The 72,089-nt window shown below is 24.0% G+C and overlaps 5 protein-coding genes and 1 pseudogene across 5 annotated transcripts; 3 read left to right on the top strand and 3 right to left on the bottom strand.

The window, feature by feature from the left end:
• The first annotated feature begins 28,443 nt into the window (after positions 1–28,443).
• LOC128952764 (uncharacterized) lies at positions 28,444–34,203 on the top strand. The gene is made up of 15 exons (XM_054298205.1): positions 28,444–28,495; positions 28,647–28,726; positions 28,852–28,937; positions 29,026–29,162; positions 29,453–29,490; positions 29,765–29,861; positions 29,948–30,699; positions 31,014–31,079; positions 31,507–31,543; positions 31,627–31,689; positions 31,817–31,951; positions 32,315–32,404; positions 32,507–32,892; positions 32,993–33,084; positions 33,914–34,203. Exons 1-15 carry the CDS (start codon positions 28,462–28,464, stop codon positions 34,185–34,187), a joined length of 2,367 nt encoding a protein of 788 aa, XP_054154180.1. The 5' UTR covers positions 28,444–28,461; the 3' UTR covers positions 34,188–34,203.
• A 6,570-nt stretch (positions 34,204–40,773) lies between these two features.
• Positions 40,774–43,285, bottom strand: LOC128952065 (homeobox protein 2-like). Its single transcript, XM_054297398.1, has 4 exons — positions 43,156–43,285; positions 42,381–42,857; positions 41,683–42,282; positions 40,774–41,240 (listed from the first exon to the last, which is right to left on the bottom strand). The coding sequence occupies exons 1-4, from the start codon at positions 43,247–43,249 to the stop codon at positions 40,777–40,779; spliced, it is 1,635 nt and encodes a 544-aa protein (XP_054153373.1). The 5' UTR covers positions 43,250–43,285; the 3' UTR covers positions 40,774–40,776.
• Positions 43,286–44,294: 1,009 nt separating this feature from the next.
• Positions 44,295–46,992, top strand: LOC128951568 (luciferin 4-monooxygenase-like). The gene is made up of 4 exons (XM_054296813.1): positions 44,295–44,417; positions 45,307–46,225; positions 46,292–46,807; positions 46,883–46,992. Exons 1-4 carry the CDS (start codon positions 44,295–44,297, stop codon positions 46,990–46,992), a joined length of 1,668 nt encoding a protein of 555 aa, XP_054152788.1.
• A 4,619-nt stretch (positions 46,993–51,611) lies between these two features.
• Positions 51,612–54,049, top strand: LOC128951566 (uncharacterized). Its single transcript, XM_054296812.1, has 4 exons — positions 51,612–52,513; positions 52,584–53,099; positions 53,180–53,283; positions 53,825–54,049. Exons 1-4 carry the CDS (start codon positions 51,841–51,843, stop codon positions 54,047–54,049), a joined length of 1,518 nt encoding a protein of 505 aa, XP_054152787.1. The 5' UTR covers positions 51,612–51,840.
• Positions 54,050–64,064: 10,015 nt separating this feature from the next.
• LOC128951565 (L-sorbose 1-dehydrogenase-like) lies at positions 64,065–67,336 on the bottom strand (annotated as a pseudogene).
• LOC128951564 (glucose-6-phosphate exchanger SLC37A4-like) lies at positions 67,336–71,395 on the bottom strand (the record flags this gene model as incomplete). Its single annotated transcript, XM_054296811.1, has 4 exons — positions 67,336–67,377; positions 68,714–68,814; positions 69,777–70,769; positions 71,272–71,395. Coding segments are annotated over 4 exons (1,260 nt in total), but the record flags the coding sequence as incomplete, so codon positions are not given.
• Between the last annotated feature and the right edge of the window lie 694 nt (positions 71,396–72,089).

Below are 72,089 nucleotides of genomic sequence, written 5' to 3'. Positions count from 1 at the left end.
CATTTATACACTCATATTAATTTACTTATATTTATTGTACTTTTATAAAAAAAATATATTTAAATAATTAAGTAAATTTTTAAGATAAAAAAAAATTTTATTTATTTATTATTCAATCCCATAACCTTTGATTAAATACATTGTAATGAAAAAATTAAAATAAGTAATTTAATTAAGAAAATAAAAGTCCGTGCTTCGTTTATCAAGTAGTTTACTGATGAGTTCTAAGCATTGCATCATAGAGTCAACTTGACAAAGGTTGTTGGAGAAGACTTTGTATTCTTCTGTCGGTTGCCTCATTCTTAACTTAACCGAAGTACGATATTTAGCGTGGTTGGAAGTAATGTATCCGTCGTTGAAACTATGAGAACCAGGAAAATAAGTGTTGAACGACAATACCTATGACCGAGGAGACATAAGATAATATTAATTATAATAATAAAAAATAAGATCATACGAAGCAAACCTCATTGCCAGTGCTTGTCTCATGAAGTAAAGTTAACATTAGTGAAGTCTTATCGAATACGAAGTCATTGTGATGACTGAAGAGGTTAATAAACTTGTGGTGACGATGAAATTCAATGAAATTTGTAGCCACTTCCCTGTGATCAACGAAAGTGAAAGAACCCCAATTTTGCCGTATGATGTTATAATTAACTACTTCCATATCCTGCTTAAGTACGGAGTTTTGCCCTATTATATGCGACCATATGTAGAATTCTTCACATAAATCGCTTTGACGCCACGTTAGCAAGACATCACGAAAAAACTCTACCATCGTCACACGCTTATCAATAATAATACCTCCTTGTGTTGCTGACGGATGTTCTTGAAAGCCAGTTTTGAAATTAAAAGCTTCGTTAGTGATGTACTCCAAAATTTTAGTCCTCAATATAAAACCGGCTGGACCAACAAGTGAGTCACGAAGATACTGATAATTTTCGGGAATTTCCATTACAACTGGAATTTCCGAGTAGAGGACCATAGAGTAGTCATTATAACGTGGTCGAGTACCGACGCGCACTTCATCATACCAATTCTCGAAATGTATTTTTAAATGACGGACGAATAAATGTCTACATTGTAGTCGTAGTTCAAAATTTGTTAACCACATACCGTTGCGACGACTTGCGTCATTGAAACAAACGAAGTATTCCAGTGATAGAAAGTTATACCGTTTATCGATGATTTCTTTAATCAATGGTATATTATTAACCGCATTAGCGTTATTTACAGGCTCTTGAGATCTCAGATTCCTTTGTTGTATACGAAGAGATCGACGAACGGCCTAATCAAAATTTAAATAATTAGTTAAAATAATTATTCTAAATAAATATTTGTTTAAAATACATAACTAAACAAAGACTTACCATTTTTAGTTGAATAATAGTAGTAAAAGCGACTGATATCAAATGAGTCAAACAAGTAAATAAAACAAGTTTTTGAAATAACACAACACTCAGACATTAAGATAACACCCTTAAAAACTGGTTTTTACCTGACCTTCTTAAACTGGTTTTTCGTACATAATAAATATAATACAGTATATATACAATATATAAATATTTTTTTTGCTATATAGTTGTATAGAGCTATAGAGTTGTTGAACTTTGTTTATTTTTATGTAAATTATATATATAAAATTTTTTTTATTCTAAATTTTATAAGTCTAACATATAGTGAATATATAAAAATAATGTCGACTGAATACGACTCAGATGATACAGAAATTTATTATAATAGTGATAATTCAAAAATTAGTGAAGAACTAAATCTAATTATTGATGAAACGGTTCACACGTCGGACGAAGAGATAGAGTCAGCATACGATGACTCAGTATTTGATTCAATAAACGATGATCTAATTGAAGAAAATAAAGATGTTGACATCGCCAACAATGTACAAATCAATAGTTCCGATGACGCCAACGATGCTGTCAATGAGGACAACAACTTACAATGTGAAGAAAATGAAGTCAGCAATGAAGCAAATAAGGAAGCAAAGAATATAACTTCAATAATTAATGAGGTAGATATCATTGGAAGTGATGGTGTTAAGATATATGCATACTACAAACCAATAAAAGTGAGTACCTCACTGGATTCATGCGAGGTAATGTTGGACGACGAAGTAAAAATACACACAGATTAATATTATGAAAATAACATCAAATCTACTTAAAAAAATTGAATTAAAACAAATATTTAAATTGCTTAAACAATTTATTTTTTTTATATCAAAAAAAATAATACAAAATTAAAATTAAAAAAAAAAACCAAAAAAAAACCCGTTATATAAAAAAAAATTAAATGTTTAAAATTAATAAAATACAATAAAAATATTATATATAAAATAATTATTATGTTAAAATAAAATATATTTTATATTTAAAGTTAAAATAATGTAATTGATAATTAAAAGTAAAATAAAATCAAAATAATAATAGATAATAAATTTATTCATCGTCTGTTAAGTCCACGTCAGTAGCGGAATTGTCAGCCAAAATAGTTGTTTCGTTTATTGATACCTCTCGTCCAATATTACGTAGAAGTGCGTACATTTGTAAGTTAACCGTATTTGGTAGGAATGCCAATGGTATTTCAGCCGAAGGAGACGACATTACATCATTTTCGCGGTTCAATGGAAGAGTTAATGATTTACTCAACGATGCCACAAAATCCGGTTTATGATTCTTCTTTAAAAAGCAAAACACTTCATATGTGTAACCTTTTGATTAAAAAATTATAATTATGAATTTTTAAAAAAAAAGAATATATAATTTAATAACTTACCTTTAACATCCTGTTTTCGAATATCTGGTCGCAAAAGTATGATACTTAGAAGTTTATCACGTCGTATATTACACTCAGGTATAAACTTTTCAAGTGGTTCTCGACATAAAATGAAAATTTTCTTATTTTCCGTCAACGAGTCCTTTACTTCGGAGACTATTTCCTTTAATGAACGATCGTAGAAATTTTCCAGTATATCAGTGCTGTTATTAACTTTAACGAGTCTTTCATAAGCTTTGTTATTCTTATTTGGCCTGGTTGAGACGACGCGGTTATAAAACATATAACCTTTATCGCTTAGGTCTGATCCGAGAAGTAAAATTACTTTACGCCATATTAATACAATCAACTCATGTGTTTCAAGCTCTTCATATCTAAAAAAATTGAAATCATTATTAAATTTATATACAATTTAAAATATAAATTCTGAACAATACTTTAGTAATTCATAAAATGAGTTACACCACCCTTCGGTCATTCCATTAGCAAATAATTTTTTTATTTGTTCATCGATTACGCCGTAATCCTCATTAAAATTATGTAAAAGAGAGGACAAAGCTGTAGATGGAGTATTTGCTTTCGCCGTTATAGCCGAGGTAGAAGGCATATTAGCTATTGTAACAGAAGAGACGGTACGATTTACTGAAGCTTTTACCTTCTTAAGGGTTGCAGTTTTACTTTTGGTATATGTTCGCTTATTTACTTTTGGTCTATTGACAACTTCTGGTGTCGGGAAATTATACCGCTCTGGCCCGTGACCTCTACATATATTCGGCGCAGTACGACGATAATGATCAATTGATTCGAGACATGCTGGCAGTAAAAAAGATGCGGGTTGCCAACTATCTGGATGATGGATCAACTGATCATCATCGTTACGAGTCGAAGCATACCTTACTTTAAACATAAGACGCTCGCCTGTTGTGTTGGACGAATAATCGTGACCAACAATTGCCTCAACATCATAGAGGAGACCACTACGACGAGACGTATTGTTAGCATTAGACGTAGGATAAAATTCACGCAAATCAAAATCAAAAAACATGTGATTTTGGTCATCAGCATCATCGTCCTCATCATCAGCAGTCACAGTTATTGTAGGAGGAGAAGGAGGGGAATTGTTTGTAGGCAGAGCTGCGGAAGTTACAGTCACTGAAGCTGCAGGTGCAGATATACTAACATTGTTGTTAGAATTGTGCACTGTAGGTGAAACAAAGGCAGTAGTTGCCTGACGGAAGGGAAGCGGCAAGACATGAGGGGTTTGATTCAAGTCAGCCGATATTTGATCAAATGTGCTTTGAATAAATTGCATTAGACTTAACGATAATTTTTCTTTTGTGGCCAGTGATGCCTGATAAGACTCTCTATCAAAGGGCATGATGTCTGCTAAGCGTAACTATTAAAATTAAAAAAATGCATATAAATTAATATAAAAATATTAGAGTATAGTAATGGATATACTACTAAAATATTTAAAGTATTTATTTAAAAAAAAAATGGACAGAGTTTTGTTTCGATTTTTAATATTTAACTAAAAAAAAAACTATTTTCCCTGCACGCTACCCGCCTTTCGCTTAGAGATCCCCTTTATAGGCCCGTACGGCCGCAGCCAACACATGTACGGTTCAGACTCTCTCAACTGGCCTAAGACAAGGGGTGTGGTTGTCCTAAAAAGATTAACCAGCCCTTTAGGATCTTAAAAAAAACCGATGAGGCCAGGTCCTGTACGTCGTTTATGGACGTAGTCAGAGGACAGGGCAGCGTATGACGAAAAAAAATGCACTCAAATATGTGTACATATGAAAAAAAACAAAGTCTAATAACTCAACAATTATTGGATCAAAATTTTAAAAATTAGTCTCATTTTGACCGCTAAGGTCTTATCTTTCGATTAAAAGAAAAAAATTAAATAAAAATTAAAATAATTACCTTATTTTTACAAATTTAATTTTATAAAAACGAGTGCTTGTTTACAAACAAAGATTAGTACACATATGACTAACAAAAACAAAAACACATGGGTTGCTATGGATACCTATGACGTCATGAAAATGTAATAAAATTATTACAGAAATACTTTAATCAGATAGAGATTATAAAATAAATTTTATTTTGTATAATGACCTATATAAAATTCTGTACTGTTTTATCACAATGGTCAATAATGATAAATTTAATAAAAAAAATCATATCTTAAAAACCATTAATCCTAAAAATCTCATACTTGACTATGATGATCAGTCAAATAAATACTGTAAACTTCGTAAATAAAAATTAAAAATTTTAAAGTTGTTTTTAAGAAAATAATTAAAATATAAAATTTTAAATATAAATTAATCGATTGTTAAATTTTGAAAATTATTTTCAAGTAGTTATTGAAGTTCTAAAAATCCAAAACTTATATAGTACATGCATACAGTATAATCAAACGTAAAAAGCAACTTTTTAAAATTTTAGTAATGCTAAAAATAAAGATATGAATTTTTGAAATTTTTTTATAAAAGTTACATCAAAAAATTTATAACTCGAAAACTATGATAGGCAGATGAAGCAAACATAATCGGTTGTGCTTAGCATAAATATGTCCAATTTTTCTTAAATAATCTTAATTAAAAAATTTCTATAATAAAAAAGTTCACAATTTTCAAAAAATCGTGCTTCGTATATCGAATTGTCTTAAAATTACGAAATAAGTTTAATTTATATCCATCACTGAGGAAGTACAAAACAAGAGCATTTTGCTTCGTCTGAGAGTTGTAATTTAATAGATAATGAAACATTTGTAAAAAAATTTTAATTTTAATACAACTGTAAATTCACTAATTTATTTAATAAACGTACTTTATGAAACACTCATATGAAGCGATTTGCTATAAAATTATGAAATAGATCATAATTATTGGCATAAAAATTATTGAGCTTAAAATATTGACTTTTCAATGAGGTGGACCATTTTAAAGATTATGTCTATTTTCGGTAGATTGAGTTTAAGAATTTATTAAAAATAGAAGACGATGTCTAAAATTCTCGAAATTAAGGAAAATGATAGATGTATATATAAAATATTTATAATATTAATTACAAAATTTTAGCCCTAATAATAAATACATAAATGACGTTTATGTAGAAATTTTATGATTTTGTTAAAATTATTGTTAAATTTTTTAAAAATCAATGGATACAACTAGAATAATTCTAAAGGATGCAATTTATCAACTTATTTGTCCTTTACTACCTACAAAAATATTGGTTAAAAATATTAAAGTTTACCACGAGGCAGGCCAAATAAACAAAATAGGCTAAAATCATTCTCATTTTTGAAATTCCCGGCCTCATTGTTATTAAGCAGATACTATAGTTTTTGTTTCATGTATTTAAAAAACAAACTCTGAACAAATTTTGGGCTATAAATTTTAGCCGTAATTATTACCATAATTAAGATATGTTAATTTTAAATTAAATTTTAAAATTTTACTACACTTTGTCTTATAGCCGTAAAACTATTACTTTTAAAATTATTTAATTTGGTGCACATAAAGATTACAATATATTCTTCTAATTTGCTTAACAAATATTTTATTTATAGTAATAGTTTTTGAATTAAAAATTTTTAAAATTATTTTACATAAATTTTTCAATTTTTTGAAAATTTTTAATATATAAATGGTTTGCTCTAAAATTATGATTTCATATAAAAATTATGTGTTTAGTATCTAACTAATGAATTTCATAGGTATTACTTCATTATAAACTTGGTTGTGCTTTAAATTATTTTTTAGTATTTTATTCTATAAAATTGATAATTGAAGCAAATATTTAACATTAAGTCTATGGGTTTACATGTTATTTCTATGGAAATGTTTTACAATTATACCTTATGTTTATTAATATTTCTATACAAACACGTGCTATAAATACTATTATAAAACATGTCAATATGTGTTTAAAAAATATATAGGTATATGAGGTAACCTTTTATTTGTTATATTGTGACGCCCATGCGACGTCATGAAGGATGACGTAAAATACTACGGTTAGAAGTGGTATATATACGAGTGTAACCACTTCATTTTGACAATGATGTTTGTTACTTTACTCTTGTTGTTTGTGTTAATAATAGTTATTTTAATTTTAAGTGAAGTTTTCTTTCGCTATTATTAAAATGTTTCTACAAAGTATTATTCTATTAATATTAGTTACCTATAGTATAGGTATTTATACTGACTATTTGACTTTGATTAATACAGAAGATGAATATAAGTTCTTATCAAATCAGTCTTATGAATTGGTTAACATTATTGATCGAAACAACCTTATTATACGTAATTCAAAATGTGACGTTTTGCATATAAAAACATCAAATATTAAAGAAAGGTTTTCAGCAGATGTTGGTATCGACCGAAGATTTAAATGTAATGGATATGTGAATGTTAATGATAAAAATGATACTTCTATTGAATCGATGCAGACTTGGATTGTCATCAAGCGTCAGATGGTCAGCGTTGATAAAGATATTAAAGATGGTTTTAACCATGTCTTAATATACAAAGACAAACTGTATGAACCTGACTATGGCTCGCATACTTCGGGTATAATTTATATACATAACGATAAATGTGAATCCACTCCGGTGCCTTCAACGTATGCTACCATCCATTACATTTACGACACAAGTACTGCTTTGTACCGATGCTATCATCCACAACTTTTCAGCAGCCAAATTGATAAAATAAATTATAACTACAAAATTGATTCTAATTACACACTAGAAGTATTACCAGTCAGTGGTAAAACCGTTTATCTCAAAACAAAAGACAAATTTGGCAGTCATTCAGTAAAAGTGGAGCCATCATGTCCAACAACCGAAGATAGTTATACAGTCACCAATCCGGTACTCAACGTAACTGCAATAACATCAACGGAAACAGTGTTTTCTACATCTACCGTTACTGTTACATCGATACAACCAACCGAAGTAATTAAATTAACTACAACAACCACGACAATAAATTGTCAACATGTCGGTCAGTCGCAAGAGATAATTAAAAACGACATTAATAATATATTTTCCAAACGTAAATTATTAGAATCAATAGGATTGGTATCGTCTGCGACTCGCAATGCAGTACTTCGTCAATTTACTTCTCAAAAACCTCAACCCGTAACTCCAGTACCTATTCCTGTAGAAGATAATAGATTAAAAGTAAAGATCACAAATTTTGAACTACCAAAACAAACTAATAAAGTACAAGATATTAAATACGAAGATGAGAAGGAAGATGATAATATCGACGTAATTCCTTTAGAAAACATATATGTTTCAAACATTACAAGGAAATTTGATGATCTAAACTATACAACGGTAGCAGCTTACCATGGCATTCAATTTACAAGATATGGCAAGCTATACGCCTTCACAGATGAATTCATACATTTTATTAAATTTGACTTCCCATTTGAAAATTTTCGCATATCTTCTTTACATGATATAAACTTGTGTGCAGAAATGATATCAAAAATTACTGTAAGTGGAAACATAACCGAAGCCGAAAATTTTGTGACTACATTAAACAATACATGTCAAAGTTTCGAACAAAGTATGGCCCTTTTCCGAACAAATTGATATGACCGCCACTAAGACACTTAAAAATTTCCGTTTAAGACAACAATCAAGAGGTGAAATAAGAAATAAGCGTTTCATTGATCCGATATCTGTGGCTGTAGGAGCCGGTGCAATCTGGTTGGTGACGGAAGTGATCTCCGCTAAACACGACCGAAAGAAACTATACGATAGGGTTACCGATTTGGAGGATTCTGTCGAAAAGACTGCAAAAAGTTTAAAGATTGTAGCAGAAAATTTCATAGGTTTTTCCAAAGAAGTTTCCGAAACAATGATAAAATTTAATGAAAAAATAAATCTACTAAAGAGTTACACTACCACAGAAATTAATAATCTTTACAATTCATTAAATGATTATAAAGATTACTTAGAGAGCAAAATAATCATTGTAGCTATAATGTCTATTTTTAACGATTATCGATTGGCAGAAAATAATTTATTTCAAAATCAATTAGTCGTACTTTTAGATGGCATACAAACGTTTGAAAACATTTTCAGTGTTATTAATTCAGGGCGACTTAGTCACGGATTACTGAGTTGGCGGCGCCTAAACCGTATATTAAGCAATATCGAGAGATCTTTTAATAACAATTTTGACTTAGGTATTCATAGATCTGAACGTCAGTTATACTATACTTTTCCACTAATTTCTACTGCAATCGATCCAAAGACGAACAAAATTTACATTTCCATTCGAATACCGCTGACCAGAAAGTAGAGTAATAGAAAATATACCATAATAAAGCCAACGTTTTTGCCGTTTACATGTTTAAAAGAAGATTGTTTCAATAAGGGTAGTAAAAATAAAACATTAAGCTTCATCAACGGTGATACGCTATGGTTAGTAAATGAAGATGAGACAGACCTAATGGGAACCATATCACCTAATTTTATTAACTGTCAATACATAAACCATCAGTATATTTGCTTTACATTTGATGTTAACCAAATTATGGAAGCAAAAAGTTGTTATAAAGGTATCTTTGATTGGGATGAAAGAAAAATTGGTCAAAATTGTGACATCATTACACGTCAATTGGACGACTATCAACCAATTGCTATCGGAGGTGATCGATATGTTATTCATAAAAATGCACTACCTGTTTATGATTTATTGTGCGAAAACAAAAATCCAGTGAGACATCACTTAACTGAATTCATAGAAGTTATCAATCTAGATCCGGGTTGTGACGTCTCATTCCCTAGTATCGGTCGGATCCTCAGGGGTCCGTTTGCGAAGCCTCTTCGTAATGAAGTGGATAACCAAGCATTTTCATATCATTCAGAGCTTTTGACTGAAATACAAAAAATGTCGACAATAAGTGATGAACAGGTTAACAGTTTGATAATACCAAACATTACGGTTCCACATATAAGACAATATAACTCAACGATTGATGACGTATTCTTCGAGTGGGACACAAAAACTCTGACAAAATTTACAAATTATTTGTCTACTATGCAACAAAATTTAGCAGAAGCTATCAGCGAAGTAGAGTCGGTAACGGCAAAGAAGACCGGAAGTTATTTTGTTAAAGGTTTAGTCGGGACATTTAGTGGTATCATTCAAGTGTTGATGATTACTATAGCAATAATGGGTGTTTTATCGTACAGTAGAGTAATAGGTTCTACGGCCTGTTTTCAAGTAATTGCTATGACTGAGGTTGAAGCCTCTATCTTTGGTTTAGATCGAGAATTGTTTTCAATAGATATACAGACAATCGTAGATCTGACAGTTATCGGATTACTAGTTTTTATCTTAACATTAATTGTTATAACTACATGGAGAAGAAGAACCGTCTACACCCATTCAATTGGTAGGATTATCGAAACATCTTCAAATAATTGGACTATTTTGGTATTTATCGTAAAAGAAACACCTAACATATGTACTTATTTTGTCGAAGTCGTCGAATTGCGAGTACCTGTGTTGATCGGACAAGCAGGAAGACAAATTACTGACTTAAGAGTAGCTAACAAAGTGATACCATGGCATATAAAGAACGGACGTAGAGGAAAGACATTGTCGTTGGGAGAGAAAGTTCATATTTATGACAACAATGACTCATTGATCGATGGATGGCAACAAATTCAGATTAAAATAAGCGCTATTAAATGGAAGTATTTACCAGAAATGCCACATAACAGACGTCCGGTGTTTCTCAATAAGATTAACGAACATGGAGTAGCGTTTGTGAATGTAGCGCCTAAACGACTTTAACCAATTATAAGACAAAAGACAGATTTTCAAGGACATGAAACTGAATTTTTTTATTATACTACTTTTAAACTTTATTTTAAACTTGTCTTACAAAACCGGTTATATTTCCTATATATTTTAATCACTCAATAAACTTGTTTCAAGCATTAAAAAAATTGTGTTTTATTAACTATATAAGCAATGGTTATATGAAGTAATCATTCATTCTATTATTACTTCAGCTTGTGTAAGCATTGATTTAGTGATACTTTTTAATAGTTGTAAAATTAAATTTTATGATGACAAGTGAGGTTAGACGTAGTGTTTCATATGAAGCATTGGATATTAACAATGCAGATCCAATCGCACCTGTGTACCGTTCTATTAATGATGACCAACTAACCGATAGAAGTGTCATGGATCGAAGCTCACTTGGCGTTAGAGATAACGATAACCATGAGAGACCGACTGAACGCGACAATACATTTATTAGTCATCGTTTTGTTAAATCATACAAGCATCCACAAATCGATGCTTATAATGGAAGTAAAAGTGGTGATTTTGATGATTGGATAACCAATTTTGAGCTGTTAGTGTTCGGCAATCACATCATTCCTGACGCTGAGAAACGGAAACTATTGATCAACAATTTGGGATCAGAACCGAAAACCTATGTTAGATATGAAGTAACCAATGGTACTTATGTTGCGATTAAGAAGAAACTTATGGGTCTGTATGGTGGATCTGAAGACTCTATGACAGAAATGATTAATCGTAAATTTGATTACGGCCGAGAGCCGATACAAACTTATATTGTCGAGAAAAACAATTTGATTGAAAAGTGTTCTCCGGAAATGAGCCTTAAGAATAAAAAGCAAACTATTGTGGATGGTTTCAAAGGATATGAGTTCTATGAGGATATGTTGGATATTACTCGAAACACAGATATAAATAGTGAACACGAGTTGATAAAATTAATAGTTAAAAAGTTCAAAGATCATGAGAAAGCTAGAAACGCGATTAATCCCAAAGGTTATAAGACTGAAGACGATGATTTAAAACGTTTGCTACGTAAAAGTATTGAAACAATTAATAATACTAAACATGTAACGTTTAATCGACGCGATCAAACGGATTTCAATAGAGGAGGATCACAGGAAGTTAATCAACGTAGTTCGAGAGACTACACACGAAATAGACAGCAAAATTTAAATTTACGTAACAGAAATTTTAAACAATATAGAGACCCTTCGTATGAAAACGATAACTATAATAAACGTTATAATACTTCGTTATATGAGAACACAAATAGTTACCGAAGAGATAGTTTTGGCGATGGTAGTCGACCAAGTAACAAGGATAGTAATACATTACCGAAGAGAGTAGATAACAACCCAAACAAGGCTGACAGACAGCAACATCCTCTACAAGAAGGAAAGCTTTCCAGACTAGGTCCAAGGTGTTTCAATTGTGGAAAAATTGGGCACATTAAGATTAACTGTACCCAACAACGAAAAGATTCAAAAAACTAATTAGATCGAGTGATGATAAAGATGGACATACACTCGATAAATTTTATTATAGCTATCCATCTAAATATAAACTATATTTTGATATTAAACTTAATAATAATAATTATAAAATTTTATTCGATTCGGGGTCGGATCTTTCTTATATTCATCCAAAATTACTTATCAAACTTAAAGTTTCCGCTACGAAATGTCACCCAATCCCAGTTAGTTTAGTTAATGGATCCAATATAATAATAAATAAAAAAGTAAAAATTTTACTTTCATATAAAAATATAAACTTTGATCATACGTTTTACGTGTTTGATAATTTAAATGAAGACGCGATTTTAGGTATGAATTATTTCATGGACGCTTTGTTTCATAATAATGGTGACATTGAAGAAATTTTCCCATCGCTCGTCCAGTGTGGTATCAATAAAAATTTATTATACGATATCTCTCAAAAATCTGAAGAAAAATTTATAATTGGTACTAAAGATGAAGAAGAAAAAGAATTAATAGAAAATTTATTAAACAGGTTTACAGATGTTTTTGCTTTCAAAAATTCAGATTTAACTACTGCCGTAGGCATTAAACATTCAATTGACACCGGCGATGCTTTGCCTATTAAACAAAAGAATTATCCACGCGGATGGAGGGAAAAAGATGAGATCACTACAATCGTTGACGAAATGTTAACTAATAAAGTAATAACAGAATCTGTTAGCCCTTGGAATAATCCGATTGTATTAGTTAGACAAAAAGAGAAGACAAGGTTTTGTCTTGATTATCGTAAACTTAACAAAATAACCAAGGAAGACGTGTTTCCGTTACCATTAATTCAAGATCTAATAGACCTACTAGAAGGGAAGCCAATTTTCTCTTCATTTGACCTACGTTCCGGCTACTGGCAGATCGAATTAGAGGAAAAAGATAAAGAGAAAACAGCTTTTACCGCTAATCATCAAAGATATCAGTTTAATGTAATGCCATTTGGACTTGTGAACGCACCAGCGACATTTCAACGATTCATGCAGAAGGTTTTTGACGGCATTCTACATAAATTTGTTTGCGTCTATTTAGACGACGTCGTAGTATTTTCTAATACATTTGAAGACCATCTTCAGCATCTAGAAGTCGTACTGAACCGAATAAGAAAATACAACCTTAAGATACATTCAGATAAAAGTTACTTTGTTGTCAATGAGATGAAATTTCTTGGCTTTGTTATCAATCGAAATGGTACTAAACCTAATGAAGACAAGACAAAAGCCATATCTCAATTTCCTGTACCTCACAACTTAACTGGCATTAGGTCGTTTTTAGGGATGTGTAATTATTATAGAAAGTTTGTTAAGAATTTTTCTTCAATCGTCAAACCCTTAACTAATCTTACACGAAAAGATATACCATTCATTTGGAGCGCTGAATGTCAAAAAGCGTTTGACGACATTAAAAATAGACTTTTGAACCCTCCGATACTTGGACATTATAGGCAAAGAGAACCGTTAATCTTATACACTGATGCTTCCGGTATTGGTATATCTGGAATATTATGTCAAATACAAGACGGTAAAGAAAGGGTACTATACTATGCAAGCGCAACGTTGAATAAAGCAGAATCTAATTATTCAACAACTGAAAGGGAATGTCTAGCTATTGTATGGGCTATCAAAAAGTTTCATCAGTACTTATATGGGTCAAAATTTGAAGTCAGAACCGACCATTGTGGACTGTGTTGGCTTAAAACTATTGACAACCCACGTGGAAGACTTCATCGTTGGTCTCTTGACTTGCAGCCATATCTAAACTACATGGAAATAAAATATAAAAATGGTAAACTACATACGAATGTTGATCCGCTTTCTAGATATCCCGTCAATGATGAAGTAGACCTAAACACTGATGTGACATTTTATCAAACCGCAGTAAACATCGGTGATGAGCAGAAAAAAGACCGTTGGTGTCGTGAACTATATAAAGAAATTAATACAAATAAAACTGTAAAATACATAATTGAAGACAACATTATCTACTATGTTGATTCGGACATTACTGGCCAGGAAAGACGCAGAGTCTGCTTACCAAAGCATATGATTGATGATGTCTTGTATTCATTGCATAGTGACGTGACTTCTGGGCATTTAGGACTAAATAAAACATTCGACAAAGTTATGAATAGATTTTATTTTCCGAACATGAAGAAAATCGTTTTCCGTTTTATCAGGGGATGTGCCGAATGCCAATCACGTAAAAGAGATTATGGTTTACCTAAAGGTACACTCCATTCAATAACTACAAGCAAACCTTTTGAGAGGGTAGGATTAGACTTTATGGGTCCAATATCACCAAAGTCATATAATGGAAACAAATACTTAATTATTTTAGTAGATCATTATACTAAGTGGGTCGAAGCAAAAGCTGTACCCGATTCGAAAGCGGCCGTGGTCGCAGATTTTTTTATTCATTCTGGTGTATTAAGACACGGCGCCATCACTACGTGTTTAACGGACAGAGGTCTTAGTTTTTGTTCTGAACTTACTGAAGAAATTCTCAAAGTTTTTAACACAAAACACGTTATGACATCGCCATATCATCCACAATGTAATGGATTAGCCGAAAAACAATGTAAAACATTAACAGATATGATGGCTTTATATTGTAGCTCTAATTATAAAGATTGGGATATATTTTTACCTTATTTGGTGTTTGCGTTAAACACCGCAAAACAAGAAACTACTCAGTTTAGCCCCTTTTATATGCTTTACGGAAGACATCCAAAGCTTCCGTTGGACGTTACTTTAGACATTGAATTAAATAAAGTCAATGAAAGTGATGTGTTTAACAAATTTGCAGAAGCAAAAGTATTAGTTAAACAAAACATGATTGAGGCACAGATGAGACAAAAGAAGAATTACGACAAAAGACATAGATCTATGGAGTATCAAATCGGAGATTTGGTGTTAGTCTACAGAAAAATAAGAAAAGTTGGCCTAAGTGAACGACTTATTAATCCCTTTGTGGGCCCTTTAAAAGTGATAAATAAGTTCAATGACACGTATTGGTTAAAGGATGTAAACACAGGTACTGAGATACAGTCAACAATCGATCGTATAAAGCCTTATTATGAGTTTAACATTGATGACGACGATATTTGGCCACAATTTGAAGACGACGTATCAGTGGATATGGAGTCGACAACCGAAGCAGTACCGAACAAGGAAGAATCTAAAGCACCATTATAATACGTGGGGCAACGTTCACGCCATAATGTTTCAACTTTTACATTTTTAATTTTATTTAATTTTTGTCTAATATTGCATGCAATTGTTTAAATATTTTATATTGATTTTATACCTGTGCACACATTCTCTAATCTCGGGACGAGATTTCTTTGAAAGGGAGGGTAGTTGTTACGTTTGACGGAGATTAAGCTTCAGTAGATGCCTTAAAGCTTCATAGCTTCATAGCTTTAAGCTATATAGTGAGGTACGAAGCATAGCATCATAATACACAGCGGTGTATTGAGTTTAGCTTTATAATACACAGCGGTGTATGTAGCATAACATTATAATACATAGCAGTATATTTCAGTGTTAGCGGCACTAACAACACCAATACAATACTACTGTGTTAATTGACACTATATAATAATGATAAGTAACACTATAGCATACAATATACTACATAGGCTATATAGCATTAGAAAACCTTGATTGCATTATTTTGAGGCAATAACTAGTTTAATGACAGCCGGTACGTATTAACTAGGTCGAGACGGTAATAGCCAATAAGAGAGCAGTTGAGGTAGTTGTGTCATTGATAAGTAGTATATGATTGGTGTGATTAGAGCGCCGACTCGGGAAGTGTGCCGAGCATTCTGTTCCCTAGTCACTTGAGTGACTAGCGACGGAGAGTGAAGTTCGAGACGCCGAGACGAGAGGACGTGTATTACCTATTATTGTAACCCTTATTATACTTATATATATTTAATCAATAAAGTGGTGACGGTTAGCAAAAGCAACAGTAAGTTAAAGTGTTTGTAGGCGCAGGCCTTCGGGCCTTGCGTTCGCCGGCGACGGTAGTCGCGTAAGTGTGGGACAGAGATCGGGTAGATTTGTTTTCTGAGACAGAGTCTCGCCTCCCGAGTCGTTCGGTCGAGGCTAGCGAAGTCTCTGATCTTCATTTGGTAGGTAGCCGAGACCACCGGTATCGTCTCGCTTCCCGTCGCGAAGACGGTTGAGGCTCGAGATGAGGTCTCGGCCAGATCAGGCAAAAGGGCCGACAGTGTAATACCAACGTCACATCGGGAGCGACCGGAAGGCGGTTATCGGATGGCCGTCGAGAACCCCTAGACATCTTATGACTACGCGATACAACAACCCCTAGACAACGTATAACTTCGCGATGCGATTAACCCCTAGACAGACAAACTTCATAGAGGACAATCCGAGTAGACGAGGTAACGTTACGTACTTCATGGGTATGGTTAGGATCGGCCACGGTCAGGCTACGGCGTCGTCGAGTAGCCACCGCAGGGTAACCTAGTGCAGCGTTGGGGAATCGTAAACGAGTCTGCAAGTGCAGAGTCGTAAAGTCTGCATAGTGCTGGCGAGCGAAAGCGAGCCAATATTACAGATACAAGTCGGTGCGAGACCTACATGGTGCCTACGACACTGGCGACTTAAAGCCGATTCACCCTTACGTCGAAGTAGCGACGCAGGACGTTACAATATTATACATTAATGGTTCAGGTTGCATTATAAATAATTTTTTAAAAAAAATTTAATTATTATATACAATATCATTACAAATACTATATTTTATAAATTATAAATAATTGTTTTAGTAGCTAATAAAATTACAGTCATAAAAAAACTGTAAATTTATTTTTACATTTTTGAATTTTTAAACAAATTATTACATTATTGTTGATAAATGTAAATTATTAATTTGAAAATAATAAATATATATATTTTAAAATTATTGTTTTAATTAAATAGGGTGATTGTAGTGCATAATATTTTATATAATTAATAGTTATAAATAATTATAAAAAAATTATTTTATGAATATCTATTTTGTAACTATTGTTATAAATATTTAATAGTTTTAAGACCAACCAATTTATAAAAAAAATATTAATATTGATACAGGTCAAACAAAACAAACAAGCAAAAAAAAAGCTACCGATGCTACAAATTGTTAAATAATAATATATAAAAATTAATAACACATACAGTATTATAATATTAATTGCAATAATTACAGCAATTATCATATATATTAGGATATATTATTCAGTAAATGGTAATCAATTGTATAACATTACATGAGTTTTCGTTATAAATTATTTGGATATTTATTTTTTATTAATAGAAAAAACTTTATTTTAATTGTTTGCATTATAAATTATTAAAAAAAAATAATTTTATACTTTATATCATAATTAAAATAATCCAAATATCATGATTTGCTAAAATTAATATTTTTTATATTAAAAATACTATAAAACATATTAAATTAATAAACTATTACAGTTTATTTTCTAATATCTTGAATTTTATATATAGTAAATAAAAGTAAATAATATGGGATTTTTTTGAAAATGAATTTTAAATTGTTTATACTAATTATTTAAACTTTTATTTTTATTTTTAAATAATTAAACAAACATTACAATATAATTATTAAATTATTTTTATTTTTAAGTAGTCTTAAAATTAATTTTTATATTTGATTATGAAAATATATTTAAGTTTCTATCAAATATGAATAATTTAATTTTTTATAATAAATTTAGTATTTAAATTTATATGAAATTTTCATATTATTTTCATTAAACCAGGTTTTTTTTTTGTTTTAATTTTAGCTAAAAGTTTTTAACAAACATATAATACAAATAAACATTATAATAATTATTATAAAAATTAATAATTAACAAATACAGTATTATGATATTAATTGCAATAATTACAGCAATTATAGTATATTAGGATATATAATACAGTCATTGGTAATCAATTGAATAACATTACAAGAGATTTAGTCATAGATTATTTGGATTTATTTTTTAAAAAAATAAAAATTATATATTTTAATTGTTTGTTTTAATAAATTTAAAAAAACATATTAGTTAATGTTGTACGTTATATAATAAATTTTAAAATTCTCTTAATCTATCTTCCTAAAATTTGTATTTTTATATAAAAAATACTATTAAAATATAATAAATTAAGAAAATATTACAGTTTGTTTAACTTTAATACATTTTTTAAAAATATTTTATATCAGATATATTAAATTTTAGTTTACAACTTGTAAATTGTAAAAAAATGCATTTTAAAATACTGTTTAAATTTTTTAAGTATTTTATGTAATTATTAAATATTAAAATCTTAAAATATTAAAATTATTTTTTAAATCCTTATTTATATTAAATCGCTATTTACTATAGTTTATTTAAAGCAAGTTAATTTTTTATATTTAATAAATTAAACAAACATTAATAGTACAGAAAATAATAAATTATTTTTATTATATCTGCAACTAAATATATATTTATTTAAAAATTTATAACATTGTATTATTTTATGATTAATTTTATATTATGATATTAATTGCAATCATTAAAGCAATTTCCGGTATATTAGTATATATTATATACATTAATTGGTAATCAATTGAAGAACATTACATGAGATTTAGACATAAAGATTTATTTATTTTTTTAAAAAAAATTTATTTTAATTGTTTGTTTTTATAAATTATAAAAAATAATTTTTAATGTTATAATTTAATTTTCAAGGCTCATTTGGGGCGATGACTTAATTGCCCACCACGCCCCCACGCCCCCTCGCCCTCCACAAAATATTTTAGTAAAACTTTTTTTCTATGCCCACCTCGCCCCCACAAAACATTCAAACTGTTTTAAAAGCCTCCACGCCCCCCTCGCCCCCCACAAAATATTTTATTAAAAATTAGTTTACTATGGCTACACAACTTATAATAAAACTTATATGCCCCCCACGCCCCCCACAAAATATTTTATTCTAACTTTGTTTTTCATGTCCCATACGCCCCCCACGCCCATCACAAATCATTAAAACTTATAATAAAACATGCCCCCCACGCCACGCAATTAAATTTAATTAACTTATAAACTGTAATAACAAACAAAATTAGTGTTTTATATATATTGTGTTTTTTGTTATAAAATTTGTTTCTATATTATCCCGCGTGGGGTATAGAAAACAATGTTTTTATCATATATTTTTTGGGGGGCGTGGGGGGCATATGTTTTATTATAAGTTTTAATGATTTGTGGTGGGCTTATGGGGCGTAGAGCCCATAAAAAACAATGTTTTAATAAAATATTTTGTGGGGGCGTGAGGGGCATATAAGTTTTATTATAAGTTTTAACTAGTAAACTAATTTTTAATAAAATATTTTGTGGGGGCGAGGGGGCGTGGGGCTTTTAAAATAGTTTTAATGTTTTGTGGTGGGCGTGGGGGCGTGGTGGGCAATTAAGTCATCGCCCTCATTTGGTGCTAAAATTTAAATGTTTTATACTAAAAATACAATAAAACATAATATATTAAATAACTATTACAGTTGTTTTAGTTTAACTTTATAAGTTTTATATTTTTTATATTTGTAAAATTTTTCATTAAAAAATACTGTTTAAATTTTATGTGATTATTAAATATTAAAATTATTTTTTTAGGCATTATTATATTAAATTTCTTATTTCCTAAAGTTTATTTTATAGTAAGTTAATTTTTATATTTAAATAATTAAACAAACATTAATAGTATGAAAATAATAAATTATTTTTATTATAACTGTAACTAAATATATATATTTATTTAAATATGTTTAAAATTGTCTTATTTATTTTTAACTAGGCAATTACTAAAGCAGTTTAAATAATAAAATATATTAACTTATATTTTTTTAAAATAAAAAAGTGTAATCTATTATAACTAAAATATATATAATAAATAACTATTACTAATATTGTAATAGTTTTTTTAACTTTATAAATAAAATATCTATTTAATTTTTAAAAATTTATTTATATTTCTAACAATATATATATATATTATTTAATTTTATAATTTATTAATAAAATAAATTTATATTTTACTAGTTATATAAGATAATATAAAAAAAAATAAAAATCACAAATAAATAAAAAAAATGTATAAAAATCAATTACATTAATATAGAATAGACTTATTGGCTATCTATTTAATTATATTATAAAACAAAAATTATTTTAATAAGTTTATTATTAATTTTTTTACAGTTATTTTTTAAAAAAATATATATACTTCAAAAAAATAAATAAATACATATTAATATATTTCATTAATAATAACTTTCATATTTTAGTCAAAAAATTCATGAAAAAATTAAAATAATTTAGTTATAAAATTCTATAATTATTATTTAATTTATTTTTATATTATTTTTTCAATTTTATATATAAAAAAGTAAATAATGTTTGCTTTTTTTGAAAATGAATTGAAAATCATGTATACTAATTATTTAAACATTAATTTTTAGTATAAATTATTAGTAAAGTTACAGTTTTTTTTATTAAAAATATATTAAATAAATTGTCTTAATAATTATTTTTTTTATCTATTCAGTGTATTTATATTAAATATTAATTATTTAAGTTATATTTATATTAAATATATTACATTACATTTACAAAATATAATAAATAGATTTTTTGAAAATTTACTTATTATCTTACAATTAAATTATTTAATGTATTATAAAATAAAAATAGAAAATATAAAATTTATGACTAAATATTATAAATTATATTATTAATTATAAATAATTGCTTTAGTAGTTAATAATATTACAGTTATCAAAAAATTATAAATTTATTTTTTCTTTTTTTTTGTATTTTTTAAACAAATAATTACATTTTTTTGCTGATAACTGTAAATTATTATTTAGAAAATAATATACATACATAAATTTTTAAATTATTAATTTAATTAAATAGGTTCAGTGTAGATTTCTAATAGTTTACATATGTAATATCTATAAATAATTATAAAAAAAATATTTTTTGAATATCTATTTAGTAACTATTGTTATATATATAATTAATAGTTTTAAGACCAACCAATTTTTTGTAAAAAAATTATTAATATTAATACAGGACAAACAAACAAAACAAACAAAAAAAACTACCGATGCTACAAATTGTTAGATAATAATATATATATAATTAATAACACATACAGTATTATTATATTAATTGCAATAATTACAGCAATTATAAGATATATTAGGATATATTATTTAGTCATTGGTAATCAATTGAATAACATTAGATGAGATTTTGTTATAAATTATTTGGATATATATTTTTTTTAATAGAAAAAACTTTATTTTAATTTTTTGATTTTTATAAATTATTTTTCAAAAAAATAATGTTATATTTTTCATATCATATTTAAAATAATCCGTGGCGTGTGCGTTGCTAAAGTTTATATTTTTTATATTAAAAATATTATAAAATATAATAATTAATAAACTATTACAGTTTTGTTAGTCCCACAAAAAATCTATTAAATTAATAAAAATAAAATTTTTTTCATTTTATATTTAAGTTTTAATAAATAGTTATTTAGTTATATTAAATATCTTACAATTAACTAATATATTAAGTTTGGTGAAAATTATTATTTTGTAACAAATTTTAGTTTTTAGAAAAACATTAACATTATTACATTAATATATAGTAAATTTAGAGAATAATAATTATAATTATATTAATTATTAAAAATAAACAAAAAATTAGAAAATATTATTTAAAAAATAACATTTGTTTTTTTTGATCCCTATATTTAACTTATTATAAATAAAATATATATAATAAATAACTATTACTAATATTGTTACAGTTTTTTAATTTAAAAATAACTTTGTTTTTATTTTTAACAAAATATAAACACAATAAAAAATTGTACACAATAAAGTTATTTAAGTTAATATAAAAAAAAATAAAAATTCAATTTTCATTTTTATAAAATGTATAAATGTTATTGGCTATTTAAATATATTATATAAATTATATAAATTATTAAAATAATTTTTGTTACAGTTATTGTAAAAAATAATTAAATTCATTTTCAATATATTTCATTAATAATAATTATAATTTTTTATATGTATCTATTATATTATTTATGAAAAATTAGACTCATTATTTAGTTTATTTTCTAATATTTTTAAATTTATATAAAAAAGTAATTAATATACTCTTTTTTAAAATGAATTTTAAATTGTTTATACTAATTAGTTAAACATTAATTTTTATTATAAATAATTATTTAGACAATAAATAAAGTTACAGTTTTTTTTATTAAAAAATTTATTTCATAAATTATCTAAATAACTATTTTAATTTTTAATCTATTAAGTGCATTTATATATTATATTAATGGTTTAAATTACATTATAGAAATTTTTAAAAAAAATAGATTATCATTTATCATTTTTAATTTAAATTATTTAATATATTATAAATTATAAATAATTGTTTTAGTAGTTAATAATATTACAGTTACTATAAATATATTTTTATTTTTTTTTGTATTTTTAAACAAATAATTACATTTTTTTTTGCTGATAACTGTAAATTATTAATTAAAAAATAATAAATATATATATAAATATTATATATTAATTAAATAGGTACATGCATGTAGATCTATAATATTTTACTTAAGTAATAGTTAAAAAAAATTATTAAAAAAAACTATTGTTATATATTTAATAATAATTTTTTTTTAAATAATTAGATTGATACAGGTTAAACAAACAAACAAAAAAGATACCGATGCTACAAATTATAGACAATTCTATATATATATATATATATCAAATATTACGACAACTAGTATTTATCATAATAGTGATAAAAATATATTTATATAATATAGAAATTATAATTTTTTTTATATTTTCTTAATCACTCTTATTTTTAGAATTTAAAAATAGTTTAATTTTATATATATTTAATACAAAAACTAAAATAAATTAAAAACTTTATTTAGTAAATTAATTTTCAATTATCAACAATATTAAAAAATAATTATATTTATTATAATAATTTTTCTTGAATTATTTATTATATAATTGATTAAATAATATTTATATTAATTTTGTTTGAACAGTTTTCTAAATAATAATAATATAGATTTTAATCACTAATTAAGTACTTAAAAACTTTAAAAATAAGTTATTTTATATAATTTATTTAAATAACTAAAAACTGTAGTATTTATTTATAAAAATAATTGTTTATATTTAAATACAAAATTACAAATTATTATTATTAACAAATAAAAATTAAAACACAAATGTTTAAAAAAATTATAAATTAATAGGTTACATTTATTATTTAAAAGTTATATATATATATATATATATATATATAAATCTAAATTAAAAATATATATTTATCCAAAATATATAATTTACTAATTTTATTTCATTATAAAACATTATGCGCGCTTATACTAAATTAATGTATAAATCTTAATAAGTTTATTAATAATTACTTAATAATATTAATTTACAGTTGTGTTTTTTAATAATAAATTGTCAATCAAATTATTTTTTTAAAAATAAGACAATTGAAATAAAATTTATTTAAATAACTAAAAAAAACTGTAGTACTTATTTAAAAATAATTTTTTATATTATCTATAATAATATACAAATAAAATTAGCTTAAGCTTAAATATAGTTTGTTTTTATTTATTTTTTTAATATTTAATTTCTATTTTTAGTACATAATTTAATAACTTACTATTCATTGTCATTAAATCATTATAATTAAATCATAATCATTATAATTAAAGGCATAAAAATTTTATGTAATATTTATTTTGATTATCTAATAAACTATATAACATAAGTTGATTTAGGTTTATGTTATCACAATCACTCATTATAAATGAAAAACTTTTATTACTCATACAATTTGTGACATAAATTTTAGCCGATTTTTGTCTTCGGCCTTAATTGCGGACAAATTATTGCAATATTTGTTTCGGACAGTAATTGTCTCTGTCCTTCATCAGCGCAATTGCTGTACAAACTGACAGCACAGTTGGTCATTAGGTACTTATGGTATGTGAGAGAGTGACCAGAAATGTGATAATTGATACCCTATTTGTGCCATAAAACATATTTTTTGGGTAGTTTTGACTTAAATTGTTTACTAATCATTTAAATACTGTACAAAAAATTCAATAATATAATCATTGCTCCCACAGAAGCTTCCCACAGTTTTTCAAACACTATTATACTTCCATATTATAAGGGATTAAGTCAACATTTAAAATGCTTATTCAATAAATATAATATTAAAGTTATATATAATAGAGGTAAAAATATAAAAACTTTATTAAAACATAATTTTAATGATAATATTTTAGATAAATCAGGTGTAGTATATAATATAAGTTGTACTAATTGTAACTGTGAATATATAGGAGAAACTAAAAGAAAGTTAAATAGTAGATTAAATGAACACAAAAATGCTTTAAATAATTTTAATATAAAATCTAATATTGCTGAACATTCATTTAAAACAAAACATAATATAAATTTTAATAACCCTAAAATTTTAATTCACGAAAATAATAATAAATCTAGAAAATTTTTAGAAAAATGGTATATTGCTACTAATAAAATAAAAAATGTACCATTAATGAATGATAAATTTAACGATAAAACAAACATTCCTAATCAATATTTAGAATTTATTAATTAATTTTTAGTGTATTCCTACAGGAGCTGGCATTTGCCAGTTTCTGTGGGAGCAATGATTATATTATTGAATTTTTTGTACAGTATTTAAATGATTAGTAAACAATTTAAGTCAAAACTACCCAAAAAATATGTTTTATGGCACAAATAGGGTATCAATTATCACATTTCTGGTCACTCTCTCACATACCATAAGTACCTAATGACCAACAGTGCTGTCAGTTTGTACAGCAATTGCGCTGATGAAGGACAGAGACAATTACTGTCCGAAACAAATATTGCAATAATTTGTCCGCAATTAAGGCCGAAGACAAAAATCGGCTAAAATTTATGTCACAAATTGTATGAGTAATAAAAGTTTTTCATTTATATAACATAACGTTAATACCAAAAAAAAATAAAACAGTTAATTACAAAAAACCTAATACTAATTGATTTGAAATTTCGTAATCAATAATCTATTACTAATTGTGAAAAATTAAATTAACAAAAATTAATAATACTAATAATACTATTGTATAAAATGTAAATTAAACTGTAAATTATTAATTGTTTCAATTTTTTTCAAATTTTTTGATATATCTTTTTAAATAAATATCAATTGTTTAACTGCTATATATTATTATATACTGTATGTATATATAATTTATATATCATAATGTATAACTGTTAATAACTGTAATCTTTATACTAATAAATTGTTTATATTTATTAATTTTTATTTATATATATACGATAGATATCTTAAGTTGTATTAAAATATTTGTAAAAATATATTACAATTTTTTATTTTTTTAATAATAATTTTTTTTGTTAAGCAAAATATATTAGTCTAATTGTATTATGTATTATGTAAATGTATTAATTAGATAATTGAATAATTGACTAATTAATTTTTTAATTCCTTTAAAAGATAAGTACCATTAGATTGTCAAAAATTGAATTGTTTTAAACTTAAACAATATAATTAATTAGTTTTTAAGTAATTATTACAGTTTAATTATTAAATATAATATAATATAAAAATAAATAAGTTGTAAATAAAATTGTTATTACAATTATATTACAACAACTGTAATTGTTAATTAAAAATAATTGTTTATATTTATCAAAAAATAATAATCTTTTTAAAAAAATAGTTTAAGGCCTAGCAATACAAAACAATATTTATTTTTTATTATAGTAATTATAATAGTTATAATCTATATATTTCAAAAAAATTACAAACAAATAAATCAACCTGGTTAATCAATTATTTACTAATACATTTACTAACTGATTATTTTTAAAAAAAATTAAGCATATACAAATTTTTTTACAATAAAAATATAAAATTAGTACTTAATCAGTAATCAATAATTTAATTAGTAATATTTTTATATATATATTTTTATTAAAAATAATAATTGATAGGTGCATATCAAAAACAATAAAAATAAAATACTTTTTATTAAAAAAAATAGAATTCTATAATTAAAATTATTTATAAAATTAATGATTTATTTGTAAATCAATTAACAAATAAAAAAACATACATTAATTTTGAGCAGGACAATTTTGAATTAATAAAATTTAAAATACTTAAATTAATAAATGACAACTAAATGTTTTGATTGAAATTTTTTTTATTATTATTTTAATTTTTATACCAGACTCTATATAAATATAACACTACTAAATAATATATTATAATATTTTTTTAAAAAAAATAATTGCTTAAAATATGTTTCTTATTGTAATAATTTTTCAATTTTATTCATTAATTACTACTACGTGTTTGTGTGTTTATCACTATAAATATACCGTATATTGTAATTAAAACTTTTTAAATATTTAAAAAATATTAAATATTCATTTATAACTGTAATTAAAAATAGTATTTATTAATCTAACGTAATATATAATTAATTTTTTAAATTTTAGTCTTCCTACAAATTAATGTTTTTAAAAAATAAATTGTTTATAATATTTATAATTAGTTTATTTTTTAAAATGTATTTTTTATAACTTATGTTTATGATATTTTAAGATTATTTAATTAATAAATATTTTCATAAATATATACTATTTTTATAGTTATAGAAGAATAAGTTTTAAAATTTAAAAAATAGTTTAAAATGATTAATATAATTAACTAATTGCTAAACTATAAGCAATTTTTGTATATATTGTTTATTACAAAATTTATTTTATTTTTATTTTAATTATTGTTTAAATACTATAAATATTTATATATTATACGAATATTCATATTTAGTAAATAAAATAAAATAAAATTTTCTAATTAAATAATAATTTATTCATTAGATAATAATTATATAGAAAAATAAAATTAAAAAATTATAAATAAATTTTTTTACTAAGAAAAACTATTTTTATTTTTTTTATAAATTAATGTTTTTTATAGTACAGTATTTAGTTTTTAGTTTGACATTCAACATGTATTAATTAATTATATAAAAATAATTAATAAAAACTAAAATTATTTTTAAAAAATGTCAAACATATAAAAATAAATGTTTACTATTATTTCACATAATTATTATTATTATTATTATAAATACAAAATTATTTATATTATTTCCTCTCTCTCTCTCTCTCTTTGAAAAATATTTTTGTCGTATTTTAATAAATACTAAAAAAAGTTTACATACTCTTGATATGTCTTTAACTTTTATTTTTATATTAATAATAATACGATATTATTATTATTATTGTTATTACATCTCCAACTCTCAATGTTTTTCATTTTAAAATAAAATTTAAATAATTAAAACAAAATAATAATAATAGTAATAATAACAAAAGAGATTATATATATATAATATATTATTGAATTTTTGATTTAGAGAAACAAATTTTTTATTTTTTTATTTAATTTTAAATATGATTTTTTTAAAGATAAAGAATAACCGGATTTTTCAGGGTCTGTATAATAGACTCTCTCTCTCTCTCTCTCTCTCTCTCTCTCTCTTTGACACAAATTCAAGTATTTTTTGTTATAATAGCTAAACGTTTTAGTGTTTGTTTGTGTGAATCACTAATACTACTATTACTACTACTACTACTACTACTACTACTACTACTACTACTACTACTAACTTATTCATTGATTCAATGAAGTGATAAAAAAAAACTTTTTGATGATTAATATGTTTTCCTATTTTTTGATGTCTATCCACAACACACTGTCACACAAATGTTAATGAAATAAATTTATAATATATATACTGTATATATATATATATATATAAATTAGATATAATTATAAAATAAAAACTTTTTGTTTCTTTTGTTTGTTGAAAATTAAAAATATATTTTATATCATATCTCTTATATATATATATTAGTAATATTAATAAACTGCTTAAAAAATTTTATGAATCAAATGTGTAAAATGTTATCAATTAGTTGAAACAATCAATAATTTGTTTTATGATTTAATATAATAATAATAATATAAAAAAAACAATTAATTGATTTAATTGATTTATTAATGCCATAAAATAATATTAATAACAACAATGTTATCATTATTACAATCAATCCAATTGTTTGGTAAATACTACTACTACTAATTATTATTATTATTTTATAGCAATTATTTTTAAATAATTATTTAATATTAATTACCAAAAAGAAAATCAACTATATATTTATCAATAAATATTATTATTATTTTTTTTGTTTTTTTTAATTATATTTCAAGTAATAGCTATAGTTATAGCTATATTAGGTGTCAGTCACGGCCAGGATGTCAGCCAAAGTTGTCTTCAATGTATTTGTAAGGTATGTACAGTATATGTCATCAAATAATAATCATTAACTAATGATTATCATATATTAACTAATAACTAACTATCCTTCAAAAATATACTATACTGTCCCTTACTATTAATATCTATCTATGTTAGGCCAGCTCCGGGTGCAAACTAAACACCAAATGTCATAATAGTGGACCAAATGCCTACTTTTGCGGTCCCTATCAGATCTCCTGGGCGTAAGTTATTAGTTATTTTGAAAATAATATCTTATTTTTATGTAAGCACTGGTATGTTATCTCATATATTTTTCACGTGATTGCACAGGTATTGGTCAGATGCGGGTAAACCGGGAAATACTGGCCATTCAAATGATTTTGAAAACTGTCTAAACGATAAACTATGCGCTGAGGTTGCGGTCAAAGGTTATATGAGTAAATGGCAAACGGATTGCAATAATGATGGTTAGACTTAATACATAAAATTTAATAATTTTTTTAAAAATTTTTTTGTATTAATATTTTATTTTCTTAATATTAATATTTATTTTTAGATATTTACAGTATTTTTATTTACTAAAATAATTCAAATTATAAATATTTTAAAATTTAATTTAATTTTTTGTATTAATATTTAATTTTATTAATATTTAATATATATTTACAGTATATTTTTACTAAAATAATTCAATTTATAAATATTTCAAAAAATTAATTTAATTTTTTATTTATTTAATTTGTTGTTATTATAATAGGTGTTATCGATTGTCTCGATTTTGCGGCCATTCATAAGGTTTTTCAATACTTTTTTTTCTTAAAATTTTTTTTATTTTGTTTCACTCATTATAATCACATCCACTAAAAATAAAATAAATAAACATTATTTTTGTTATAAATTAATAACAAAACAAATGTTTATTTAAGAGATTTATTTTTTTTTTGTAATTTTTATTTATTATTATTTACTTAAATATATATATATAAAATAAATACAATGTATATGTATGTCAAAATCATTCATCAATTAACTGTCATATTATTATTATAATTATTATTATTATAATTAGGCCGGTGCCAGCTCATGTAATCAACAATGGCTTTACAATAGTCAATATTGGCAAGTATTTCGCCAGTGCCATATTTCAAGCACCGGTAGTAACACTGGTATGTCACAAACAAACACACACACACACACACCCACTCACCCATACCTACCATACCTTTTAACATTTTATATTAATATATTATAGACTATCCTACTCGGCCTCAGTCGTCGTGGAACAATCAACCACAACAACCTCCTCGGCCCAGACCGACAGTCCCACCCCAACAACACCCACCATCACCACCTCAACATCAGCCATGGGATAACAACAGCCCACAACCTCAACCTACTGTTCCCGTAAACAACCCACCATCATACAATGATCAGCCGCAACCTGACGATGCAATTGTTCAGCCCTACCCACCCGAGCCCAGTGTTGATGTCCAGCCCTACAATCAACCCGAACAGCCGGTAGCACCCGATGGCGGCGGCAGTCCCGCATGGGATGGTCAACCAGTGGACAGTCGTCCATACTATGAACAGCCTCAACCACCACCATCACCATCATCACCATCACTACAACCTAACGAACAGCCATACATAGACCCGTGGGATCAGCCATACCAACCGGACTATCCATCCAATGATAACTACTCGCAACCGGCGGCGGGGGCGGCGTCGCCACCGGGCGTTACCGAACCGGATCCATGGGATGAGGTATCCCGAGCTGTCGATGAAGTAGTAGATCAACCGTATGGTGGAGGAGGAACAACACCTAATAGGCCAGTGCCAACACAGCCGGCACTGATACCGGGAGGTAGAGCACCGGTACAACCGGTTAGTTGGTCTCAACCACCGCAGCCGTCAGCTTACGACTATAACAATAATAACAATTTTGGTCAACCATTTAAACCTCCTCCACCTCCTCCTCGGCCAACAATAGTAGAGCCGTCACAGGTATACACTATAATAAAAAATAAATTTTATTTTATTATAAAATAAAATTGTGTTAATGCCATAAATAATGATAATAATAATTACAGTAATAATTATAGCAATTACTGGTATTATTATTATTTAGACAGATATACATATTATACAGATTAACATAACAATTATCATAACAATTATACTGTAATAAGCAAAACATAATAATAATAATTATTATAGAAATAATTTATGATTTTAATTATAGTAAATTATTTTATTTGTTTGTTTTTTAATACTATAATACTAATTATTATTTATTTATTTTTTCATAAAATTATTAGCCATTACCAGTGGAAGCGCCTACTAATGCATCGGTCGATGATAGATGTCTTGATTGTATTTGTCAGGTAATAATAATAATAATAATAATAGTAATAGTAATAATTTATAATATTTTATAGTTTATATAATTAAAAATAATTTTTTTTTAAATGTTTAGTACTGTCTGAGTTATAAATTTATATTAACCTATAAATTATTAGTTATTTATATTATTTCTAAATATATATAATGTTTGAAATTATTTTTATATTTAGTAAACTTATTGTTTTTTTTGTGTCTAATAGAGAGAGAGAGAGAGAGAGAGAGAGAGAGAAATGAAAACATAAATAAAATAAAAATTTAAAAAATACTGTAATATTTTAAATAACAAAATAAAACATAAATAATATTTATTATTTTTATAGACTATATTTAGTTAAAACATAAAGTTATTATTTATTTATATATTATTAAATATTTTTATATTAAATCATTTTTTTTATTTATTATTAGGCGAGCAGTGATTGCGATCTCAATAAACAATGTGAAGGTATGTCTAATACTACAGTATATCTGTTAACAAAAAAAAATATTTAAAAAAATAATATTTTTTTTAAATATTATTTTTTTAAGGATCATATTGCGGGCCATACCTAATAAGCTGGGCCTACTGGGCCGATGCTGGACAACCTGGAGGTACTGGTGCTAAATAAAAAAAATTAAATAAATAAATACTAAATTATTTTATTTTTTAAAAAATATTTATTATATTTGTGTTGTGGTGCACCCGTTTGTATTATTATTATTATTATTTTAATTATAGGAGATTATGCTACCTGTGCCAACAATAGGGCCTGTGCCGAAAATACAGTCAGAGGATATATGTCTAAATGGCAATCGGATTGCGATGGAAACGGCTATATTGATTGCGACGATTTTGTACGGATTCATAGATCAGGTAGTTTTATGTGTGTGTATGTGTATGTGTATGTGTATGTGTATGTGTATGTGTATGTGTATGTGTATGTGTATGTGTATGTGTATGTGTATGTTTATGTGTATGTGTATGTGTATGTGTATGTGTATGTGTATGTGTATGTGTATGTGTATGTGTATGTGTATGTGTATGTGTATGTGTATGTGTATGTGTATGTGTATGTGTATGTGTATGTGTATGTGTATGTGTATGTGTATGTGTATGTGTATGTGTATGTGTATGTGTATGTGTATGTGTATGTGTGTATGTATGTGTGTGTATGTGTGTGTGTGTGTGTTTGTGTCCATAAGCTAACTGTCCACTTATATCCAATATATACTGTAGGTCCACATTCATGCAATGCTGAATCAATTCAAACTACCGACTATTGGAAATCCTATCAGTCCTGTAAAAGTCCGCCTATAGAAGCTAGAAGTAATATATAGCTAACTATCTAACTATATAATCAATATATCTACCGTTCCCACCTAATTGTTTTATCACTATATATCTATCTCTCACACACACAAAAATAAGGACTGGATACTCCTACCAACTCCCGGTCCACTCGGGACTCGCTGACCGGTCGTAGTGTACCTCAATCGCCTCCCGGTGCCAATCTATTCCTGGAATATCCCAATCCCGTACCCAACAATAGGCATAATAATAATAATAACTATAATCCTCTACCGCCCAACCATTACGCTAGAGATTCGCGCATAACGTTCCCCCGAAACGACGCCCAACCAGCGGCACAGCCAGCAGCGGCTAACCAACCGAACCGTTATGAGCCCACAGCTGGTAGTGGTCACATACCGGTGCCGCCGATCAGCAGCCAACCAGTGGTGGCCAACAATTACAGTACGGATAGGGCTCTGGAGTCTATTGGCTTACAACGCGATTGTTTGGACTGTATATGTCAAGTATGTACTGTACTGTACATGTCATATGACATGACTGTCCCCCCACTAATTATTTAGGAAGCAGTTTATTATTATTATTAATATTTTTATTTTCTATTAGGCCAGCAGTAAATGCAATCAGGGAATCGGCTGCCAAAATGACGGTTCGGGTAACGGTTATGTGTGCGGACCCTATCAAATGAACTGGGCTTAGTTGAGTATCAATTTTTTTTAATTTAAAAATTAATAATAAAAATAAACTAATAATCTACTACCGTTCCCCCCTCCCCGTCCCCATAATATATAAATTATATAATATAATAACTAAAGTATACTGTATTATGTATATACAGTATAAATAATTATTATTATTAAAAATTTATATTAAAAGTTAACATTAATAACATTTTAATAAAATAGTTATATATATAGTTTATGTATAATAATTAGATAACATTAACCACAAAAAACAAAACAAAAAGTTTTATAAATGTTTTTCAATATATTTATAATTCCTATTAATATTATTATTAGTTTTCTAATTAATCTACCGGTGCTTTCTAAATATATTTTTTAAATAATAAATTAATAATATATTGATAGCCTTTAATCTTTATAGATTATATTTATTATAATTTAACTAAATTTATATATATATATCATGTATTTATCATATATTTATTGATAAAATATTTAAGTTTAGATCAAATTTAGAAATAATGAACTTTTTTTCTGGAAATAATGAATATTTTAGGGAAAATTGAATATTTTAAGTGAAAAATACATTGATTTGGAAATTTTTTAAATATTTTTATATATAATATATAAATTATAAATAAATAATTATGAAATCTATTTAAATATTTAACAGTTTATATTTAAAAAATAAAATATTAATATTTTAATATTTTTTTATTAATTATTATCATTTTTATTATTATTAATTTTATAATTAATCTACCGGCGCTTTCTAAATATACATATTTTTTATTATCTAATTTACCTACCGGTGCTTTCTAAATAATTTTTTTATTACTATTAGTTGGTCAGATGCCGATAAGCCGGGTATTCGGGGTAATCTGGAAAACTTGGAAAACTACCAGAGCTGTCTAACTAATAAGGCCTGTTCGGAGTCAGCCATCTACGGGTATATGAAAAAACATCGGCGCGACTGCAATGAGGACCAGCGTATCGACTGTTTCGATATGGCGGCCATACATATGGCCGGTCCGACCAATTGTAATGCCCAATGGTTTTACGAGTCCCAGTATTGGTCCGATTTTCGCGAGTGTTTTGATTTTAGGCGACGCAAGTAATTGTTATAATAATAATAATAATAATAATTTTTTTTATGACATTTTTTAATATTTTTTAAAAAACTAATAATTATTACTTATTTATAATTATAATAATTAAATAACGTTTGCCATAATTATTGTATACTTTATTGCCATAATTATAAAAAAATTTTTTTAATGTATTTTGTTTATAAATAAATTTTTATAAATTTTATTTTATTGTAAAAATTTACTTTAAAAATAAACAATTGTTTTTTTTATTTTTGCTAAATACTATTTGTTAATATTTTTTTGTGAGACATTTATATTGTTTTTTTTGCAAATTTTTTTCAACTAAAAAAATTAATTATTACTTATTTATAATTATTATAATTAAATATTGTTTGCCATAATTATTGTATACTTTATATACTTTATTGCCATAATTATAAATTTTATTTTATTGCTAAAATTTACTTTAAAAATAAACAACTTTTTTATTTTTAATTTTTTTGCTAAATACTTTTTGTTAATAATATTTTTTGAATTTTTTTTTAACAAATTGATTTAATGATTGAGTAATACTACTGTATATATATATAGAAGTATTTAATGAGTCAATCATTCAGAGATTGATTATAAATAGATGTAAAGTTATCTATACTTTACTTATCTATAGTTTTAAAAAAAAATTTGTTTTTCACATTAAAAACGATTTCATCAACAATTAAAATTAGTCATTAAATAAATATATAAATAATTCATCATTAAATTAGCATTTTTTAACAAAAAATATATATACACTAATTAACATACCATTATTTAAATTGTTAATATTTAGTCAAAAAAAATTACTATAATTTAAAAAAAATTAATTAAAATTATGGCCAAATTTATTATCACAATAATTATTTTCATTACCATGGTCAATATATGTAAGTTATATTAATATATATATATTTATTGGAAAATTATTATTATTATTTTCTAAATATTATTTTTTTTAAATATTATTATTTTTTAAATATTATTATTTTTTTAAATATTATTATTTTTTAAATATTATTATTTTTTTAAATATTATTATTTTTTTAAATATTATTTTTTCTAAAAATATTTATTATTAAAAATTAATTTTAAATTACTACCCCCCCTAAATAATAAGCACTGGCACTACTACCGTGTAATTCCGGTTTAGATTATGCCCAAAGTCGGGCTGCCTGTGCGGCCAGTTGTCAACTACTCGACTGTACGACCGGCTATTGTTGTAAACAAATTTGTATTTGCTCCCGGTGCTCAAATATGATTGGTCCAGGATCCAGGATACAAGTTTTATATTAAAATAATAATAATTATAAATGTTTTTATTACCAACTTGTTTTAAAAAAAACATTATACAAAAAAAATATTATTTTAGTATTTGTTATTTTTAGCACTTTTTTTTATATAATTAATAACATATTAGAATCATATATATATTTAAATAAGTTTAATAGAAATTATTTTATATTAATTAATGAAATTTTTATTTATATTTAAAGAAAATAAAATCTAATAAACACTAACCGTATTTCAATATTAATACTAAATAAACTAAACTGTAATAATTGTTTTTTATTGTTTTTTTTTTTAATTATTATTTACAAATTATTGAATATTATTTTAGAAGATATTCGACTTCGTCTTAATTGACTAAAAAAATATTTTTTTTTAATAAAATTTTGTTTTATATGCCCCACACCCGCCCCCACTAAATACTAGATAAGTTTTGTAGTATATTTTGTGTGGGAGTAGGGGGCGTGGCATGCAATTAATCATATCCGACAAAAAAATGATTTTCAATACATTACATTGTTTTTTAAATAAATTTTAATTAAAAAATAAACTAAATTAATTAATTTCATTTTTAACCATGATGCGATAAAATATACTATTAATTATGCTTATGCAATATATTTATTTGTTTAAAATACAGTTTGCAAAAAAAAAACAATTATTATAATATTAGTATTAATTTATGATTTTAATAATATTTTAAATAAAATTATAGTAATGTTGTTTTTTATATATTGAAATACAGTTATATACAGTACATACTAAACAAACAGTATTATATCATCAAAATTTACTTAATAAATATATATATATTTAATTATGAAATATTTATAAACATAATACTTAATAAATAAAATACAATTTTTTGTTGTTGTCTATTATACGTAATCTATTAAAATATAATAAATAAAAAGTCTAATGATTATAACAATCATGTAAATCATTTACTTGCATATTTTTACAATTTTATTATTATTAATAAACATGATATTATCTAGTACCTAATATTAATTTTTAAAATTAACTATTAAAAAAATAATAGTAAATAAAGTTAGTTGCATTACATGAACGCTTATATAAGATTTTATTTTTAGACAACTAATTAATTGTTATCTATAATTTATAAAAAAATATTTTTAATTAATATTTTACAACAATTTTATTGCTTAATAATAATAACTAATATAATAATATTTATAATACAAGAAAATTAATAAACAAAAATATTATTAGAATGAATTGTAAATCACATTTTTATTATCTATAAATATATAAAGATTATAACTTATAAAAATTTTTATATTTAAATTATTTATAAATAATTATTAAATATTAATACAATAGAAATTAAATAAAATATAAATTTTAGACCAATTAAAGTGTTAGTTTTGAAAAATAAATTTAAAAAAATAATTGGTCTACTTAATTAATTGTAAAGTTAAAATTATTTTATTTACATTTTATTTATTTTTAGCAATTTTTTTTGATAATGAATTTATGGATAATCAGTTTAATATAAAATATTTTAGAAATTAATGAAATTTTTATTTATATTTAAATAAAAAATCTAAGAAAACACGTAATATATTTCAAATATTAATACTAAATAAATAAACTAAACTGTAATAATTGTTTATTAATATTTTTTTATTAATATTTAAAAATTATTGAATAGTATTTTAGATGATAAAAAAATCCAGTTCTTAATTGCCCCAAAAAAATATTTTTAATAAAACTTTTTATAATTTAGTTTACAATTTAATTACTAATAATTAATATATATATATATATTTAAAAACTATTTCTAATAAATAAAATTTTTTTTGAAAATAATTATTAATATTTTTTTTATAAATATATATATATAATAAACAGTACACACTATATATACAGTATATTTTATTATTTTTAAAAAAATATTATTAATTATCTAACAAAATTGGCGATGACTTAATTGCCCACCACGCCCCCCTCGCCCCCACAAAATATTTTAGTAAAACTTTTTTTCTATGCCCACCTCGCCCCCCACAAAACATTTAAACTGTTTTAAAAGCCCCCACGCCCCCTCGCCCCAACAAAATATTTTATTAAAAATTAGTTTACTATGCCTAATAAAATTAGTTTACTAGTTAAAACTTATAATAAAACTTATATGCCCCCCACGCCCCCCACAAAATATTTTATTAAAACATTGTTTTTATGGGCCCTACGCCCCCCAAGCCGACCACAAAATATATGATAAAAATATTGTTTTCTATACCCCACGCGGGATAATATGGAAACAAATTTTATAACAAAAAACAATATATATATAAAACACTAATTTTGTGTGTTATTACAGTTTATAAGTTAATTAAATTTAATTATTCAATAAATTATACATTAAAAACATATATTAATTACTAATTTTATTAAAAACTATATACTTAAAACAGTTATAAATAAAATTTTAAAATAATTTTAACATAGTGACCAATGGTCATTTTTGACTATTAATTATTAAAACTGACCATGTAATAATTTTTAAAAAAATAAATCGTATTTATAATATTATTAATAATATGATTTTAATATAATTAAAAATAATAATTGTTAACTATAATACATGTATTATAAAATAATTAAATTTAATTAACTTATAAACTGTAATACCAAACAAAATTAGTGTTTTATATATACTGTATTTTTGTTATAAAATTTGTTTCCATATTCTCCCGCGTGGGGTATAGATAACAATGTTTTTTTAAAAAATATTTTGTGGGGGGCGAGGAGGCTTTTAAAAAAGTTTTAATTTTTTGTGGTGGGCGTGGGGGGCTAAAGGGCCATAAAAAACTAACTTTTATTAAAATATTTTGTGGGGGGCGTGGTGGGCAATTAAGTCATCGCCAACAAAATTAATTAAGCAGTATTTAACCAAAAAAATAAAATAAAAATATATAATAGTGTCCATAGTACTAATCAATAAGCTAAATTATTTTTATATGTAAAGTTAACTTTAATCATTTACAGTAAATAACTGTGTATTAATTATATGCATTGTTATTATTATTATTATTTATTGATTAATCGGAACACTAGTAATTAATAATGCAATAAACTTTTTATATATGACTTACAATTATAATAATTTGTTTAAAATACAGTTTGTGAATAAAAATTTTTTTTAATTCAATAATAATAACATATTTTTATCAATATATTTTACTAATACTATTATTTATTTTTATTGATTTTTATACGTTTATTATTATATTTTAAAGTTTAATAATTATATATTTATAGATCTGTTATTAAGTTTTATGTTGTCTTCATTAGACATTATAATAAAATTTTTATTTAAAATTTAATAATAATAATATTATTATTATTATTATTAATAATTACAATTATAATATACTGTATTATAAATTTTGAAATAATCATTAATGAAATTAAATAAATATTATTTAGCAATTAATTATCAAATATAAATATAATTGTAAATTATTATTATTATATAAACTAAAAAATTTTAAATTAAACTAACAGTATAATATTTCCATACAAATTAATACAATATATTTATAATTGTAAAAATAATTATTTTAAAATTAAAAAAAATTAATAGTGTTCATATATGGGGTGTACAAATCAATAAACATTATTTTTTATTGTTAATTAGCCGCAAATCGACTGTATTTTTATTATTATTACCCAATTATTTGTTATATTAATGGGAATTATTATTATACAGTGATTCGGTTCGTCATTAAACAATATCTATTACTATATATATATATATATACAATATATACAGTATATATACATATATATAGACTAATTGTTTATTGATTTATCGGAACACTATTTAAAATCTAAAAAATTGAATTTATTTTATCTAACTATTAAATTGTGTTATTTATAAAATTACAGTTTGATTACATGACAAAATATTTAATATTACTAAAATTTTTATTAATTTATATTATTATAATTAAGTTATTACTTTTTTTTGAAAAGAAACTAAATTAAAAATAATTATAATTAGATAAACTGTAAATTATATTAAATAGTTTTTTTAAAAAGTATTTTACAAAATTAATTTACAAATATTAGTTTCAAACTTTCTCCAATTTTTTAATTTACTAGAAAAAAACAAAATATAAATTATAAAATAAATCAGTTAATTAAAATTTATACATATATATATATTTATTAATCATTTAAAAAATTAATATTGTTTTATTTTGTTTAATTAATAAATTTTCAAAAACATATTAAAATATTTGCTAAAATTATTATTAAAAAAAATATTTGAATTAAACTATAATTAATAAATAATATTTGATTTACATATCTATATATCAATATTTAAAAAAAAATAATAATAATATATTTTATTATACATTAAAAATAATTTATAAATAAAATCAATCAATTAACTAATAGTTGAATAATAAATAATATTTAATATTTAATTAAGTAATATTTTTATTAATTAATTCAAGCTTATATTTAAATAATATTTAACTTAATAAATAATCTAAATAATTTGTGTATTAAATGTATTTATATTTATATATATATATTGAAAAATGTAATAGTGTTCATATATGGGTTACAAATCATTAAACATATACTTATTTTTATATTGTTAAGCAGTCATAGATCGACCCGTTTTATTACCCAATTATTAACAGTTGTATTAATTAATGGGAATTTTCAGGTGATCCACGACATACTTAATCAGTCTATTATTATCAACTAATTGTCTATTGATTGATCGGATCACTACTTAATAGTTAAAAATTCAATATTATTTATCTAACAAATAAATTGTGTTATTTAGAAAAATTACAGTTTGTTTATAATTTATATTTATTATTATTATTTTTTTTATATATATATATCAATATATTATATAAATTTACTACAATATTAATCTAAACTAATTTATATTATTATAATTATCAATATTAAAAAATGTTTTTTAAATTTAATATTTTATTTTATAACAAATAATATATATTATATTAATAGTATAAGACAACAAAAATTATTTAATTTTTTTTTTGAATAACTTAAAAAATTATTATTTTATATTTTATTCAGTGATTTTCATATCTTATTAATAGTATATTTTTTTAAATAAAAAAAATTTACAATAATATTATTGTAAAATTTGTTTTTTAAAGATTGGTTAATAATTAGAAAACTATTTGTTTGTTTGTTTTTTAAATTTAATATTTTATTTCATAACACATAGTATAAGACAACAAAAATTAGTTCAAAATTTTATTTTTATTTAATTTTTTCAATACAATTGTTTGAATAACTCTTCAAATTTCATATTATGAATGGCTTTTCCCATATAATTTGCTAACTCTTTCTGAACAATCTCTTTGACAACCGGTTCCTGACTTTTGACGATAGCATCGGTTAACTTATTGAATGGCCAAACAAGTCGACCACTTTTAACACCAAATCCCTGTTTGGATTTCAATTGAATATCTTTAAGCAATAATTTTCCATTAGTTTTATCCGCTTCTAATCGTACGGTAAGTATTGCCCGTTTGAGCGCCAGTTTCAGCTCCCGATTCTTTATGGATATCCTATGAAATAGTTTTGCACTGACTTTATAGTCGGCACTGATATCCTGGACAACAATATCGGTAACAATTAGTTTTTTCCCACCAAACTCGTCGACTACCAGTGCATTGCCCAGTCGTTCAATATTAGTCAGTCCAGTGACTACACCGTTTTTTAGGGTAACTGAGCCTATAATTCAATTTTTTAATGATTTTAATAATTTCAATATATTTATATAGGAATATATTACTGTATTCAAAAAAAAAATTTGGAATAAAATAATAAATTTGAAATTAATTTTTAAAAAAAAATTATAATAAAAAAATAAATGAAAAAGTATTTAGCAATTAATTAACTATATCTATAATTAAACAAAATTATTATTACTATACTAAACTAGAAAATTAAACTAAACTTAGAGATAAAATTACAAAATACTTAATTATAAATAACTAACTGTTTTTTTCTCCCCTCAATATAATATACATACAAAATATAATTACTGTATTTATAAAACTTAAAGATAATTTTTTAAAAAATAAATATTTTAATTATTTTTGTTTTTGTAATAATAATAATAATAATCTACCAGTCAATGCAATCAATTATATATACTACTACTACTACTAACCCCATCGTCCATGTTTGAATGGTCCGACATCTGATAATGCTAGTTTGTCAAACTCAGTCCTGTAGTCCCGTTTCATCAGATCCAACAGTTCGTCCACTACTTTATTGCCAGCTTTGGCATCTTTGTGCGGAAATTTGTGTCCTTCCTCTCCACCTCCATGTGCCACTGGTTTATCATAACCACTACTACCATCACCAACACCACCACCAGCACCGGCATCAGGTTTGCTACCAAAATCATTATAGTCTTTACTATTGCCGCCATCATTGCCAGCACCAGCACCGGCATCACCACCGGCTCCTCCTCCTCCCGGATACGAGTCTAGTCCCGAATCGCCGCCTCCATTACCGCCAAACGATGGCCTATCGCCTGCTGATGGATATCCACTGCCGATTGTTTTGTCTGGTTTTTTATCATCATTTTTATTATTATGATTATTAGTGTTTGAATGTTCGGGATATTTATCTTGTTGTTGTTGTTGACCGTCGTTGTCGGGTATTTTACCACCAAAATCGGGTACCCGTTCATTGGCCGGATATTTGTCCACATTTTTAGTATCGTCACCATTACCGCCGCCGCCATAAGTATTTGGTAGAAAATCTAAAGAAAATTAAGTTTTAAAAAATTAACAAATTTTTAAAAAATTGATTATATATTAATTATTTTTTTTAAAAAATATTAATTATTATTATTATTACTTCGAATATCAGGTTTTTTATCGTGTTTTATATCAATAATATCCGGTTTTTTGCCATCATTTTTGCTTAGATCGGGATATTTTTCGGGTTTATTATTTCCGTTTGTTTCAAAACCAGGAAAATCGGGAAACTTATCACTATTATAATTATCGCCCGGTTTTTTACTATCATAACCATAGCCAGTATTTTTATCATTATTGTTATTATTATTTTCGTCCACATAATCGACTTTTGGGGTTAATTTTGGTTTAATTCCCGGTTTAGTTAGTTTGTCGTCAGGATTGACGTCCCCGGGATTTTTTAGTTCAACATCATCACGTGGCTCTAGTTGTCCCGGTTTTCCTGGGGCTCCGGTATGTTTGACATCAAATTGCCTACTATCGGGAACACCATTATTATTATTAGTATCCGGTTTGTAGTAGTCATACTCGGATTTGTGTCCCGGTTTCGGTATAGTCGATGGTATGTCTATTTCATCTAATTTTTTATTATTATTTTAATAATTATAATATTATTAGTATATATATAAAAAATATTATTAGTATATATAAAAATATTATTAGTATATATATAAAAAATATTATTTATATAATTAAAATTGATGAAAATATTTTTTAATATAAACTTAAAAATAATAGACATGATTGTTTTTAAAAAAATCTGAATTAAAAAATAATTCAATTTAATAACTTTAAAAAATAATCAATTTAGTTTTTTTTAAAAATTATTTTTTAATTAGTTATATTAAAAATTATATTTTTAAATTAATAATTACCATCTCTAAATTTTTTAGCATCTTTTTTATTATCATCGGCAGCACTGATTAGTTGACCAGTAATTAAAATAATTAAAACAAAAAGTTTTAACATATTTTTATTTTAATGACACAATAAAAAAAATCTGATTTAATTTATTTGATCAAAAAGTATGTAATGAAAATGTTTTTAACAAAAAAGATTATTAACAAATAAAATTTTATTTAAATAAAAAAGAAAATTAAAACAATTTTTATTACATTTATAATTAATTTGTTTTATTAATTTAAGTTATATTATTTTTTTGTTGTTGTATTAGATTAATTATTATATTTTATTTTGTATTATTTGTATTAAAATGTTTTAACGGAAAATGGATATCCTTTTTGACAATTTTTTAAGTTAACATTAAAAATATTTTTACAAAAAAAAGACAGACAGACATAACAAACTTATATATATATATATATATATATATAGAGAGAGAGAGAGAGAGAGAGAGAGAGAGAGAGAGAGAGTTTTACTAATTTAAAGTTTTATTATAATTTTATTATTAATAATAAAAAATAATTAATTAATTAAAAATAATTTTTTTTCATAGTATTTATCAGTAATAAAAATTAAATGTATTTAATAATTTTATAATAATTAGTTAATTAATAGCTAACATAATAGATAAAATAGATTTTTTTTTTTAAATAAAATAAATTATTATCAATTTAAACATACAAATTATTTTAGATATTTTTTCAAAATTTAAAATATCTATTATAAAATAATTTAATTAACAAAATTAATTTTGCACTTAACTAACTTAGCAAATATTTTTTTAAAAATATCATTAAATAAAATCACATTTATAATGATAACAGTGAGTTCAAAATGAGATAAAATAATTTTATTAATTTTAATCACTTATTAAATAAATAAATTAACATACAGTATTACACACATACAGTACACAAAAACATAGATTTAATATACAAACATGAGTTTAAGATTAAAATTGAAAAACATTTTGATTTTTGTTTTGTAGTATAAAAATACATGTTTTTTTGTAAATAGACAAACATATTAAATAATAATTTAATTTTTATAGTAATTAATAGTAATATATTGAGAAAAAACATTTTATTATTATTATTAATTTGATGTTAAAATGTTGTCATCGGATAGTAATATATTGCGGTCATCGATACCAGTGGTTATACCAACTGAGAGGACAGTCGGTGAATATGTTTGGCATAAACTCAACAGTTTTGATGATAATAATGTTTGTTTGGTATGTAATGTATAAAACGAAAAATCAAAATCAAAATAATATTTAATTTTCTAAAATAATTAATACAAATATATATAAAAATTTTAATTAACTTTTTTTATTTTGGTAATTTATATTTTGTTTTTTTCTTTTAACTTAAAAAATTAAAAATAAATTTTCCAATTTGAAGATAATAAATAATTTGTAAATTAATTAAAAACATTTTTTTTAATTATTTAGTATAATTTATAGTTTATTTAATTATAATTATTTATAATTTATTTTTTTTAATAATAATAATAATAATAATATAATTTTTTAATAAAATTAATAGTAACTATATATGATATATACATATTAAATAATAATAATAAATATTTGTTTTTTAACAAACTGTAATTTTTATAAATAACACAATTTATTAGCTAGATAAAAATTATTGAAATTTTTTATTTAGTATAATAGTGTTCCGATTAATCAATAGACAATTAGACGTATAATAATTATAGACTTATTAAGTATGTACTGGATCACCTGAAAATTCCCATTAATTAATACAACAGTTAATAATTGGGTAATAAAACGGGTCGACCAGTGGCTGCTTAACAATATAAAATAAGTATATGTTTATTGATTTGTAACCCCATATATATGAACACTATTAGATTTTTTTCAAAAAAAAATATATAGATATATAATAATTTAATAATATATATATATATATAAATAATTTAATACATAAATTATCTAGATTATTTATTAATTAAATATAAACTTGAATTAATTAATAAATATTAGTTAATTAAATATTTTATATTATGCAACTCAAATTTTAGTTAATTAATTGATTTTATTTAAAAATATTTTTAATCTATAATTTAAAAAAAAAATATTTTTTTTAAACTTATAGATTGACGCCTATACTGGACAACAGCTAACTGTTGGCCAATTGAAACACCAGTCCCTGAGTATCGGTCGGGCACTTGTGGCCAAAGGTGTCACCAAATCGGATAAAATAGCATTCTATGGCCACAACTCTATACAACATTCGGTACTCAGATTTGCGGCATATTTTCTGGGACTACCGTTTTGTCCGCTTAGTCCTACATTCGGGGCCTACGAAGTTGGCCATGAATACCGGTCTACCGGTGCAACAATTATAATGACAACCAACGATGACTTACCTAAATTCAAGGATGTCATCGATAACACCGACAACAACACCGTTAATGTTGTTAAACTGGTGGTCATATTTGATGGCCAACACAAAGATTACCTAACATACGATCAGCTGCTCATCGATGATGGAGCCAATGATGGACAGTCATTATTAGCAGCACGTGTACCCTATTTTGATGTCGACCCCGACAACGACCCGTTCATCTATATTCATACATCGGGCAGTACTGGTTCACCCAAGTGTGTTAAACTCAAGCACCAGTCGATATTGATACTGATGCACGAGCGTGGCCATTTTCTCGACCCGGACATAGTTTCATCGCCCGGTGCTTTGAAAAAACATTGTATAGCTTTTCCCTATCCGTTTGGCCACATCAGCGGATCGGCAATACTACCGCTACAGCTATGTATGGGTTATCCGCTAGTTATCTACAGTCAATTTGATGAGCACCTGCTGTTCAAGTCAGTCGAAACCTATAGGATAACATTTTTGGGTACATTTCCATCGTTTGGCCGCCGATTAGTCGATCCGGACGTATTCAGCAGATATGACATGTCTAGCCTACAGATAGTCAATACGGGTGGCGCCGCCTTTCCCGGTAACGTTGCCCGGGATATCATTGATAAATATAATGTTATATTTAGAGAGGGTATGTATAGTAAACACTAATTCAGGGACAGGTAGTAAAAAAATACTGTATTTATATAATGCTTAGGTTACGGTATGACTGAATATCTGTTTATAACTGCCGGCCGTAATATTGCCGATGAATTTAAATCGGGAAACTGTGGACCAGTATCGCCCGGTACTGAATGCAAAGTAGCCGATTTGGCCACTGGCCAACCGTTGGGACCGAACAGTGACGGTGAACTGTGTGTACGCGGATTGAAACTATTTGCCGGCTATGTCAACAACGATCGGGCCTTTGGGGAGGCATTTGATTCGGACGGTTGGTATAGGACTGGCGATATTGGCCACTACGACCCGAGCGGTAATATCTATATTACCGATCGCCTGAAAGAGATCATACGTGTAGCCGACGGTAATCTCTATGTTAATGTTAGTCCCGTCGAAATCGAGCAGTTTTTGTTGACCCACCCGTCCATTGCCGAAGCGGCTGTAGTGGGTGTCAACAATCGGTCGGGTACTCAATGGCCCCGGGCTTACGTCAAACTCAATAGTGGACAGACTACTGTTGTTAGCGATATAGATATTAAAAAATTTGTAGCAGGTACGTTTTTTAATAATAATAATAAAATTAATTAATATTTTTATGTTATTTTTTTAATTTTTGTTTTTTTTTTAGATACATTAGCTTATACTAAGCAACTAAAAGGTGGTGTACAGTTTGTCGATAATATTAAACGTATAAATATTGGCAAAGTTGATCGTAAATTTTATCGCAACATGGTCTAAAATGAAATTATTGATTAAAAAATTTTAGTAAATCTAATAAAAATAATTTTTTATTTATAAATGATTGTTATTGAAAAATATGCATTATATATATATATATATAGACAATGTATACACTTATATATACTAATAGACAAATTAAAAATTGTTTTGCAAAGAAAATTAAAACTAAATTAATGAACAAAATTATTGGGAAAAAAAATCAATTTTCTATTAACTGGTTATCTAACTACTGGTGTATTGAATCTACTGTTTCTCTGTATACTCTCTCTCTCTCTCTCTCTTTCTTTCTTTCTTTCTCTCTCTCTCTCTTTCTCTCTCTCTCTCTCTCTCTCTCTCTCTCTCTCTCTCTCTCGATATGCACTGGTAGTCGACGAGTTTGGCGTCAAAAGAAAAACTAATAATTGTTACCGATATTTGTTGTCCAGGATATCAGTCACCGACTATAAAGTCAGTGCAAAACTATTTCATAGGATATCCATAAAGAATCGGAAATTATAAAACTATCGCTCAAACGGGCAATACTTACCGTACGATTAGAAGCGGATAAAACTAATGGAAAAACTTCTGCTAAAAGATATTCAATTGAAATCCAAAACAAGTATTTCGGTGTCAAAAAAAAAAAAGTTGTCGACCATTGTTTGGCCATTCAATTAGTTAACCGATGCTATAGTCAATAAAGTCAGGAACCGGTAGTCAGGAACAGATTGTTCAGAGGAAAGAGTTCAGCAAATTATATGTGAAAAGCCATTCATATCATGAAATTTTGAAGAGTTATTCAAACAATTGTATTGAAAAAAAAGTAAATAAAAATTTTGAACTAATTTTTGTTTGTCTTATACTATGTGTTGTGAAATAAAATATTAAATTTAAAAACAAATAATTGTCTAATTATTAATCAACTCTTTAAAACAAATTTTACAATAATATTATATAATTTTAAAATAAAATATATTATTAATAATAAATTAAAAAATAATTAAATAAAATATAAAATAATTTATTTTCTAAATTTAATTTTTTGTTAATATATTGTAATTTGAAAAAAATAAAAAACAATTTAATTATAGATTTTGAACTCAAACGTGAAAATCAATTAATACAATATAATATGATAGTTAAAAAAAACAATTTAAATTTTTGTTTAAACAAACAAAAAATATTAACCAAATACCAATAAATCAATTTTAGCAATAATTAGTTAATAAAAAACATGAGATATTTTGTTGTAATCTAATAATTAATCTAAGTTTTCAAATAAAGTGTATGACTTAATAACAGTGCAATTATTAACACAATTGCTAAAAATAAAACACCAAAATATGACATAATTGCATACTTTGTTGACATTATAGACCTGTCCTCTCCCTCTACTCGATCAACGATTTCCTCATTCAACACATTTTGCTGACGACGACGGAGCCAATGACCGGAACTGCTGGCCGACGACGACGACGACGACGACTTGGCGGACAACACCGACAGCCTGTTTGCCATAAGTCTTATGCACGCAAATGGATGGTTACTATTGTTGGCCACATCTACTGTTCCTCCGCCGCCGCCATCGGCTGCTACGGCTGTTGGCTCTATAATTGGATGATCGCCCATCCGTTGATCGCAATACAGACATAGTATGTCCAACAGTGTCGGACATATAGTCTCATGTATGAGTAGTTCATCGATAATGTTTGTATACTTACAGCCGCCGGACATATGGTATTGACACTTAACGATGATTTTCGACAACCACTCCCTTATCCTTGGGTTGACTGAGTCGATAGTAAATCTGCCGGTTGTCGTCATACACATAGGACAGGGCTGATTGTTGTTGTCCGCATCGGTTGAACACCGACTGCACATAACTATCCATTCACAGCACTGTCTTGACATTGGCTGGACTGGTATGGCCTTACAATTGATGCATTTGATTAGGTGAACAATTGATGATAATTCAGTGACAACTCTATTATCATCAATTGTTGATAGCACTGGCATTTTAGCTAGATAAAATAATTACCAAAAAAAATAGATATAAATTAAATTCAAAATTTAAATATTATTATTATATAACATACCGATTGATATATAGTTTAATTACTCAAATAATATTTTTTTTAATTATTAAATTATAGATAAATGTTATATTTTAATACAGAGTAATTATTAATAGTTACAAAAAAAATAAATAATTTTATTTTAATGTTAATAGCATCACATTTGTAAAGCAAATGATTATTTTTTAATATAATGTATTCCTATTTATATATATTTATTTTAAAAAAATTAATTATTAAACTGAATAGTATAGGAAAAAAAATTATTGATAAGTATTTTATAATATATATATAAATTTAAAACTCTTAATATAATACTAATCATTAGTCATAATATCTAATAGTTTTAGTAATATTTACTAACTTATAATTTTATAGTATATATATATATATATCAATATAGTTAATAATTATATATATATTAAACTAAAAAACTATAATAATAATACAATGTATTAAAATTAAAATATGAATAATACTATTATTATTTTTAAACTATGATTAAACAAATATTAGATATGAGTAATTTAATTTTTTAAAAATTTCCTATTTATATAGATAAATATACTGTATATGTATATTATTATTAATTTTTAATAACATATATTGAATAAAATGTTTATTTAAACAAATTTAAACTTTTATACTCTTAAATTAATTATTTAATATTACTGTATTAGCAAATAAATATTAATAGTAATTTAATATAAGTATTTTTAAACTTGAATTTTATTTTATAGTTAAGTATATTAATAGCATATATATTATAAATTTAAAAAAAAATAAATATTATTTACTAATAGATAATATTTATTGTTATTAGTATTACTAGACTAATGTGAAATAAAAACAGTTATAATTAATTTTAAGTAAATACAAATATTTATTATTTAAACAAATTAACTTTAATCTCTAAACTTTTAAAACAATATATTTTTTATTTAGTATTTCTAAAGTAATCTTATATATTAAATAAAAAATTATTAATATAATATATTTAAATAAATAAATACTATTAATATATATACAGTATATTACCTTGATTATTTATATTCATCAATATATTGGTTACAAGTAGTGACGGTTTGATTAGTTGTTTAACAGTTAGCGGCCGACTATCCAATGGACATGTTTGCCGATAGCGTATGTTTTGGCCATTATTTTCAGCGCCGATACTACTATTTAGCCAACTAGTCATACAATCTCTACAATACAAGTGTCGACAGCACGGAGTCTGGACTACTGGTTGGCGGCAAATGACGTAACATATGCCGCACAATAGGTCGGCAAACATTTCGTCTAATAATATGTCTATTGTTGTCAATCGGCGCCCCCGACAACTGGTTAGGCTATTATTATTAGTATTATTATTATTATTGATATTATCAGTCATGGCTAGTCCTCAACAACAAAACAAATTTTAAGTTTATATTCAAATTTAATTAAATAATAATAATTATTATTATTATCAAATAAATTATTATATAGATATAAATTTTGTAATATCAATATACCTGTATATATATAAATATTTTTATAATAATGAAAATTGTTGCTGATATTTATAGTCAAAAATATTTTATAAGTTAAAAATTAGTCTTAAAAGATTATCTATAGAAAATTTTAAGTGATAAATATAAACTAATTTGAAATTTTTATTTAAATACCTGTTTAGTATTAAGGTTAATGTCCTAGTTAAACAATGATAAAAATAAATTTAACTGTATAATATATACAGTATATATATATATACCTTAAATATAAATATATAGGTATATTTACATAGTATAAAATTATATATAAAATTATAATCTAATTATTGATTAAATGTATTATAGATTGTGTACACTGTCATCATATATATACTAATACATTATATATACAGTATATATATATCCTGATTAGTAATTAATAAATTAATAGTTTGAATATATAAATAAATAAATAATTATAAATATATATAAATACAGTATTTACTGTAAGTTAAGTATTGTTTTTAATAAGTTAATCGTTAATAATGGTGAAATGTTAGTAGCCGGTAGTCAACAAAATTGTTTTTTTTTAATTTTAACAAATTAAATAAAAAAAAATTATTTATCATCAGTAGAAGGATTTCACATATAGGTGCGAACTTTTTATCTGCATATTGTATTAAAAGCAGTATGTACTGGATCACCTGAAAATTCCCATTAATTAATATAACAGTTAATAATTGGGTAATAAAACGGGTCGACCAGTGACTGCTTAACAATATAAAAATAAGTATATGTTTATTGATTTGTAACCCCATATATATATATGAACACTATTAGATTTTTTTTCAAAAAAAAAAATATATAGATATATAATAATTTAATAATATATATATATATAAATAATTTAATACATAAATTATCTAGATTATTTATTTAATAAATATTAGTTAATTAAATATTATTTATTATGCAACTCAAATGTTAGTTAATTGATTGATTTTATTGAAAAAATAATTTTTAATCTATAATTTAAAAAAAAAATATTTTTATTTTTTTTTAACTTATAGATTGACGCCTATACTGGACAACAGCTAACTGTTGGCCAATTGAAACACCAGTCCCTGAGTATCGGTGCGGCACTTGTGGCCAGTGGTGTCACCAAAACGGATAAAATAGCATTCTATGGCCACAACTCTATACAACATTCGGTACTCAGATTTGCGGCATATTTTCTGGGTCTAACCATTTGTCCGTTTAGTCCTACATTTGGGGCCTACGAAGTTGGCCATGAATACCGGTCTACCGGTTCAACGATTATAATGACAACCAACGAGGACTTACCTAAATTCAAGGATGTCATCGATAACAACAACACCAACACCGATAATGTTGTTAAACTGGTGGTCATATTTGATGGCCAACACAATCATCATCTGACATACGATCAGCTGCTCATCGATGGACAGTCGTTATTATTATTATTATTAGCAGCAGCAGCAGCACGTGTACCCTATTTTGATGTCGATCCCGATAACGACCCGTTCCTCTATATACATACATCGGGCAGTACTGGTTCACCCAAGTGTGTTAAACTCAAGCACCAGTCGATATTGATACTGATGCATGAGCGTGGTCATTTTCTAGACCCGGACATAGTTTCATCGCCCGGTGCTTTGAAAAAACATTGTATAGCTTTTCCCTATCCGTTTGGCCACATCAGCGGATCGGCAATACTACCGTTGCAACTATGTATGGGTTATCCACTAGTTATCTACAGTCAGTTTGATGATCATCTGCTGTTCCAGTCGGTCGAAACCTATAGGATAACATTTTTGGGTACATTTCCATCGTTTGGCCGCCGATTAGTCGATCCGGACGTATTCAGCAGATATGACATGTCTAGCCTACAGATAGTCAATACGGGTGGCGCCGCCTTTCCCGGTAACATTGCCCGGGATATCATTGATAAATATAATGTTATATTTAGAGAGGGTATGTATAGTATAAACACTGTAGTTCAGGGACAGGTAGTTAAAAAATACTGTATTTATATAATGCTTAGGTTACGGTATGACTGAATATCTGTTTATAACTGCCGGCCGTAATATTGCCGATGAATTTAAATCGGGAAACTGTGGACCAGTATCGCCGGGTACTGAATGCAAAGTAGCCGATTTGGCCACTGGCCAACCGTTGGGACCGAACAGTGACGGTGAACTGTGTGTACGCGGATTGAAACTATTTGCCGGTTATGTCAACAACGATCGGGCCTTTGGGGAGGCATTTGATTCGGACGGTTGGTATATGACTGGCGATATTGGCCACTACGACCTGAGCGGTAATATCTATATTACCGATCGCCTAAAAGAGATCATACGTGTGGCCGACGGTAATCTCTATGTTAATGTTAGTCCCGTCGAAATCGAACAGTTTTTGTTGACCCACCCGTCCATTGCCGAAGCGGCTGTAGTGGATGTCAACAATCGGTCGGGTAGTCAATGGCCCCGGGCTTACGTCAAACTCAATAGTGGACAGACTACTGTTGTTAGCGATATAGATATTAAAAAATTTGTAGCAGGTACGTTTTTTCAATAATAATAATAAAATTAATTAATATTTTTATGTTAAAAAGTTTTTTTTCAAATTAAAAATTTTTAGATACATTAGCTTATACTAAGCAACTAAAAGGTGGTGTACAGTTTGTCGATAATATTAAACGTATAAATATTGGCAAAGTTGATCGTAAATTTTATCGCAACATGGTCAAAAATGAAATTATTGATTAAAAAATATTAGTAAATCTAATAAAAATAATTTTTTATTTATAAATGATTGTTATTGAAAAATATGCATTTTATATATATATATATATATATATATATATATATATAGACAATGTATACACTTATATATACTAATAGAAAAAATAAAAATTGTTTTGCAAAGAAAATAAACTAAATTAATGAACAAAATTATTGGGAAAAAAATCAATTTTCTATTAACTGGTTATCTAACTACTGGTGTATTGAAGCTACTGTTTCTCTGTATTCTATCTCTCTCTCTCTCTCTCTCTCTCTCTCTCTCTCTCTCTCTCTCTCTCTCTCTCTCTCTCTCTCTCTCTCTCGATATAAACTAGTAGTCGACTAGTTTGGCGTCAAAAGAAAAACTAATTGTTACCGATATTTGTTGTCCAGGATATCAGTGCCGACTATAAAGTCAGTGCAAAACTATTTCATCGGATATCCATTAAAAATCGGGAATTAAAATTATCGCTCAAACGGGCAATACTTACCGTACGATTAGAAGCGGATAAAACTAATGCAAAAACTTCTGCTAAAAGATATTCAATTGAAATCCAAACAAGGATTTCGGATCAAATGTGGTCGACTTGTTTGGCCATTCAATAAGTTAACCGATGCTATCGTCAAAAGTCAGGAACCGGTAGTCAAAGAGATTGTTCAGAAAGAGTTAGCAAACTATATGGGAAAAGCCATTCATAATATGAAATTTGAAGATTTATTCAAATAATTGTAATGAAAAAAAAGAAAAAACTAAATTTTGAACTAATTTTTGTTGTCTTATACTATGTGTTATGAAATAAAATATTAATTTAAAAACAAAAGCAAATAATTTTCTAATTATTAACACTTTTTAGCAAATTTTACAATAATATTATTGTAACTTTTTTTTTAATTTATAAATATTATTAATAATAAATTAAAATAATTGAATAAAATATATAATATAATTTATTTTTGAAAATTTAATTTTTTTTTTAGTTAAAAGCTAAATATTTTTGTTTTATTGTAATTTGCAAAATTAAAAAATAACAATTTACTTAATAATCAATTAATGGATAAAACTAAAACAAATTATTAGTATTTAGATTTATAAACAAAGTTTTAATAAAAAAAATAAATTTTCTATTCAATCAATAATTAAATTTCAATATTTAAAAACCAATTAATTATTATTATTAATACAAATATATTTAACAACTATTTTATTTGTGAATCAATAGTATGGCTTAAAAGCATAGCAATTATCAATGCAAACGTCAACAAAATTATAGCAAAATATGATATTATAACATATTTTGTTGAAATTATATCCCTGACCTCCTCCTCCACCACCACCTCCTCATCCTCCCTGACCTCTCCCTCTACTTCATTATTCAACAGATTTTGCTGACGACGACCGGAATCGATGGCCGACGACGACAACTCCGACAGTCTTTTAGCTAATAGACTAATGCAAGCAAACGGGTTATCGCTTTTGTTTGGCATAACTGTTCCGCCATCGACTGCCGCTGCCGTCGGGTCGGCTACGACTATGTGGTCACCCATTCTATAGTTGCAATACATGCACGGTATGTCCAACAATGTTGGGCAACGGTTTTCATGGCCTAGTATGTCAGCAGCCATAGTAATATAGTTGCAGCCGTCATACTTGCAGCGGACAATCATAGTGGACAACCATTCCCGTATCTTTGGATGGACCGACTCAGTAGATAGGATACCGGTGCTCATACATGCGATACAATGCTGCTGCTGCTGCTGATTATCATTGGTAGCACATCCGCTACAATACACTATATAATTACAGCACTCCCGTGCCATTGGCTGCACTGGTAGTTCATTGCACTTCAAACAGCGTATTAATTTATGATAAGCCGAAATATCGGTCACAACTCTATGGAAATTAATAGTTGACATTATTATAGCTAAAAATTTAAATTTAAAAAAAAATAAATGTTAATACAATCAAATTTAATCATAATATATATATATATAAAATTACTTACCGGTACTAAACAAATAAACAAAATTAAAACTAATTATTTAGAAAAATTCAAATTTTAATTAACTTTTTAATTATAATTTTTTTTTAAAAAAATGACAAAATAATTGTATACTTAAAAAAACGGTTTGTAATTTACAAAATGAGACTAAAATTTACAAAAATGTGTTCCTATTTATAGAGAAAATTTAATTATTAAACTTAATATTATATGAATAAAATTTAAAATATATGGAAAATTTATTTCATATTAATTATTAAGAAAATAATAAATTATTGATAATTTTTTTTCCAATAGTTTAATATTTTTTTTACAAATATTTATTATATTATTCAATAATAGAATAATTTTATATATTATTTATAAATATTAGTTTCAATTTATAGTAACATTAAGTTTAATAATTATATAAATAATACAAATTTCCTATTTTCTAAACTTTTAAATTATTTTATTAAATTTCAATATTAATTTATCAAATTTATTTGTATTAATATTTGTATTTAAAAAAAACTTTTATAGTATATAAATATATAGTTATATATTTTAAGCAAACAGATAATAATTATAAAATTAAAATATGAATAATATTATTATTACTAAAACTTAAATATGAAATAAATTATATATGATTAATTTAATTTAACTATTTATAGAAATAAATATACTGTATATGAATATTATTTTTTTATAACTTAATAAAAATAAAATATTTGTTTAAACTATACATAACTTTAATCTTTAAAATTTTTTCAATTAATTATTTAATATTACTAGTAATTAGTATTTTATGTAATAATTTAATGTAAGTATTAAAACTTTTTATTTTATTTACTATATCTAAAGTAATCTTATAGATAAAAAAAAGTATTAAAATCATATATTTAAAAATATAGATATTTACTAATTAAAAAATATATTATTTATTTAGTATATATATATGTTATAGATATATTACCTTGATTATTTAGATTCATCAATATATTGGTTACAAGTAGTGACGGTTTGATTAGTTGTTTAACATTAAGCGGCCGACTATCCAATGGACATGTTTGCCGATAGCGTATGTTTTGGCCATTATTTTCAGAGCCGATACTACTATTTAGCCAACTAGTGATACAATCTCTACAATACAAGTGTCGACAGCACGGAGTCTGGACTACTGGTTGGCGGCAAATGTCGTAACATATGCCGCACAATAGGTCGGCAAACATTTCGTCTAATAATATGTCTATTGTTGTCAATCGGCGCCCCCGACAACTGGTTAGGCTATTATTATTATTATTATTATTATTATTATTATTATTGATATTATCAGTCATGTCTAGTCCTCAACAACAACAAAACAAATTTGAAATTTATATTCAAATTTAATTAAATAATAATAATTATTATTATTATCAAATAAATTATTTTATAGATATAAATTTTGTAATATCATTATACCTGTATATATATAAATATTTTTATAATAATGAAAATTGTTGCTGATATTTATAGTCAAAAAATATTTATTAGTTAAAAGTTAAAGTAAAAGTCTTAAAAGATTATCTATAGAAAATTTTAAGTGATAAATATAAACTTATTTTGAATATTTTTTTATTTAAATATCTGTTTAGTATTAAGGTTAATGTCCTAATTAAACAATGCAAAAATATAGTTAACTGTTTAATATATACAGTATATATAAATACCTTATATATAAATATAAATTTAAAGGTATATTTACATAGTATAAAATTATATATAAAATTATAATCCAATTATTGATTAAATGTATTATAGATTGTGTACACTGTTATCATATATATACTAATACATTGTATATATATATATATATATCCTGATTAGTAATTAATAAATTATAATTTGATAAATTAATAGTTTAACTATATAAATAAATAAATAATTATTATAAATATATATATATATATTTACTGTAAGTTAAGTACTGTTTTTAATACGTTAATCGTTATTATTGTTCAAATGTTAGAGACCGGTAGTCAACAAAATTGTTTATTTATATAAAAAAAAGTTTTAACAAATTAGATGAGAAAAAATCCATTTATCATATCAAATGTTTGACAAGTTATTAAAAAAAAACAAAATTATCTGAATTTAAATTGTTTTATTTAAAAATATATAATAAGTAAATAATTGTTTGTTAAATATTATGCAATTAGTCTATAATATAGTTAAGTAATAGAAATGAAAAAAAGAGAGAAGCAATAGTTAAAATCAATTAAATAATAACAAATAATTTATGAAAATAAAAATTTATTTTCTTTTTTGGTTAATTTTTGTTGTAGTTTTTATTATTTAAATATTAAAATTAATTGTATTATTATTATAAATTGAAATGAAATGTTAATAAAATTAATGTTAATTAAAAATAATCTATAATTTAAATATTTTCATTTATTAGTTACAGTTATTATGATATGAATTATGAATATTTTTTTTAAAATTTTTAAGCAATTGTTTAATAAAATTAAAATAAACATAAATTTTTAATAATGTCTCTGTATATGAGGTCTAAAGTAAATATATGTAATCTAAATATTAATATCTAATTAGTTATAAATTTACAGTTTTATATATTAGTTTTAGTAACTAAATTATTGTATCTGTTATTACAGTATAATTAAGCCAATTAATTAAATAATTATAATAATATTATTAAAATAAAAATTAGCATTAGTTTTATATACAATTTTCAGTATTATTTATAATTTATAAAATTTAATATTTTAAAATTTGATTTTTTTCTATTATCTATTAAAATTATGAATTATTAACATAATTTTATATATCAAGTACTATATGTTAAGTAAACCTAAATATTATCATATCTATTAAAAAAAATATTTTTGTTTTTAAATTGATTTGAAAACATAAACTGTAATCTAAACATATTTTTTTGTAATATAATTTTTAATGGATTAATTAAATTATTAATATTACTACTATGTAGTTTATTGTTTTTTATTCATAATGTTAATAATGAATAGTTTATAATAGCTATGGCTTAATAAAATTAAAATAAACAAAAAATATTTATATTAATATAGGTCCATTTTGTGATGCTAATATTATAAAAAATATATATTTATTTAGTATTAATATCTAGTTTGTTATAAATTTACAGTTTTATATTAGTTTTTAATAACTAAACTAATGTATCATAACTGTTATGATTTATAACTAAGTCTATCATTTAAAGATTATATAATATATTAAATAATTATATAAGTTAATTATACAACTAATTAATAATATTTATATTATAATAAATATTTTATATATTATCAAAAATTAACTAAATAGTATTTATAGTTAAATAAATGTAAATTAATAATATTTAAGTTATTTCATATTTATTTAGCTAATTAATTTTATTGTTTAGTGTATTTGAACTTTAATTAATTTTTTTCTAGTTTGAAATCTATTTAGAAATTAAGTATTTTTTTTATTAATAAAAATATTTTTTTTATATAAATTATTTAATATTATAATTGACTTTTTCAATAATATTTTTAATGTGTTTGATAGATATTAGCTAATATTATTGTTAATATTGTTTTATATTAATAAATAATAAATCTAATTTGTGTATTTAATAATTAATTTATATTTATTAATTAAATTATTGCGTGTGTATAACAATTATTTTTTATTTAATATTAATTTTATTAGAAATAATTTATACTATTATTAAATTGAAACGAGATTGGATATTATTTTTAATATAAATAGTTTATAATTTAATAATAATTATATAAATTTATTCTTTGAAAATTTAGTTAAACATGCAGTTTATGATTATTACATACAATAAAATATAAAATATTAAATTTAATACATAATAATAATTTTATTTTAAAAAACCATTTATTATTTTACTTTATTGAAGCAATGATTAACCATAGATAGTATAATCATAAATAAAATAATTATTTATAGACAACATAATAATATTTTCAATTATTTGGAAAATATTATTAAAAAAATACAAATAAATAATATTTAATAACATTTTATGCATATATGTGTGATTTAATTTATCATGGTACTTTTTACATAAATTATTTATAATAATAATTAATTAAAATTTCTAAATATAAGTTCTATCACAAATAATTTTCATAAAATATTTTATATTTTATTAATTGAATTATAACGTAAATAAATTAATATAATGTTGAAACAATTTTTTACTACAATTTTTTTCATAAATACTAAATTCATTTCTATATTTAGTATAAAAATTGCAAAATAAATAAATAATTATTATATTATTATTATTATTAAAATAAAAGTTAGAATTTAGTCTTTAATTCTGATATATTTATCATATATTTATTGTAATTATTTTTGTAAATATCTACTAATAAAATATATAATTTAACATAAAATTTAAATAAATTATAATTATATAAAAAATTATTTTTTTTTAATTTAATATAATTAAATAGTTGTGTTAACTATTATTATGTTAAGTTATTAAACTATAGTTATATATTGCATATATTTTTTAATTAAAATTTGTAAAATATGATATCTATAATCTATAAATATTATCAAAAATTATTTGATTTTATTATCAATTATTATTTCAATTTATTTTATAAAAAATCTGTTGAAAACAAATCACATAACAGTATTGAATACATAATATTTTTAACATTTTTCATAAATATTATTAAATATTTTGTATTAATTACTACAAATAATATATATATACATCTAATTTTCTATGATATGGCCTATTTTATGGGCAATTTATATCAATATAATTTAATTATATTTTTGATGGCTGGACTATATTTTAGTTATCTATATAAAAAATTTCATTTATCACGTGACCAAACCTGGTATCAACTAATTGATGCAATTACTGTACAAATGGATACCAAACAATTGATACCAAATTTACCAATTGATACAAATCAGTTGATTAAAATAAAAAAAATTTTTAAATTTATTTTCAAAATTGAATTTTTATTTACAACAATTTTTAGTAAGTTATCGTACATTTAAAAAAAATTAAATAAATAATATATTCAATAAATAAATCTATCAATAATTTTAATTACAGATAATTATTTTTTTGTATTTAATTATGTTTTTTTTAATTTTTTTTCTATTAAATAGTTATTGCAATAACAATAATGTGGTTTTCAATAATCTATAAATACTATTCATTTAAATTGTTTTTGTTGTCAATTGTTTGGCAATTGTTACAAATGATACCGTTTTATGTACTATTAATCGACTGTTTTATTGGCAATTCATCGCTAGTTTCAATCACATATTTATCATTAATTTTAATTAATAAAATCAATTCATCGATACAACTGATTAATAAACAGCAACTAACTTATAATATAAAAATATACAAATCATTTATTAATTTATTTCTGGAAAATCATAATAGTTTTTGTCGACTACTAAATGATTATAATAAACAAATTACAAAATTTTATTTACTATTTCTATTGACATTAATGCCAATCAGTTTACTAATCATACATCAAGTATTATTTGAATCGTTAGTCTCGCAAATTAAATTAGTTTATTTGATTTGTATTGTAAGTCTATTGAGTGTTGTATTTATTATGCAATTTTGTTTTGCAAAACTATCGGTTAATATTCATCGTAATTGTCTATTATTATACCAAATTCAATGGCAAATCAATGGTTTATCGTTTCAATCGATACGATTCAAACTGAAACTAATGACATATTTTGAACGACTATCAAGTGATCGTAAAATTGGTATAACATTAGGACCCTATTGTAATGCATTGACAATGACATTGTTTTATCAGGTTTATCAATCAATTTTAATTATTAAGATATATATATAATATATTTATGAAAAAAAAAAAATATTTTTTAACAATTTAAATTTATTAATAAAAATTAACAACTAATTTGTTTGTTTGTTTGTAATTAGATTATTGTAAAATATTGTCGCTATTATCTATTGGTCTATAAGTTTGCCGAAAAAAGTCAACACAAAACACAATGATTTCATTTTATTGATTAATATATTGATTATAATTAAATAACTTTATTTTATTTATTTTAATTATATGAATTTTGATACTATTTTGAATGTAAAACTTTATATATTAATACTAAAATAAACTAATAAACTTTAAGCTTATAATTTATACATTGTATTAATTTAACAAATAATTTAAATTTAAATGGTTAACTAGAAAAAAATATAATAATTAAACTGTAAAAAACATAAACAATTAAACTTTTATTTTAGCATTAACTAGATATTAATATATTGTTTGTAATAATTTAAAGAAAAAACAGTAATTGTTTTTAATTTTATGTTTATTTTTAAAAATGTCAAGCCATAAAAAGTTTTTAAAAAAATTATTTTACAATTAGACTATCAAAAAAAAAACTGTAAAATATTTACTGCAAAATGATTTTAGTAATTATAGATTTATATTTTATATTTATCTAGTTAAAAATTCAATTAAAATCTCATAAATGTTATATTTATACAAATTTTATTTTATGTTTTTTTATTTAACAGCAAATTATTAAAATTATAAATAGTTTAATTAAAAGTTTATATATTTTTTAATTAAACAATAATTATATATTTTTCAAATTTTTTTTATTAATATTAAAATCAAACTCAAAACTGTAAATAATTTTTTATAGCTATAAGTTTAAATATGATACAAAATAGTTATATTATTATTAATTTCACAGAGATTTTGTTATAAACTATTTATTTTTAGTTTATTTTTAACATAAATTAGTTATAATACTAGTTATAATAAAAAAAATAATATTTGTTTTTTAAATAAATATTTTGTATTTTTTACAAAAATTACAATTAATAATTTTATTGAAAAACTGTAAACTAATATTAATGCAAAATAATTAACTTTAATAATTATTTTATTTGTGTTAATAAACGATCACAAAAAATACGTATTATTTTTGTTTTGTTATCGACAATAATATAATTGAAAGTAATTTCAAATGTTTTTTTATTTTATGAAAAAAAATCTATAATACTATTATAATTAATAAGTTACATCATTGGTTACATTATAATAAATGTGAATAATAAACACAATTTTGAAACCAATTACAATAATTTGTGATAAATTTTAGTTAATTCAATAGCTAGATATAAAATTTATATTTAACTGTTTTACTAAATTTATTTAAAAATAGTATATAATATTTATATATTTACATAAATTTAATAAACAGTAGTCTATTAATAAAAAAATAATTTTATTTAATTTATTAAATTTTTAAACTAATTATTAGTTGATACATAATGACAATATATATTCAAATTTTAATTTTTTTATCGAAATAACAAACTATAAATTTAAAACTAAAATTGATATATTTTATAGTTTGTAAAAGTAATTTAAATTAGAAATATAATTAATTTTATAATAATTACTGTATTTAATATTAAATAGATAGTAATTTTTAAAAAATAAAATTTATATTTATCTGTTTGACTAAATATATGTAAAACATTATATAATATTTATATAAATTTAATTTAACAGTAATTTATTATAAAAAACTAATTTTATTAAATTTTTAAACTACTTATTAGCTGACAATATATATATTATAATATTAATTTTTATTTGTAAATAACAAAATATAAATTTAAAACTAAAACTAATATCTAATATTAACATATAATTTCATAAACTGTATAAAAACAATTTGTTTTTATTTAATATTAAAATTTAGATTTATAATTATTAGAAATGGGAGTATGAAAAAAAACAAATTTTGTTTTTTTGGTGAAAATCGCTATATATATAAAACATTAAATTTGTTTTAAGTTACAGTTTATAAGTTAATTAAATTTAATTATTTAATAAATTAAAAATTAAAGCTTATTATTATAACCTTTATATTTAATTAAATAATCAAGTTTATAAATATATATATATATATATTAAGTTGTTAATTTTTTTTATTGAATTATATTTTAAAAATAAATTTATATATTTAATATCATATTAACACATAATTTCAAAAACTGTATAAATATAATTTGTTTAATTTAATATAATAATTTAGATTTATAATAATTGCAAATAGTCAGAAGATAACTGTTTGTTATATTAATTTTTTAATATTAAAAAATTAATATATAATATATTATAATATTAATTTCTATATGTAAATTAACAAAATATAAATTTAAAACTAAAACTATTATTTAATATTAATATATATATAATTTCATAAACTGTATAAAAACAATTTGTTTTTATTTAATATTATAATTTAGATTTATAATTATTGCAAATAGTTTCGAGACGAATCAAGTAGTAGTTATATTAATTAATTATTAATTAATTAGTAAAATAGTTAATAATTATAAATACACTTGGATCTATTACTATCATGAAATATATTAATTTACAATAAAAATTTTCAGTAATAAAAACTAAAATAAACTATAAAATAGTAAACTGATAAACAAACAAAAAAATGTTTGTCAATCAATATTTTAAATATATAATAATGTTAGTTAAAATTAATAATTTTGTTATCATTTGAAAAAAATATATTTTTATATCAATACGTTTAACACTTACAGATCAATATTGTAATTATTAAAATAAATAAATAAATGTTTAACTAAATTATTAAATATTATTACTTTTTTAATAACTAATAATAAACTATACTTTTTATATATAAATTTATGGAATATATATATATATATATAAATATTTTTTTATCTATTTAATCAATTAAATAAAAAATGGTTGTCCTCTTTGACCATTTCGGCACACTTTTCGGCGACCATAAAAGTGGCTGAATTTATGTTAGCATTGGGTATATTGGGAAACACCGATGCGTCGCATACACGCAATCTATTGAGACCTTTAACACGTAACCGGGGGTCGACTACTACTGTATCATCATTTTGGGGATCACCCATACGTACGGTACAGCAGTCATGATATATGGTAGTCGTTAGCTGTCGTATATGGCAACGGATATATGTATCGCAATTATACAGATAGCTTGAATGAGGACAGGCCTGACAGCCGGGTATGGGACGTATTGGCAACAAGTATTGGGCCAACGATGACCGTTCCCCGAGATATAATGCAAACCGTACGGACTCAACAAATTCGTCCATATCTACCGGATGGGTAAGTAGTCGGGGATCGATTACGGGTGCATCAAACGGATTGGTGGATCGTAGATATACCCGACCCTGACTACGGGGTAATTGATGAAAAGCTAACAATGAAATAAAATACCGATTGGCGTACGGTTTCAGATAGTCTAACCATTGGTTACTATTTGAATATAATTGTGCCGTCAACTGGGCGTCAATAGTTGATTGGTATAATAGATGCAAATCTATTGCCAGATTTGGCCAATTTTTATCCACCCGTCGATTGTTATACCGTCGACTATTAAAATAGGTCATAGAGCCGTAGAATTGGCTTAACGGTCCCGAACCGTTAGTCAGCCATTGGTCAAGATTGGCAACCGTTAGTCCGTTAGTGATATTATTATTTTGTTGTCGACGACTGGTTGTCACTAATGATGAGTCGTTTTTTATAATATACAACCGGAATTCGGTTTGCGGATGATTTTTTATGCCATAGCCGACCGGCAAATCGGCCAACACTGGCATAGAGTGTTGACGTAAATGATTGGCGGGTCCTATGCCCGACAGCATAGGTAGTTGTGGACTATTTATGGCACCTGTAATATACATTAATATATATATACAGTATATATATATATAAAAGTGATAAAAGTTAAGTGTTTATCATGATAACTTTTTCATTTAATTATTAGACATCATTTATGGCACATATAACATTTGAAAATATACTTATTACTATTATAATATAATTATTATCATTATTAATTTATCAATGTCAATTATAAATTGCTAATTTTAATTATTTTGTACTAGTTTATGTGTATGTTTTAATTTTATCCAGAATATTTACATAAATTAAAATAAAAATATTATTTTTTTTAGTATTTGTAACTTTTATCACTGATATATACAGTTAATTTTATATCTAATATCTAGATAAATCTATTTAATTATTAAAACTACTTGGGGTGGTCACATATTACGTTCGCACTTGAGTGAATGAGGGCGGTTGGGGGTTGGTTGGCCAAAGCGAACTTTTGCAAACATAGGGGAGGAAGGGGGGGGTCTAGATTTCTTAAAAAGTGCGAACGTAATATGTGAATTTATTATTATTATTTTTAATTAATTAATTAATTAATTAATTATTAATAATAAATATATGTATAGCAACATACCTGATCACAAAATAATCTCATTTTTCGCTTTTGCAACATATGTGACACCATTTCTTACATATTCGACACCAGTAGCTGTTAGACCATTAAATAACAGTCGAATAACCCGAGAATAGACACTAATAGCCAGATTAGGTTTACGTCGGCCTTCGAGATAGGAGTTTGAGGAACTGGATCGCCGACCACTACTGGCCATAATAAACGATTGACTAATAGCTACACCTAATTGTTTGGGACCATTAATATCAGTGGTTGTGCTCGTAGTCGTAACTCGTTGTTGGCCTGGATAAGCAATTTGATAATAGGATCCGGTTGAGTCCATGTACTAATTTGAACTGGGCCATCACGACTATGCCAATCAGGATTGTCCCCGACCAGTTTACTGTCGGTATTGTTTTCCCATTTCATAAAATATGGCCGAACATCCTGCCAACCCCAACCCTGGGCACCATATTTATCAGCCCAGCTATCGTAGTCTCTAGGGTTACCCCTATTGAACACCAATGCATTGGTTGATGAACTACCTCCCAGTCCATAGCCTCTGAAAAAAAGAAAATAAAAAATTAAATAAATTATTTTTTTTAAATAATAATAATTACTAGTGCATCAAAAAATATTTATTTAAAAAAAAGTTGAAAATATTCTCAATAAAAATATTTACTAAAAACTACTAAAAAAAATATTTACATAAAATATTTATTTATTTTAAAAAATATTTATATATTTAATCAATTTGTAATTTATTCCTATCTCTATTAAAAATTAAAATTAATAATAATAATGATAATTGTATTACAAATTGATATCATATTTTTACAGTTTTAAGTTATAATAATATTTAATTGTATTCACTAAAAACATAAAATATTTAATTTAAATGTTTCTTATTTATTTATCATCAAAATATATATTATATTTAATTAAATAGTTATTTTATTTAATTAATTAAATATATTTTGATGCACTAATAATTACTTAACAATCACATAATTAATATCATATAATTAATATTAAATAAATAAAAATTATTTTATTAAATTTATTTATTTTTTTCATATACCTGTGCTCCTGTCATATATTTAATCAATTTGTAATTTATTCCCATCTCTATTAAAATTTACAATTAATTATAATAATGATAACTGTATTACAAATTGATATCATATTTTTACAGTTTTAAGTTATAATAATATTTAATTTAAATATTTCTTATTTATTTATCATCAAAATATGTATTATATTTAAATTAAGTATTTTTTAACTAATTAATTAAATATATTTTGATGGGCACTAATAGTTACATAACAATCACATAATTAATATCATATAATTAATATTAAATAAATAAAAATTATTTTATTAAACTTATTTATTTTATTCATATACCTGTGCTCTGGTATGATCTGATTTTTCCAGCCCATGCCAACCGATTGCCTAACATTAGTATAATTCCAATTCCATTGGCCATTGTTTATAGAGTAGGCCAGTGCCGGTATGTCTGCTTCTATACTACCCGGTCCGCCGGCTTCCAATAGTAATACTTGCCAATTATTGGACAGTTGGCTTAATCGGCCGGCAACTGTTGAACCGGCAGTTCCCGCGCCTATAACTATATAGTCGTATTGAGTTGTTTTAGGTGGTGGTCGGGCAGTAAATCTGTGACTATAGTCAAGACTAATCAGTGCCGCTTATAATAACTGCTATCACTTGCGATGGCAGACTAATAGACATATATTAATATATATATTATTAAATATAAATTAATAAAAATTTTCTAGAGTTATATTAATCAATTAAAATAAAAATAATTTTTATTTTTAAAATCATATATAATATTATTTTATTAAAAAAAAAAATACAAAAAACTAATTTGCTGATTTTTTGTTATAATATTATATATATATATGCATTAATTATTTGTTAAACAAATTTTTTTACAAAAAAAAATCATTTATAAGTTAATTAAATTTAAATTAACAGTAATTATGTTTTTTTTTAAATTTGCAATTTTAACTAATTATGACATTTTAACTTATTTTGTTGTTAAAACGTACTGTAAATACAATGAAATTACTGTAATTATGTTTAAAAAAGCATTTGTTTTATTTTTATAATTATGACCCACAAAAATTAATATTATCACATGTATATTTAATTATTTTATATTTTTAAAAATTTTTATTATATTCAGTTTAGTTATTAATAATATGATATATTTTAGACATATATACTCTATTAAAGTGTTAAATTTATTAACTTAACCTAATAATAGTAAATATGTAAAAAAAATAGTAAAAAAATATGTAATATTTAACTTTAAATTTTTTTAATATACAAATAGATATTATAAACTAAATAACAGATTTTTTTTTCTATATATATATAATAATTTAAGTTTAATAATATTGTTTATTATATAATATTACTAAATGACATGTCATTATAATTATATTTTATAATTTAAAATAAATCAATAGTCATCAAATGATATTAAAAATTTTGTTATTAACATTTTTTAAAAAAAAATATTAGTATATTTTGATATATATAATAAATTTTTCATTTCATTGTAATTACAAAATATAATAATTATATATATTATGTGTTTTTTATCTAATGTATAAACTTTTTTTTTGTACTAATTATTTTGTGTTAATTATTTTGTTATATTTTATTATAACTCACATTAAATTATTTATGATAAATTTTATTTAATTAAATACTAATATTAAAAACAAATTTTTTAGATTTTTATTAAAAAAACTGTAAAAATCTTTAGTTATACAAAAATTCTATAACTATTGACTTTAATTTAATAAATTTTGATAACTATAAAATACAATACACAACTTAAAAAATTTTAAATAATTTACAAATTATAAAATAAATATCTAACTAACAAATTATAGTTTACAAATTTTATTTAACAAATAAATTTTTTGGTAAAATATTAAAATTAAAACTTTTTTGTTATTTTTTAAAAATAAAATATTAGTTAAATTCAGTTAATTTATTTTAATTTTTTGTTTTATATTACTAACTAAAATAATTAATACAATTGCTGCTAAACATAACAATTCAATTGATACAAACACTGTATGCCAACCATAATTGTCGGCCACTGTACTCATGGGTAGTCCAGTAAATATACCGCCAACTATTAATATATTACAATATAAATTAAAAATAAAATTAATAATAATAATAATAGTTATATTTTAATAAATATTAATTAAATCCAAAAAATAGTTAATAATAAAATACCATTTTTTAAATACAATTAAAATCTATGTTTACTCAATTACAAACATGTTATATATCAGTACTATAAATAAAATATTTTAAATTATATTAATTACAGTTTTATTAAAAATAAAATTAATAATCTTTCATATTAAAATTTAACTTGGTAATTTTTTCTGATAAAAATTATTCAACAACAACAAAAATGTAATAAAGTAATAGTTTTTAATTTTGAATATTAAAATTTTGTAAAAATTTATAGTAAACTTAAATCTTAGTTATTTTTTGAAATAATAATAATAAAAATTAAACTAATTTTTTTTTTTTTAAATAATATATTTCTATATTAATTAATTATTGATTACAAAACATTACTGTCAAACAAAAAAAAATGATTTGAATTTAACTCTATATATTAAATTATATTATAAAAATATTTTTTAATTTTTTAGATTATAAATTTTATACAGTTTTATTGTAAATACTAATTATGATTTTAATCCAAGTAATTAATAGTAATTGTAGTTAATTAGTAGTAATAAAAAATTTGTAAAAAAAACTAAACTTTAAATATAGTATATTTATAAATACTGTAATAATAATATATTGAATAGTAAACTATTTTAAAAATATATATTGATATAAAATAAATTGTAAAATAAATCTTTTGGCAATTATCCATCTATTCAATTAAATAAATATAATATAATATATTAACTATAATATTTTTAATTTTTAATTTTACAGTTTTTATATTAATATTAATAATTGTTTTTATTTTAAAAAAATCTAAGTAATTAATAGTAATTAGTAGTAAATTATTAGTAATAAAAATATAATAATATATTTAAAAAAAAATTATATTAAATATATTACCAAAGCTAGACATCGTTACAATTGACGAGTAAAACCCGGACATATGTTTCGGTCCCAATTCGGTGGCCATAACCGACAGGTTGACTACATTTCCCGAAATTGAGACACCGGTCAACAGTGCCGTCACTATCTGTAGTGTATTACTTGATTGTGAATCCATTGTATAGCACAACACGTGTAATACCCATGCATTCAATGCAAACAATACTATATTGACTGGCAATCGGGCTCTGGGTCTGCCATCATATGGACTACTATCAGCTACCTGTGCTGATGCTGACTGTCGTTGAACTAGTATATCACTACATTTACCAGCCAATAGTTTGCCACCAATTGAACCCAGGCCAATTAAACTGATAAATGAACTAGCTGACATAGGGGTAAACTGTAGCTGACGGGTCAGGTATAGTCCTATCCAATCGCTTATGGCTATACGGGATAAGCCTTCAATAAAACTAAGTGTTAGGGTTAACAATATAATGGGCGATATGAGTGTATAGTTGCCCGGTTGCCCTTTTTTGGTGTCGTCACCATCATGTTTTTTATCATTATTACTAACTGTATCTTGGTGATAATTAATCAGGAAATAACTTAGTGCACCCACACCTACAGTCAAACAGGTACTGAACAATATATACGATCGCCAACCATACGAATCGGTAATGGCCGCAGCTATTACTGTACTGGCTATCTGTGCTACGTTTATCGATATCAATACTACGGCCCAGTTAGTTGCAAACCGGGTGGGCGTACTGTTTGATTGGGTAACTTGGAGTATGGGTGGCAATGCCAGACCCTGGCCTATACCGTTGACAAACCATAACAGTGTATATACGGATGCACTGACCGGTAATTGGCCGATTAGGCCAGTAGTTAGCGAACATAGAATGAATGACCATGTTAGAAGGGAACGGGATGCTAGTCTATGGCTGTAAATGCCGGCCAAAAATGTTGTCAATGCCAACGATATTGTTTGGGCACTTGATATTGTACCTAGGTAAACAAAATAAAATAAATAATTAATGTATAAATAATAATTTTTAAAAATAGTTATAATTGAATTAAATATAGTTTAATTATAATTAAATTATTAATAATAAACACTTTAATTTATCAGTTTTATTATTTTTAAAAAATAAATAATTGTTTTTTTAATATAATATACTGATAATATAAAAATAATTAAATTTAAAATATTATTTAAAAAAAATTAATGCAACAAAAAATATATTTTTATAAATTATTTTTATTTTAAAAATGTTATTTAACTTTATGACTTTATGGCTATAACTTATATATTTTTAATAATAACAAATTAATAATATAAATTTTTATAAAAAAAAATAATTTACAGTTACAAAATATATATAATATTTAAATTAAATTATTAACAAATTATATATATATATATATAAATGTTAATAAATTATATATCAATAAATAAAAATTATATTAAATTTATATTTAGAAAATAATTTAATAATAATAATAATACCAGCATTTTGTTGTGTTAAGCCATCATTAATTAATTCAGCAAATATTTGTGTAACACATTTACGATTGAAAAATATAGCAAAATAAACACAAAATATCAAAACTAAATTACGTGTCGCATAATTATTATTATTATTATTAATATTACTTTTATTATTATTAGTATTAATATTACTTTTATTATTATAAGTATTAATATTATTAACTTTTTGTTTAGCCATATTAGTTATAAAATAATTTTTAAATAATAAATAATTTGTTTTCAATTTTATAATTTTATAACTAATTGTTTACTATATATACTGTACATATAATGTGCTATTTTATAAAAAAAATTTTTTCACATATATACAGTATTTTTAAAACAAATAATGTATGTCATGTTATAAATGCACTTATCATCTATCAGTATAAATGACCTTGGTTGCGCTTAAAATAATACTAATAAAATAAAATATATTGTTTATATTACATGACATTTTATTTAATTGCTATCAATTTTAGTTAATATTTAATTTAAAATAATAATTTTTATTTATGTAATATTTAAGACAGTTAAAAATAAAATAATTTTTTAAAACTGTAATAATTTTGACATCACATAGAAAATTTTATTAATTTAGTTTTGGTTAGCATACAAATCATTAATTAATTTTGCTATTAGATACTGTATAATATAAAAAATAAAATAAATTATTTTCTAAAAATATTTGATATTATAATTATAAATTTAATTAGTGTTAGAATTAATAATTATAATATTTAGTTTATAATTTCAATAATTTCATTTTATATTATTTATTTGATAACTTTTAGTTT

This window comes from Oppia nitens, unplaced genomic scaffold (genome assembly GCF_028296485.1).
Source record: "Oppia nitens isolate AA-2021 unplaced genomic scaffold, nextdenovo-longstitch-racon4-pilon3 scaffold1_pilon_pilon_pilon, whole genome shotgun sequence".
Classification (NCBI taxonomy): domain Eukaryota; kingdom Metazoa; phylum Arthropoda; class Arachnida; order Sarcoptiformes; family Oppiidae; genus Oppia; species Oppia nitens.
This window is presented reverse-complemented; position numbering and strand designations above follow the sequence as displayed.

Excerpts from the sequence above, each read along its gene's own strand:
- LOC128952764 (XM_054298205.1), top strand. The coding sequence starts at position 28,462 with ATGTTATCATTATTACAATCAATCCAATTGTTTG. Across the intron at positions 29,491-29,764 it reads ATTTTGCGGCCATTCATAAG|GCCGGTGCCAGCTCATGTAA; the intron begins GTTTTTCAATAC and ends TATTATAATTAG. Across the intron at positions 29,862-29,947 it reads AAGCACCGGTAGTAACACTG|ACTATCCTACTCGGCCTCAG; the intron begins GTATGTCACAAA and ends AATATATTATAG.
- LOC128952065 (XM_054297398.1), bottom strand. The coding sequence starts at position 43,249 with ATGTTAAAACTTTTTGTTTTAATTATTTTAATTACTGGTCAACTAATC. Across the intron at positions 42,283-42,380 it reads TAAAAAACCTGATATTCGAA|ATTTTCTACCAAATACTTAT; the intron begins GTAATAATAATA and ends AATTTTCTTTAG. Across the intron at positions 41,241-41,682 it reads ATTCAAACATGGACGATGGG|GCTCAGTTACCCTAAAAAAC; the intron begins GTTAGTAGTAGT and ends ATTGAATTATAG.
- LOC128951568 (XM_054296813.1), top strand. The coding sequence starts at position 44,295 with ATGTTGTCATCGGATAGTAATATATTGCGGTCATCGATACCAGTGGTT. Across the intron at positions 44,418-45,306 it reads ATGATAATAATGTTTGTTTG|ATTGACGCCTATACTGGACA; the intron begins GTATGTAATGTA and ends TTAAACTTATAG. Across the intron at positions 46,808-46,882 it reads TATTAAAAAATTTGTAGCAG|ATACATTAGCTTATACTAAG; the intron begins GTACGTTTTTTA and ends TTTTTTTTTTAG.
- LOC128951566 (XM_054296812.1), top strand. The coding sequence starts at position 51,841 with ATGACAACCAACGAGGACTTACCTAAATTCAAGGATGTCATCGATAAC. Across the intron at positions 53,100-53,179 it reads TATTAAAAAATTTGTAGCAG|ATACATTAGCTTATACTAAG; the intron begins GTACGTTTTTTC and ends AAAAATTTTTAG. Across the intron at positions 53,284-53,824 it reads GTAAATTTTATCGCAACATG|AAGCGGATAAAACTAATGCA; the intron begins GTCAAAAATGAA and ends CCGTACGATTAG.